The 54,682-nt window shown below is 34.3% G+C and overlaps 1 protein-coding gene across 1 annotated transcript; it reads right to left on the reverse strand.

Annotated features, from left to right (window-relative positions):
- Window positions 1–659: 659 nt before the first annotated feature.
- LOC133330893 (FERM domain-containing protein 3-like) lies at window positions 660–44,505 on the reverse strand (the record flags this gene model as incomplete). The annotated part of the gene is made up of 5 exons (XM_061539295.1): window positions 44,416–44,505; window positions 38,320–38,424; window positions 31,283–31,325; window positions 1,090–1,263; window positions 660–1,039 (listed from the first exon to the last, which is right to left on the reverse strand). Coding segments are annotated over exons 1-5 (792 nt in total), but the record flags the coding sequence as incomplete, so codon positions are not given.
- Window positions 44,506–54,682: the final 10,177 nt, after the last annotated feature.

Raw genomic sequence — 54,682 nt, forward strand, 5'->3', positions numbered from 1 at the left:
GCATTAACAAAAGAGGAAATGGTACGCAAAATAGTTGGCTTCTATGAGACAGTGGTTACGCTTTAGGAACATTTTTTTGACGTCCTATAAACAAGTGGAGCATGGATCTTGTCAACATCGATATAATAAAGTGCGCACAACTGTAAGAAACATTATTAGAAGGACTATTGGAAATCTTAGAAGTAGATTTTTTATAGATTCTATTTTTATTTTGATCATATGGTGGTTGAGTTGCCAAATTGATCTCAAAAATGTTACGCGTTGTTTTTAATAAAAGGAGAACTTTTATATTTTCTTTAATTTTACTATAAAAACTAATGTGAATACTGTATTTTTTAAAGGAATATTGTAAAAACACGTTAAATATTACGTCAGCGTTCTTTTTCAATTTGTACGTGCTCAGAAAAACACGTACGATCTCATTTCGTTTTCAATCCACAAGGCTATATGTGCTCGAATTATATTCCCAATATTTTTTTGGGAATTCGGAATGGAACACACCAAATTTGGGGAAATGTTTCACATTCGAGCAAACTCGAAATGCAGCACATGGGCATATAGCGGATTAGTCTCTGAACAAAACCAACAACTGACCACCGAATTTTCCTAACAAAAAAATTCCCAAATTTCACATAGATAAAACTACATACTAGACTTACCGCTTCTCTACTTGCATCGGTGTAACTTAAATGAGCAATGAACATCTTGCCTTCGAAATTAATTTTTTGCACTTCATTCCAACGGAAATGTTGCGAACGTTTGCCGCAAATAAATGTGCTTATACCGGAATAGTTGATACCAATGTACAATTGGGAACCTCGATGATCCTTTACAGGATGGGGATCTATTCCATACGTTTCTAAGCCGCTTACAATACTTAAAAATTCATTTATTACTTCACGGGTGTTTTGTCCTGGTACACGTTTCTTATGAAGCTCCATAATTTTTCTTTCAAGTGATTCCGTTTGACGTAAGGCCAGGCTCATTGACGCAACGTAGTTTTCATTGTGAATTTCTTCGTTGTAATCCCCAAGTTCTTCTAAAAGAAAATTATTTTTACTAATTCTTAAAACGCAAAAAGTTAATTACCCTGGACAATGAGTGATCCCAGTGCTGCAGCTTCTCCTATTGAGCAATATATACGTCCATGTCGTAGATCTCGTTTCAACTGCTGATACAACATAATGCGCCCATGATATGTCAGCCGAAATGGATCTGCAGGGTAAAACTTTACACGAAACGAAAACAGAATTTGGTCGAGATCTGCAAAGGGAAAAAGTACACAATGTTAAGGAAAATACGATGACCTACGCTTTGGGTATGTCCAAGAAGTGTTCTAAGAATCACATTGTAACGCTTAGCGATTAAAAATCGCTTCCACCCGTAACGCATTTTCTTTCGTTAAACAATTATTTGCATTCAAAAGATTATATTTTATATTTTTTAATGCCACACCAGCCCACCTTTGAACACATTCAAGGGGCAGCTTTGAACATGATTACTACCGAATCGTCTTAAAATTCCCTAATTTGTAGGGTAAAACTAACTATTTCGAGTAACGAATAAAGGGGGAGAATATTAATAATACTTGGTAGGAAGATTTGTTACCATATGCGACTATAAAATACCAAACTACAGCGAATTCGGTTTGAAAAAGGAGCTAAAGAACCCCAAAATACCGAAAACTGAGGCTGTTTAATATGGGGGCTACCCGAAAAAATTATCCTATATTTATAATTTTTATTGAAGAATTTTGGTGCCCAATAAGAACCCATCATACCAAATTTCGTCGAATTCAGTTTAAAAACGCACTTAAAAATACCTCCAAAATATCGTCAAATGGGGGGTACCCATATATGGCGGCTATACCTTAAGGTGGACCGATATAGCCCATCTTCGAACTTGACCTGCTTGCAAACAAAAGACGACTCTATGCAAAATTTCTCAATTCCTTCAGAAGATAGTGCGATTGTATCAATTTTGCGTCAATTATGTGAAATCGGAAAATTATTACTAGGGTATATCTATATCTGAATCGATTTAAATCCAACTTAACATATTTCATATTTCCGGCATCAACACTCGAAACGTACAAAACCTCGAAGATCTACCTAAACTTCAACATTTTTAAAAATCAAATATTATATATAGTGGGGAGGGAGGGGTCACCTTTTAACGTTGGGCACCATTTAGCTGCGCCCATAAAATCTCGGTTTAAATTTTTTTCGACCCGCAACCACTTTTTGTTTATGGTAATCTTGTTCTCTATCTGCGTAAACAACTTGGGCCAGTTTTTTTCAATTGTCGACAAAATACATAAGTGACCATGTTTTCGCAGTGCCATTGTAAACTTTTAATTTATTTGTTGAAAGGGCGCAGGAAGAATTCGGTGATCGTTTTCTTTCGTTAAACAATTTTTTTGGATTCCAAAAATCATTTCAAACATAAATAATGTATTTTCTTCCATATATGTTTCCTACAAAAAAAGTTATAAATTTCAGCAATTTTAAATGCCACAGGTGAGACACCTTTGAACATGCCCAGTGTCGTCGATTTCTCAAAATTTTAAATGGGCTAATAAGACTACGAAATTAACTGTATTTTTCATCATATTAATTTTGTTTTTATGTCCCTTTATGTTTTAATAAATTTTGTTCCGAATTTTTTAATTTTCGAATATATATATATATATATATATATATAGCATTTCCACATTAAATGAAACCTTTTACAAATTAAATGAACCCTTTTCCAAATTAAATGAAACCTTTTCCAAATTAAATGAACCCTTTTCCAAATTAAATGAAACCTTTTCCAATTGAAATGAAACCTTTTACAAATAGAATGAAACCTTTTCCAATTGAAATGAAACCTTTTACAAATAGAATGAAACTTTTTCCAAATTAAATGAAACCTTTATTCTTATATAAGGAAATATAATATTTGCAGTAATTTTAAACCAATATTTGAAAATTATATCAAAGAATATTAACAACTATGGCTATGTAATTAACATAAATATTCTTTAATTCGGTGTGATTTCATTTAATATCTTTACTACATAAAACTAAATAAATAGTAATACAAACTGGGGTATTTCTTGACATGTTAATAAATAAATATTTAAGAACAAGAATTGAATACCCGGTCCTAAATGCGACTTAATAAATTGTTGATGATAAGGTAACTGCTTATCTTAATGAAGGGGTTCCAAAAAAACATTTATAAGAAGATACAAACAAAATTTTGGAACATTGAAGGAAAATACGCGTGGAGGAAATAGAACTAAGTTGTTGACACCACAAGTTTTAAGTCTGATCGAGTTCTATATAGAAAGTCAACCTGGAATTACCCTCAAAGCCATAAAAACTAAACTGTTGAGAGAAAATGATATAAATATTTCCACATGCTGCATAGAATATGGATTACGGAAATTAAAAATTACGTTGAAGATGGCCTCTATTGAAATAGAACGAAAGAATGACTCCAGAACATTAGGCTTGAGACAAAAATATGCTCAAGACTTTACAAAATGGATACCCCAACGAGGAGAAAAATTAATATTCATTGATGAGTGTGGATTTAATCTTCACATACGAAGAACCCAAGCCCGTTCAAAACAAGGAACAAGAGCACACATTATGTTGCCCACGGTCAGAGGTCGTAATGTCACTATAATTGCAGCAATAAACAACGCGGAAGTTGTACATCACACAATCGTTTCTAATTCCAGTGTCAATGCAGACAGATTTAAATTATTTATAGAATTTTTTTTTTTGAGAAAATCAATCCAGAGTTGGAAAATAACGCTCAAATACACAAGCGACATGACATAAAAAATTTGATCGAATCCAAAAGATGCAACCTTAAATTCTTACCGCCTTATTCTCCAATGCTAAATCCAATCGAAAATGCATTTTCAAAAATAAAATTATGTCCAAGAGCTGAGCTGTGTGACGTTTCAATGGAACATAACATTGTTGATGTAATCGAGCGAAGTATTCAAAAGCTTACTCGGCAAGATTGTTCTAACTACGTTATGGACATGGTTTTGAAAATCCCACAAGCTGCAAGTCGGGAACCCCTTCATTAAGATAAGCAGTTACCTTATCATCAACAATTTATTAAGTCAAATATGTATTTCGCATTTAGGACCGGGTATTCAATTCTTGTTCTTAAATATTTATTTATTAAAATGTCAAGAAATACCCCAGTTTGTATTACTATTTATTTAGTTTTATGTAGTAAATATATTAAATGAAATCACACCGAATTAAAGAATATTTATGTTAATTACATAGCCATACAACTATAGTTGTTAATATTCTTTGATTTAATTTTCAAATATTGGTTTAAAATTACTGCAAATATTATATTTCCTTAGATAAGAATAAAGGTTTCATTTAATTTGGAAAAAGTTTCATTCTATTTGTAAAAGGTTTCATTTCAATTGGAAAAGGTTTCATTCTATTTGTAAAAGGTTTCATTTCAATTGGAAAAGGTTTCATTTAATTTGGAAAAGGGTTCATTTAATTTGGAAAAGGTTTCATTTAATTTGGAAAAGGTTTCATTTAATTTGGAAAAGGGTTCATTTAATTTGTAAAAGGTTTCATTTAATGTGGAAATGCTATATATGGAAAATTTCAAAAATCTTTTAAGGGGGCCCCCCATTCTCGGGGTCAATTTTTTTTATTTAATTCGAATCTACACTGATTCAAGAATGTCCCTACAAAATTTCAAGTGAAAATTTCAAGAACTCTTTGAGATATAGCCGATTTATTGTGTCAGCATCAAGTGACGGCTAAAGGGCTTCTCAAACTTTAAACGCGTTTTTCTCTAAACATTTTTTGCGAATGGCGGGCACGATAACTCAAAAACTAATAACCCAATCGATTTCAAATTTTTACACGTTTCTCTGTGAGTGTATAGCTATCGTATGAACTAGGATAAAGCCAATCGGTGAAGATCTTCCTTATTTTTTAACTTGGTTTTTGATCAAAAATCGGCGATTTTCCAAAAATATTTTTCAAAGGTCCGCCATTTAGTTAATTTTAGAGCGAAGTCAATAATCCTAGTTCATACGAGAGCCAGACATGTACTCTTTCTAACACCGTTGGAATTTTCGGATTCCGATGTTCCAGTGAGCAGGAAGCAGGAAGAATTCGGTGATCGTTTTCTTTCGTTAAACAATTTTTTTGGATTCCAAAAATCATTTCAAACATAAATAATGTATTTTCTTCCATATATGTTTCCTACAAAAAAAGTTATAAATTTCAGCAATTTTAAATGCCACAGGTGAGACACCTTTGAACATGCCCAGTGTCGTCGATTTCTCAAAATTTTAAATGGGCTAATAAGACTACGAAATTAACTGTATTTTTCATCATATTAATTTTGTTTTTATGTCCCTTTATGTTTTAATAAATTTTGTTCCGAATTTTTTAATTTTCGAATATATATATATATATATATATAGCATTTCCACATTAAATGAAACCTTTTACAAATTAAATGAACCCTTTTCCAAATTAAATGAAACCTTTTCCAAATTAAATGAACCCTTTTCCAAATTAAATGAAACCTTTTCCAATTGAAATGAAACCTTTTACAAATAGAATGAAACCTTTTCCAATTGAAATGAAACCTTTTACAAATAGAATGAAACTTTTTCCAAATTAAATGAAACCTTTATTCTTATATAAGGAAATATAATATTTGCAGTAATTTTAAACCAATATTTGAAAATTATATCAAAGAATATTAACAACTATGGCTATGTAATTAACATAAATATTCTTTAATTCGATGTGATTTCATTTAATATCTTTACTACATAAAACTAAATAAATAGTAATACAAACTGGGGTATTTCTTGACATGTTAATAAATAAATATTTAAGAACAAGAATTGAATACCCGGTCCTAAATGCGACTTAATAAATTGTTGATGATAAGGTAACTGCTTATCTTAATGAAGGGGTTCCAAAAAAACATTTATAAGAAGATACAAACAAAATTTTGGAACATTGAAGGAAAATACGCGTGGAGGAAATAGAACTAAGTTGTTGACACCACAAGTTTTAAGTCTGATCGAGTTCTATATAGAAAGTCAACCTGGAATTACCCTCAAAGCCATAAAAACTAAACTGTTGAGAGAAAATGATATAAATATTTCCACATGCTGCATAGAATATGGATTACGGAAATTAAAAATTACGTTGAAGATGGCCTCTATTGAAATAGAACGAAAGAATGACTCCAGAACATTAGGCTTGAGACAAAAATATGCTCAAGACTTTACAAAATGGATACCCCAACGAGGAGAAAAATTAATATTCATTGATGAGTGTGGATTTAATCTTCACATACGAAGAACCCAAGCCCGTTCAAAACAAGGAACAAGAGCACACATTATGTTGCCCACGGTCAGAGGTCGTAATGTCACTATAATTGCAGCAATAAACAACGCGGAAGTTGTACATCACACAATCGTTTCTAATTCCAGTGTCAATGCAGACAGATTTAAATTATTTATAGAATTTTTTTTTTTTAGAAAATCAATCCAGAGTTGGAAAATAACGCTCAAATACACAAGCGACATGACATAAAAAATTTGATCGAATCCAAAAGATGCAACCTTAAATTCTTACCGCCTTATTCTCCAATGCTAAATCCAATCGAAAATGCATTTTCAAAAATAAAATTATGTCCAAGAGCTGAGCTGTGTGACGTTTCAATGGAACATAACATTGTTGATGTAATCGAGCGAAGTATTCAAAAGCTTACTCGGCAAGATTGTTCTAACTACGTTATGGACATGGTTTTGAAAATCCCACAAGCTGCAAGTCGGGAACCCCTTCATTAAGATAAGCAGTTACCTTATCATCAACAATTTATTAAGTCAAATATGTATTTCGCATTTAGGACCGGGTATTCAATTCTTGTTCTTAAATATTTATTTATTAAAATGTCAAGAAATACCCCAGTTTGTATTACTATTTATTTAGTTTTATGTAGTAAATATATTAAATGAAATCACACCGAATTAAAGAATATTTATGTTAATTACATAGCCATACAACTATAGTTGTTAATATTCTTTGATTTAATTTTCAAATATTGGTTTAAAATTACTGCAAATATTATATTTCCTTAGATAAGAATAAAGGTTTCATTTAATTTGGAAAAAGTTTCATTCTATTTGTAAAAGGTTTCATTTCAATTGGAAAAGGTTTCATTCTATTTGTAAAAGGTTTCATTTCAATTGGAAAAGGTTTCATTTAATTTGGAAAAGGGTTCATTTAATTTGGAAAAGGTTTCATTTAATTTGGAAAAGGTTTCATTTAATTTGGAAAAGGGTTCATTTAATTTGTAAAAGGTTTCATTTAATGTGGAAATGCTATATATGGAAAATTTCAAAAATCTTTTAAGGGGGCCCCCCATTCTCGGGTCAATTTTTTTTATTTAATTCGAATCTACACTGATTCAAGAATGTCCCTACAAAATTTCAAGTGAAAATTTCAAGAACTCTTTGAGATATAGCCGATTTATTGTGTCAGCATCAAGTGACGGCTAAAGGGCTTCTCAAACTTTAAACGCGTTTTTCTCTAAACATTTTTTGCGAATGGCGGGCACGATAACTCAAAAACTAATAACCCAATCGATTTCAAATTTTTACACGTTTCTCTGTGAGTGTATAGCTATCGTATGAACTAGGATAAAGCCAATCGGTGAAGATCTTCCTTATTTTTTAACTTGGTTTTTGATCAAAAATCGGCGATTTTCCAAAAATATTTTTCAAAGGTCCGCCATTTAGTTAATTTTAGAGCGAAGTCAATAATCCTAGTTCATACGAGAGCCAGACATGTACTCTTTCTAACACCGTTGGAATTTTCGGATTCCGATGTTCCAGTGAGCAGTTATCATGCCCGCCATCAAAAATAAGGACTTTTCTTTGATCACAAAAAACAACAACAAAATTTTTTTGTATATTATTTTTTCCTTTTTAAATCTTCAATTATATATGTGCAAAGTTACAAACATTAGCATGCATTGGTATTGATTTACCAGCCCATTGAAAATCTTGAAAATTTAAAATCGAGAATGGGTGGGGTTCCCTTAAATTCCTTGAAGCTGAGGTTTGCAAGCTTATAACTCGCGAAATATGAACATATCGCATATAATTTAAATGCATTTTTTTAAAATGAAGTGTTCTTGTCAAAATCTTAAAATATTGGTAATAAATAATAAGGTGCGTGGAAGCTGTGATGGTGGTAATGTAAAAAATGGGTGAAAATGTGTTGAAGCTAACGAGTTTTTTGTGTTCCTTCCTGATTTGTGGCTAAACTACACAACGCACGCACATGTGATCAGTGACTATGTTGCAGAATACCCCATGGGCAATATGATTCTAATGTATGATTTTTTGATGTAATCACTGCCTCCACCCAAAAAGAATGCTGACATTTTGAAGCCGGATTTTCGGTGTTTTTTGAATTTTTCTTATAATTAGGATGCGCATCTAGATAATGGACTAAACTAATTATAGGATTGTAGAACTCGTGATTTTGCTTCGTTTAGTGTATATCTCATGAATGTGCTCACCGTAGCTTCTTTGCAATTGGGTTCCAAAGACGAAAATTTGGTGCGTAAATTTTTATAAAAAACATATTTTTGAGTCTGGGTGGCGTAGGGGATGATAGATACCAAGCAACGGCTCTGATTGGCTTTAACATGGCGAAGTCCAGGCTTATCTTGGTCCCTCTTTCATTTCAATTGTGTACACTGACCTCCCCGCGGTGCCACCTGGGGAGCTATTCTCATCACCCGATGAAATAGTGAGCTAACATGTGCCGCGAGTTCACCCATAAGAACTATAAAAAATGGGTTGAGGCGTCGCACAGTGGGTTGAGCAGTAGGCAAAATGGCGATTAATTCAGGAAAGCCGTAATTTTAAAATATTGTTATTTTTTATTGATGGATATTCATAAATACATAAAAAAGCATAATTAGAAAAACAAAAAAATAAAAAAAATTTGTTTCAATATTTTATGGCCTTTTTTGTATTTTGGAAAATGTGGTCTTATATCACAATTTTCGCTATAACTAATCAAAGAAAAATGATAAATCAGAAAATGCAATTAAAAATTAGAGCATACTTAATGTGCTTTTAGGAAAAAAAATTGTTCTTAAAAAAATAAAAATTAATAAATATTTAATCTGTATTTATACACCCAAAATTTTAAATTAAAATCCAATTTTTTCTTCAAATTCCATAATTACACATATTTAAAAAAAGTTACATTAGAAAATATTATTATATCATTTTGATCAATATTCATATACATAAACCATAGTATAAAAATAAAACAAACAACCATTACAGGAAAAAATAACTACAAAATATCATTGTATGGTTTTTTATTTACTTCATTTCATTAATTTTAACAGTATTATTAATTTCATAATCATCTTTTACTTCACAACAATTATAAAATTAATTTACTTAATTATAATCATTTATTTGTTAGTCGTCATACAATTCGTTAAAATAATCTTCATCTGCATCATCTTTCTCACCATTATCGTTTTCCTTTTGTGTAAGGATAAGTAAGTCCAAAGCAGTCTGAGACATTTGCTGTATATTCTTTTTACAACTCTTCCTCTTGCTCCAAATAAATAGATCTGAAGTTTAAAGAAATCTTTTAAATACGTTTTCTATTGTATTTTCCCCGACTGAATTTACTGGAAAAGTGTTCTCAATAGCGTTCCCAAAGTGTTTTCCTTATTTCCTTATTTCTGGCTTCCTGAGATTCTTCATTTAGCTGGGTTATTTTACAAATTCTTTAATAAGTCAAAAAATGCACCAAATCGGCAAAAAGTTGTTCTGGAATTTTTAAGCTGAAACTTCATATTTTAAGAAAATATAAGCAGTTTTACTAAGTTTCACTGATAATTCAGTTGAAATCCAATACAAACATCAAAGATACCTCAATTTTGGAGCAATTTCCTTATTATTTTTTTTATATTTCCAAAACATTTATCTAAACAAACAAATATTTTTCATATGCTCAAACACCTGAAGTAGACGGCTCCATAATAAAATTTTCACTTTTAGAAGTCTTTATTAAAAATTTTTTTACTGGAAATATGCAAATTTTCACTTTTAACCAATGCGCGCAAAATTAATAATAATTACTGAACTTTGAAGACACACTACAAATAAAGTAAACAACTAAGAACATTTATTTTGGCAATTAGTGATGTAGAATTTTATCTTCTTTCATTCGGTACCAAAAACGGTTATTAAAGTTAAAGTTCATTTTTAGAATTAATCGCCACTTTGCCTACCGCTCAACCCAGCGTGCGTCGGGTTTGTTCCCCACTCTCGGAAAACCCAACCTACTATGAAAAAGCAAAGAAGAAGAAACCCAAACAACCCTAATGTTGACGACCCCCGCATAAAGGACCACGATCTGCGAATTTGCACTTGGAATGTGCGCACGTTGTACAGAACAGGGGCAGTGTTCGCATTGGCGGATATACTCAAGAAGTACAGGAAATGCGATGGAAAGGGACAGGCGTAAGTAAATCAGATGATTACGACCTGTATTATAGCTGCCATGAAACGAGACATGAATTAGGTTGCGGATTTATGGTTAACCGGAGAATAATAGACTTCATCTCCAGATTCACTCCAGTAGATGAGCGAATTGCTATAATCCGTATAAAAGCGAAGTTCTTTTACATCAGTCTAATTTGCGCCCATGCTCCGACCGAAGAAAAGGATGAACAGACCAAAGACATATTTTACGAGCGCCTAGAAACAGCATATGACCGTTGCCCTGGCCATGACATTAAAATTCTGCTAGGAGATTTTAATGCAAAAATCGGAAGGGAAAATATCTTTGGCCCCACCGTCGGAAAATTCAGCCTTCATGAAGAAACACCCGACAACGGCATGAGGTTATTAACTTCGCGGCAGCAAAAAACATTATAATCATTTAGTTAGCAGCACCAGATTCAAGCATCTCGATATACACAAGGCCACCTGGATCCATCCTGATCAAGTAACGATAAATCAAATTGATCATGTTGTGATAGACGGAAGGCATTCATCCAGTGTTTTAGACGTCCGATCGATCCGAGGAGCGAATATCGATTCGGACCATTACCTTGTGGCAGCCAAGGTACACACCCGTCTTAATGTTGCAGCAAAGGTGCGATCTAATACAACAGGAAACTCGACGTCGAAAAGCTGCAAACACAACAGGTAGCCGAGGCCTACACCGCTCAACTTACCCATCTGCTTGAAGAAAGCACTTCTTGTCCTGATAACAGTATAGAAGCACAATGGCAAAGAATTGCCCACTCCCTACAAACTGCAGCAAAAAGAACAATTGGGTACCAAAAACCACCACCACGAAACCCATGGTACGACCATTGGTGTCGTAATGCTACTGATGTGAAAAACGCAGCGTATAGGGCAACCCTGCAGACAGTAGCAACACGTAACGTGATGGAGAATTATCGGGAGAAAAGGAGAGAGGAGAAACGTGTTTTCAGAAAAAAGAAGAAAGAACAAGAAAAACGTGAGCGTGAGCAAATCGAGATGTACAGGAGTCAGAATGAAGTCCGGAAATTTTACCAACGAGTAAAACACCAAACCGAAGGCTTTGGTGCAGGCACATCCTCCTGTAGAGATGAAGAAGGAAACCTGGTGACAGATACAGACAGCGTGCTGAGGATCTGGAAGGAGCATTTCGAAAAGCTACTAGTATCAAATAGTGGCGATGAAGAAGATACCCCAGAACCAAAAAGAGATGATGGTATAGAGTGTATACCACCTAGCCAAGATGAGGTCATAAAAGCAATTAATCGGCTCAAGAACAACAAAGCAGCAGGAGCCGATGGGTTACCAGCCGAACTATTGAAGACTGGTGGCCAGATGCTGGTCAGGAGCATGCACCAGCTGATTAACACAATTTGGCTAGATGAATGCATGCCCAATGATTGGAACCTTAGCGTCCTGTGTCCCGTGCACAAAAAAGGAGACAAAACGATATGTGCCAACTATAGAGGAATAAGTCTCCTTCCCATCGCATATAAAGTGCTATCCAGTGTGCTGTGTGAACGATTGAAGCCAATGGTCAATGACATCATTGGATCATACCAATGCGGCTTCAGACCTGGGAAATCCACCATTGACCAGATTTTCACTCTGCGCCAAATCCTGGAAAAGACCTACGAAAAACACATCGACACATACCACCTATTTTTCGACTATAAAGCCGCATTCGACAGCCCTATCCGTTCAGAGGTGTTTAAAGCCATGGCTGCGTTCGGCATTCCTGCAAAATTAATACGGCTATGCAGGATAGCTTTAAGTGGCACAAGGTCAGCCGTTAAGGTAGGAAAGGACTTATCGGAGCCCTTCAATACCGAACGAGGATTCAGACAAGGTGACAGTTTGTCGTGTGATCTTTTTAACATCCTACTGGAAAAGGTCATACGAGACGCAAAGGTGAACAGAAATGACACTCTGTACACCAAACAACACCAGTTACTCGCCTACGCCGATGACATCGATATAATGGGTCGAACATTGCGAGCGGTAACAGCCACCTTTGAACAAATTGAAAAGGAGTCTGCCAAAGTTGGTGTGGCAGTAAACGGCGAGAATGACATCAGTTTTGAAATTCGGAGAAGGATTGTGATGGCCAACAGATGCTACTATGGTCTAAGTAAGCAGTTTAGAAACAAGGCCACCTCCCGCCAGACCAAACTCACACTTTAAAAGACGCTGATACTACCCGTGCTATTATATGGATCAGAAGCATGGGTACTTGCGCAAGCAGATGAGGCAGCTCTTGGGGTGTTTGAGAGAAAAATTCTCCGAAAGATCTACGGGCCGATCTGCGTCGTCGGTGAATATCGGCGTCGAATGAACCAGGAGCTTTACAATTTATACGCGAACATAGCTGCAGTGACTACGGTGGCTAGGTCATGTTGTGCGGATGAATGAAGATGCCCCAGCTCAAAAGGCATATAAAAATGAGCCTACTGATGGTTCCCGTAGAAGGGGAAGGCCACGAATCAGATTTAAAGACCAAGTAGAAAATAACATCTTGGAACGTGGTCTTCCAAATTGGTGGACTTGCGCACAAGACCGACGCGCTTGGAAATCTTTTTTAAGCTCGGCTTATGGAACAACCGTTCTGTAACAAGCCAACTAATTAAGTAAGTATTTTGTTGAGTCTAAAATTAAGAAAGTCCATTCAAATTCCGTGGAACCCTGCGTGATTTTAGTTTTTTTAAGTGCCGGATCTAATGAGCCCATCCATATTCAATTCCGCCCAATAAAACGGCCGATATAGGCCGATTTCACTTACATTCATTCTTGTGTTATCATATTCGCGAATCTGTGTGAAAATAGCTCAAAAATATATCGTTACGCGAATAATGTGCATATTTTATCCAAAATCGATTGTGGAGGCACATCCGCGGTTTTTAACCGATTCCTTTAAAATAGGTGTGCTTTTGTGTATTTTCATAGGAGATTACTGAAATCGGATGCGCATAAAAATCGTATGCACGTTGCGTAATTTTTAGCCATTTTTAGGGTTTTTGCACAGTAAAGTGCATCGAGCGGCACACTTTGACCGCTAAATTAAACATCGAAAAATTCATAGTTATTGAAAGACATTTATTCGGTTTATACGAAAACCGCATGCGCATCAACTGATTTCAACTAATACGCGAATTGCATGCTTTTAAATATTGATAATTTTTATGTATTGTAACTGCAATATATTTAGTCAACCGTATTCCCTTAACCATACTAAAAAAATCGAAAATTCAAAAAACATTTCGATTTAATTGAAAAATTAATTTACTTTATTTTCAGATATCTTCATGCTTCTATTTGGATTTAATCGTAATTGAATGTGATTTGACAAGTATGCAAAGAAAACAAATGTGTTTAACTATTTCTGGAGAAATTCGCGAATTAAAACAAATAAGAATTAATTTAATTTATATTTGAAATACAAGATTTAAAATCGCTATAACTTTTGTGCGCAGCATCGAATTTGTGAACGTGAACATATTTCGAATCAGCATATTTTTCTTAACCTATGTACCAAAAATCATTAATGTGCTCGCAAAAATTTTTTTCAATTTTTCTTCATGGAATTTTAAGAGAATTTTGTAATTTCCCATATATATATATATATATATATATATATGTATTTGTATATTTTTAATAAAGAAATGCATTCTGATATGTATGAATACCGTATATATATATATATTTGAACATAAACACTGTAAAAAATAATGTCATTAAAAAATTTCAAGCCTTGTTTAAAGCTGACCCCTGGGGGGGGGGGGGACGTATCATATCGTCCATTAAAACTGTAATAAAATATTTATCTTCATGTAAAGGTAACATATGTACATTTTAAAGGTAACTTATGTACATTGTAAAGGTAACATATGTACCTTTTTTGGCTATTTGTTCAAAGAAATTTCCCCATATTTTTCCGATAAAGTGTATGAGAGTAAAAATATTGATGGTCTTTTCGAACGAATGATAGTCATTCGAATTCGAATCAGATAATAACGCTCGATACGAGTTATATCTACATTTGAAATAGTGCAAAATTAAATGTATATATACGCTAGTTGGACCCGTAGCGCTTCGCTGCCCTTGCTAAAGTGATTACATAGAATAGTTCACGTAGAAAACTATTTGTATTTAGTTTGAATGCTAATATTTATTAATAGGATTGATATATTCGACTATACCGTAGCAGCTGGTTAATGTATACGTTGTTTGAAACAGCTTGACTTGTCTCAGTAGGATTATACACTAATATATTTTCTACAATATTCACATGTTTTGCATTAATCGTTCAAAGACCAATTAAATCATTCATTACCATTACCACCTACCTTTATGTCTGTATTCTTATCTGATTTCCCATTATATGGCTGGGAACCCTTCACATTGAAATATTTTTAACGAACTTAGATTTAGTCTTCTTCTTAACTCATGGTTGTATCATGTTCTTAACTGTACATACCTTTGTATTTTTAGGAAACCAATTTCAAGTCCACATATAGAATTTTGTGGCTATTGAGTATGTAGTTTCCTCTACACATCCTCGAAATAATAGTTTTATTAATACCCGTTTGATCAACTAAACTTAATTTCTCAAGTAATGTACACATTTTGTTTTTAGGTCAGCTATGAAGATTACCCACCACCACTTTTAATCCATCATCCGCATTTCGCTTCTGGATATCTCCCAATTATTGCTGATGCATACTTTTATTGAATTCATGTTCGTTTTTTCAAACGGTGGTAGAATTATTAAAATTAAAAAACTGATTTTTTCAAAATGTAAAAAATATAATGTCAACAATTTTTCATTTTACACAAATTTTATTCCAATGTTTATGAATATGACAATGGAGAGATGGAAAGCAGTAGACTTTAGCGGAATTACTGAACTGGTGGTTATTATAATTACTGATAATAGGACAAACAAGTGAAAAAGCGTAAAGTTCGGCCGGGCCGAACTTTGGATACCCTCCACCATAGATATACTGACAGGTACTAGAAATGAAAATATAGGGAACATACAAAAAAGTGGACCTATACCGACATTTATAAAAAGGGATTATGTAAGCAAAAATGAAAAATTCAGAAATTTTTAATGGATAATTATACCCTCAGATTTTCCGCTATTGAGGGAATATACACTTTAACAAGGTGAACATATGGCTACTGGAAATATTGGTTCTAGACCCCATGTTTCTTTGGACCAAATCCGTTTCAAAAAATTTACATTTCATCCAAACTTTGTCCATCTTATTATTTTCTCCAATCTTAGTTCAAATTCGAAAATGGGGAATATCGGTCCACTTATTCTGGAACCTCCATAGAGAGGCTAGGTCTAAATGCGGGTTATAGTTCATTATCGAACCTAACGTTCTACTTGTTTATCTCGATATCCTCCGCAGGTGAATTGGTTACATCAGAGACTTAAACTCAAACTCAAAACGCGGAACAAATCAGATAACCATTTTAGTATAAAAAATTTTGTAGGGAGATTTGGTACCATATACGACTACAAAATACCAATTTGCAGCAAATTCGGTTGAAAAATGCGCTCAAGAACCCCAAAATACCGAAAATTGGGGGTACCTTTATATGGGGGCTATCCGAAAAAATTGACCTATATTCATATTTTTTTGTGGATAGATTTGGAACCTATTAAGAACTCAAAATACTAAATTACAGCTAATTCGGCAGAAAAATACGATCAAAATCCCCAAAATATTGAAAATTAGGATGTACCGTTATATGGGGGCTAACAGAAAAAGTGGACCTATATTTATAATTTTTTGTGGAGACATTTAGTACCCTATAAGAACCCAATGTAGCAAATTTCAGCGAATTCGGTTGAAAAACGCGCTCAAGAACCCCAAAATACCGAAAATTTAGGTGTACCGTTATATGGGGTGTACCAGAAAAAATTGACCTATATTTATAATTTTTAGTGGGGAGATTTGCTACCCAATAAGAACTCAAAGTACTAAATTTCAGCGAATTCGGTTGAAAAACACGCTCAAGAACCTCAAAATACCGAAATTTGGGGGGTACCCTTATATGGGAGCTATGCCTAAACGTGGACCGATATAGCCCATCTTCGAACTTGACCTGCCTGCAGACAAAAGACTCTATGCAAAATTTTGAGGCTCTATCTCAATTCGTTTAGACGCTAGAGTGATTACAACAGACAGACGGACAGACGGACATGGCTAAATCGTCATAGAATTTTACGCTGATCAAGAATATATATACTTTATAGGGTCGGAAATGATTATTTCGATGCGTTACAAATGGAAAAACAAAACTAATATACCCTACATACTATGGTGGAGGGTATAAAAATTAGGAGTCGAAAATTTCTGATTTGGACCAAATTTTACTTTCTGGACATTTAAGATTAGATGTGTACTTATCTGAGTATCATACATACTTTTATTAACAGAATTATTCAAGATATTCAGATAATATTAGTTCAGAGGTATGATTACGGTTGATGAGATATGCCATTGAATATCTTACTTTCATGGGATGGCATGACTGACTGCGAAAATTCTCAGTAAAATCTGTTGAGCGGGTTTTGACTAATCAAACAAAAAATGTTATTTTCGCGGTATGTAAATTATTTAAGTTCAACAGTGAGTGCATTTTCCACAATCGTACCACGATCATTTTTGGATAATGTGTATTTAAACCTACCTTATTCAGACAAATTTTGAAGACGGTATCTACTACCGTTCTAAAGATATACGCATATAAAGAAATTTTGAGGTATGTTCACTATTGACGCTATAACTCTGCATACACGCGGATTTTTAGAAATTTATATAGCTTATGTTACTTTCAGAACACGTCCTGACATACTGTGTAAATCTCATTAACATCCGTTCAGCGGTTTTTGCGTCTATCGGTAACATTTTCTTTTCTATTTTATATATACTGTAGATAGTTTTTTTTTTCAAGGCAATGACAATCCAATTCATTGTAGAAAATTAACATTTTTGGAGAATTTTCCATAATTGACAATTACTTTAAGATATACGCTACCCATTTTCGCCCAAAATATGTCCAAAAAGAACTACGAAGAGATGAAACCATAAAGGTTTGATATAAAATGTGTGGAATGCTCATATTTTTCAAAATATATTTTGCAACATTTTCGCGGATTTTTCTTTTATACAAACCTTTCCACTTCAATTACAGACTACTAACAGAAACTTTAAGTCAAATCGGTCCAGCCGTTTCTTTAAAATAATTTTTGCAAGATTTCCGCAGATTTTTCGCCATTTTTTTTTTTTTCATAAAAACCTTCCCACTGTAATTACCGACAACTGAAAGAAATTTTGAGTCAAAACGGTCCAGCCGCTCCATTTTTATATATATAGAAGAAGATTTAATTATGATATACATATTGTTTGACCTGGAATATATTTAGGCAACAAATCTAATATGTTGTAAAAACAATTTGTTTTTGGTTTTTACCGTTGTTACGTCAACAATATCACAAAAAGAAAACGGAAGTCCACATTACCCGAAGTTTCTCTATTTGATGTAATTCAGACATTAAGCGTAAACAAAAAATACTTAGTTCTTTCAAGTTGGTCTAAAATATCATCTATTCTCTGTAATGGAAATTTATCGGCCATTAATTTCTTATTCATTTGTCTACAATCGATGACCAATCTCCATTTCTTTTTTTTTGGAAATGGACAGCGACTTTTTGGTACCAATAATAATGGGCTATTATATTCTGATTGTGATAGTTCAACGATGTTCTCATCTATGAGTTTTTATACCTTCCACCATAGTATGGAGGGTATATTAATTTTGTCATTCTGTTTGTGACTCATCGAAATATTCATTTTCGGCCCTATAAAGTATATATATTTTAGATCAGGGTAAAATTCTAAGATAATCTAGCCATGCCCATCCGTCTGTTGTAATCGGTTCTTGAGCGCGCTTATCAACCGAATTCGTACGAATTTGGTACATTGTGTTCTTTTTGGGTACCAAAGTCTCCACTAAAAATTATAAATATCGATCCACTTTTTCTGGTAGCCCCCATATAAGGGCACCCCCAATTATCAACCGAATTCGCTGAAATTTTGTATATTGGTTTTTTTTCGGGTACAAATGTCTCAACTACAAATTATAAAAATATCGGTCCATATTTTCTGGTAGCCCCCATATAACGGTACTCCCTGCGAGTTTTTATATTTTTAAACCGAATTCGCTGAAATTTGGTACAATGGGTTCTTATTAGGTACCAAATTTCTTCACTAAAAATTATAAATATAGGCCCATTTTTTCGGGTAGCCCCTATATAAGACGTATATGGTAACAAATCTTCTTACTAAAAATTATTAATATTCGCCCCATTTTAGGTAAGTTCCCATATAGGGGAGACTGGGGCACCTTCGGCATCGGGGCACCTTCGGCAATCGCGTTTTGGATATGAAGCTCTCACCGTACATCACTAGTTTCCATACATATGTATCGAATATCGAAATAAATAACTGACACAAAGTTTGAAAATTCTAGCTAATAAGCATATTTAGATATATGGGTTTTTGTATTTTTATAGATGTTTCTGTAATATTTCAATTCCATTTCGTAAGTATTTCGTGTATAAAACTTTTTAAATTTTTAAGACAATATTATTAAAAAGTGGTTAACTACGACGTGAAACTATAAAAAGTACATTCGGGGTACATTCGGCATTTTAAAGTGGGGCACATTCGGCCATATACAGATTGTGCAATATTGTTTCCTTAAAATGTTTTTGAGTTTGTCTTTAAAACTAATCCTTTAATATGGCTCGAAATTGCATATATAAGATCAAACGTGCTTGTATTGACGAAAATGCGATAGAAAACCCCTATTTCTGATAGTGTGTGCAAACTTGAGATGTAAACGTCCGCCGGTAGAAAATAAAGTCCTATAATTCAAACATTGTGTGGCGTATTAAAGCCAAATAGAGCCTTTAGAGGATCAGAATTTCAACCAGACTGATAGCGTTGACCATTACCCGGCTATGACTATGGTGCCGAATGTGCCCCATCAAATGCCGAAGCTACCCCGGGTTGGGGCACATTCGGCGAATTTGACTTTTTTTATAAAACTGTAAAATTTTTTAACTAATACTATTTTTTATATCTTTTTGGTACTATTTTTTATAATTAAGTGTCCGAGGACAATAATCAGCCATAAAGTTGTTATATATGTTGAATAAGTACTGAGATATAGAGCTCTAAAAAAAAGTGCCGAAGGTGCCCCAGTCTCCCCTACCACATTTCTTATAGTAAAATGTCCCCATATAGGCGTATTCTACCTTAGTATAAGGGATAGTCGTTACTCGAAATATTTGGTTTTACCCTACAAATTATGGAATTCTTTTTCCGCTTTCTAAGGAAATCGTGATAAAAAAACCGAACCTGACGATAGTGAAATATATCGGTTAGCATTTAGGCATCTCCCCCATATAATTACACCTCCTGAAGGAAAGAATTCAAACACAAACAAAAATATTGGGTTCGAAATTGACATATGTCATCCATTAAATAGGCATAGCCCTCATATAACTATAATCCCAAATATTCGCTAATTCCTACACTATGTAATCTAACTTTATAATGTAAATTGCAGAAGTTTGTGGATTGTATATTCTACCATGCGTTATTAGTATCAGTCCACGCTTTGTGGTTTTCATTAGAAATTTCTGAAATTTGCATTTGATGTACACAATGGTTTACATAAACAGATTTGTAGAATTATCGGTATAGGTTCACTTTTTGACAATCGAAATATTGGAAGAATAAACAACTAAATAAAACATAAATAAACATTTTTCATAGACCTTAGCCGAAACATCATCAAAGCCATTAACGATTTGCCAGGTCTACTATAAATATCAACACCGTTTTTATTATTTGCTTTTATTAATGAGATATCAGCTCCAGTATCTACTAAGAATTTTAGTGTTGTATTAATTTGGTCAACATGAATGAATGAATATGCTAGAGTTAAGGTTGATGTTATATTCTATTTTTTTTTTAATTCTTGTAGGTAACATGAACGTTTCGATTATTACTAATATTTTATTGGTTTCTACTGCGTCCTCTATCATTATTGTACTGTTGTTAAACTCATTTCGAGAAGAGTACCTGTATTAAATGTGAAACTTCTATATGAAATTGACATTTTGACAAGATCTTAACCAAGGACCAGTTACCCTTAACGACCAATAAAGCTCATTTGCATATAGTATGCTCCTCTTTTATAGTTTTTTATATTGTACTATCAATATTCTTATGTTCTCGAAGTGCCTTGTCAAAATACCTATATGCTATATGTTTCTTCTTTGATAGAAATGCTTCTGTTGATACATAAATATATGCCTTTTTATACCCTCCCACATATATATATATATATATATATATATATATATATATTATATATATATATATATATTATACCCTCCACCATATATGTATATTAATTTTGCCATTCCGTTTGTAACTCATCGAAATATTCATCTCCGACCTTATAAAGTATATATATTCTTGGTCAGGGTAAAATTCTAAGACGATCTAGCAATGTCCGTCCGGTCTGTTGTAATCACACTATCTTCTGAAAGAATTGAGATAGGTTGCTGAAATTCTGCATAGGGTTGTCTGTTGTCTGCCACGTTTAGGCATAGCTCCCTGTCCACGTTTAGGCATAGCACTGTCCACGTTTAGGCATAGCTCCCATATAAGGGTACCCTCAAATTTCGGTATTTTGGAGTTCTTGAGCGCGTTTTTCAACCGAATTCGCTGAAATTTGGTACATTGGGTTCTTATTGGGTACTAAATGTCTCCACAAAAATTATAAATATAGGTCCACTTTTTCTGGTAGCCCCCATATAACGACACTTCCTACTTTTCAGTATTTTGGGGGTTTCGATCGTATTTTTCCATCGAATTGGCTCTAATTTAGTATTTTCAGTTCTTAATAGCTACAAAATCTCTCCACAAAAATTATTATAAATATAGGACTATTTTTTCGGGTAGCCCCCATATAAGTCTATCTCATTTCCTTTCGTTTGTTGCAAACATAACGGTTTGTAACAGGAAACGATACAGACCCATATTTCCTTTAGAGAATATGCATAGAATCAATACAAAAATGTGTATAAGTCATCCATTTTTAACCGTTTTTTTATTTTTATCATTTTCGAAAGCTATTTTAATTTTCTTCCCCGTAAAATAATAAAACTTATATGGCTTGAAATCATAATTTCATCGTACAGTCCGAAGAAAAATAAATTTTGTCATTTTATTCGTATTTTTTCACATTTCAACCGCTGTAACTCAGCCAATCCTCAACCGATTTACCAAATATATATCTTGTTTGAAAGGAAAAATTGTACTCTACGAATGAAAAAAAGAATAATATAAATATGTTAAAAACAAAATATAATATTATTAATATTATGTTATTATTTAGCCATCGGTTGTAATCATGCCGCTTTCTAAGAGATCGTGATAAAAAACTCGAACCTGACGATAATCCAATATATCGACCAGCATTTAGGCATCTCCCCCATAGAAAGAATTGAGACAAAAAACAAAAATATTGGGTTCGGACATATGTCGGACATTAATTAGGCATAGCCTTCATTAACTATAACCCCAAATATTCGATAATTCCTGCACTATGTAATCTAACTTCGTAATCTAAATTGCAGAAGTTTGCGGATTATATATTCTACCATGCGTTATTTGTATCAGTCCACACTTTAGGGGTTTCACTAAAAATTTCTGAAATTTGTATTGGGTGTACACAATGGTTTACATAAACCGGTTAGTAGAATTATCGGAATAGGTTCACCTTTTGGTATGTTCCCTATATTTTCATTTCAAGTATCTGTCAGTATACCTATGGTGGAGGTTATCCAAAGTTCGGCCCGGCCCAACTTAACGCTTTTTCAGTTGCTTATATTAAATTTGTGAATGATATTCCTTACTGTGATTTCTTTTTTAACCTCTTAAAATAATTTTAATTCAAAAGTTTAAAATTATGAAGACTGATATAATTAGGCAAATTTCTACTTTTCGACAAATAAAATATTCATTTCTATGACCTTCACGTCATTTATAACATTTGCATTTGGTATTTCTAGCAGTATGGCTATATATTTTATATATAGTTGTTTTCATTTTTTTCTTTTAAATTTGAATATTTAAAGTTATTTTTTTATTTATTCCATTTTCCGTTAATGAGTTCCAAATGAACTTCGAGTGTGGAACGCTTACAGGCGCTAATGCTGCAAAATGCTAATCATTTTCTAAACACTGTTGTTATTATAGGTATCTTTATTATTGTTAATATTATATATCTAAAACGTTAAACTATATATATTTTATAAAATGTAGGCATTACTTATTAAATACTAATCACATTCAGAATCCGAGTTTTGATCTGAATTAATTGGTAGCATTGGACCCTCCAGTAGTTTAAGGACTTCTTCAGATAGTGGCTCACTATATCGATGGTTAAGAGATGTACTACGAGACAAACTTTATATGTTTGGATCTGAAGAAAATAGCAACCTATGGAAAAGATCCCTCATTGTTCCTCGCGACTCATTTTTCTGGTATACAGTTCCCTGTAGTTCCGATAGTTTCTGGATTCCATGGCTTCTTCAGACAATATTCCAATAGTCATATTTGATCAATTATATCAACAAAATCCACAATTTTTTTTGAACAAACCCTTAAAAAAGCTTCTTACACCAAATTGGCATTTTTTAAAAAAAATTCCCAATAGTGGTCCACAGTTCAGTTTCTACTTCCTGTTTACAATTATGGGGTTGGCGACGTTTTTTAGTAGAATTGATTGATATGCAGAAAATGATCAATCTAGGTCAAGGTTTGCTGATAGCCCTCATAATAAAGTACCTACCTATTTTCGGTATTTTGAGGATTTTAGTCGTATTCTCTGGTCTCTTTTAGGGTACAAAATATATATATATATATATATTTGGACATATATTTGGACATATACTCCATATAAAATGTCCGTCCTATTTTCATACTTTTATGGTTTTAAAAACTTTTTTCTCACCGAAGTGGCTGTAATTTAAAAAAAATATGTCTGCGGAACTTTTTTGATGTAGGTCAAACTTTTGACATAACCTCCATATAAAGTGGCACGCGACCCATTTTCGGCACTATGAAGTGGCTATAATTTAACCTTCTGGATTCCGGTTGAATAAAAAACATCTTTACAGAATGTTTACAATTTAGGTTCATGATTTTTACATTACTCCCACACAAATAATAATAATTTGTTTTTCCATTTTTCCAAATAAACAACCTAATAGCAGACAATGTCACATTCACCATATAAAGTGTTCAACAATTTAAGAAATTTTTAATAAACACCACATAGTGCAGTGTATAAAAAGTTCGGTCGGATCGGGTTTTTTACTTGTTCACAGATTTACTGACACTTTTTTAACATTGGAAAATTAAACTCATAGCGTGAAACATAAAGAAATTTTAATTGGTGTATGTAAAGTTTTAAAAATATCCTGAAAATAAATAAAAATGCTAAAAAAGATGATAGGTGCTAGATCAATTTTTTTATGCTAAACTAGTTTAAAAAGTGCTAAATCTAGCACTAAAAGTGCTAAATTGGCAACACTGGTTGTGATACGAATAACATTACAGCTGTTTAAATTTTACAACCCAATTGGCTGTAATTTGGCACAGAGTGTTCTTTTTGAGTACAAAATGTCCATGCAAATTTTTATGTATGTAGGTCCACGTTTACTGGTAGCCCCCATACAAAGGTACCCCTATTTTGAGTATTTACCCAAAAATTGGGTATAAACTCATTAACTGCCGAACCACTTGACATAGGGGGCCAAAATTTTGCATACATGTTTTTAATGTCAAAGCAAATATAGAAATCTAAAATGGGGTCCCTGGGTCCAAGTTTTGATATAGCCCCCATATAACCGTATCTCCCGATTCCCAGTATGTGGAAGTTCTTGTTCTACTTTCCATTTGCGTATTTTACAGATATAATTGTAATTATATGCACTATTTCAGCCACATTTACCAAACGATGTAGTTTGACATTACCCACATAAATAACTTTAAAAGTATATTGACCCGCGCGATGCCTCTTTTTTAAGGAATGCTCTTCCGTACCTTACCTTCAACCCTTTCTTTAAATATTGCGTGTAAAATGCTCTTTCATATGAAATGGGTCTTGCCAAGTGAAAATATTGTTGGGGAATTCCATTGCTTTCATTCATAATTATGAACAAGTAAACCTCGTCGTCATAATTTACCGCTGATCGATATAATATTTGGAAATACCAGCTTCGTATTACCCTAATTCATAATTTAGAACAGGTAAACCCCGTATTACCCTCATTCATAATTTAGAACAGGTAAACCCCGTCGCCAGTCATAATTTACCGCTCATCCTTATCATGCGGTGCGGACAATTTTTGGAAATACCAGATTCGTATTACCCGTATTCATAATTTAGAACAGGTAAACCAAGAGATGGGGAAGTTATGTTCTCTTTAAAAAGTATGCTAAACAGTAAAGTTGCTCTCCAAGCACTGGCAGTTCATGAAAAGGTTAACCTAAAACCGTCAACAAAGCTTTCGCTACTATCAGAAGACTTTTGAAATATTTTGAACTACAATATGCGACTATTTCAACCAATAGCAACGTGGATAACATTTTTTGAATCCAGCCAATACAGCATTCATCGTGTCCATCCTGCCTTTAAAGAGATGCAAAATACAATAAATGAAACAGTTGCAGCAATAGAAGATATTGACGATAATGACAAAAAAGAATTATTGTCATCATTCGATAAGCGGATGAAAATGTCAATTAAACCAATACATCTTGCCGCTCGGTTCCTTGATCCCAATAGTCAAGGACACGATATGAATTCTGACGATAATTTTAGTGCGATGCAGTTTATATACGAAATGAGTGGTAACTTTAATATAAATGTGGTGGTGGACGTTGCAAACTTTAAAGCTAGGGAGAGTCTGTGGGCGAAAGAATTTGTTTGGAGCTGCATTCAACAAATATCTCCTTCCACATGGTGGAAGAGCTTTTGCGCGTCTACTGAATTGAGCAAAATAGCTGTTCGAATATTAACTGCACCATGCACATCAGCATCTACTGAGCGCTCATTTAGTACACAATGTTTTATACATTCGAAAAAACGAAATAGATTAACTGCAGACAATGCCGGGAAAGTATGCTTTGTAGCCCATAATTGGAATCTGAAGAATGGATGCCAAATACGAAGTGAGACCTCCCAAACAAATTTTACCGCTGAGAACGAAGTCACAAACTCAGGAAATTCCGTTGAAGAAATGCCATCCACATCCAGTGGCATATCTCATTCTACACCTCATTCCTATCACAATTCCTTCGCAGATGAAACTAGCAGTGACAGTGATTTCGCCTTATAATATAAGCATAATATTAATTGTTTAAGAACAATGTTTAACATATGTCAAATCATCATTTATATTTTTTAATAATACAAATATGCATGTATTGTCTTTTCTTATTAAACATCCTAAAATGTGACAAATTGTTATATATTGATGTGTTTATACCCAATTATTGGTAAATACTCAAAATGGGGGTACCTTTGTATGGGCGCTACCAGTAAACGTGGACCTACCCACATAAAATTTTGCATGGACATTTTGTACTCAAAAAGAACACTCTGTGCCAAATTACAGCCAATTTGGTTATAAATGTGTTGTAATGTGTCTAATAGACAAAAACATACCTTAAATCGGGAGATATGGTTATATGGGGGCTATATCAAAACTTGGACCCAGGGACCATGGTGGATTTCTATACTTGCTTTGACATTAGAAACATGTGTGCAAAATGTTGGCCGCCTATGTCTAGTAGTTCGACAGTTAATGAGTTTATACGCAATTTTTGGGTAAAAACGTCTTTAAAGTATGGTGAAACATCGATTTGATAACAGAAACCCGCAAATAGGGTGTAAGATGTTGTATTACCGAGTCAATATAGTAAATACCCAAATAAATACCCACAAATGGGTATTTACCCAATTTACGGGTATTTACCCTTTGGGTATTTACCCACTGCCCATCTCTATGTATTCTTGGCCGCCATTCGTAAAAACTTGATGCTGACACAATAAATCGGTTATATCATCAAGATTTCTTGAGATTTTCACTTAAGGGAACCCCCCCCCCCCCATTCACGATTTTAATTTTTCAAGATTTTCAATAGGCTGGTAAATCAATACCAATGCTTGTTAAGGTTTGTAACTTTACACATATATAATTGAAGACTTAAAATAGAAAAAAAAAATAATTTACAAAAAATTTTTGTTGTTGTTTTGTTGTTGTTTTTTGTAATTAAAGAAAAGTCCTTTTTTTGATGGCGGGCATGATAACTCCTCACTGGAACATCGGAATCAAAAAATTCCAACGGTGTTAGAAAGAGTACATGTCTGGCTCTCGTATGAACTAGGATTATTGACTTCGTTCTAAAATTAACAAAATGGTGGACCTTTGAAAAAACATTTTTGGAAAATCGCCAATTTTATACCAAAACCAAAGTTAAGAAGATCTTCACCGATTGGCTTTATCCTAGTTTATGCGATAGCTATACACTCACAGAGAAACGTGTAAAAATTTGAAATAGATTGGGTTATTAGTTTTTGAGTAATCGTGCCCGCCATTCGCAAAAAAATGTTTACAGAAAAACGCGTTTAAAGTTTGAGAAGCCCTTCAGCCATCACTTGATGGTGACACAATAAATCGGCTATATCTTCAACAGTTCTTGAGATTTTCATTTGAAATTTTGTAGGGACATTCTTTAATTAGTGTAGATTCGAATTATATCAACAAAATTTTTGACCCCAAGAATGGGGGGTCCCCTTAAACCAAAAAACTTTATTAAATTTTTTGAAGCCGAAAATTGGAGGATCCCTTTAAATGAAATGATCCGAATTTATATGAAATGTATATAAATCTGAAATATATATGATATTCATAAATCTAAATCGGAATCAATTTACAGCAAATCAATTTGCTTTAGAACACTGCATTATTTTGTTTTAATCGCACACACATTGGAAGTTTGGAGCACATTTACCGAAAAATATTAATGGGAGCTATGTCTAAATCGCGTAGGGGATGATAGATACCAAGCAACGGCTCTGACATGGCGAAGCCCAGGCCATGTGCCGCGAGTTCACCCATAAGAACTATAAAAAAATGGGTTGAGGCGTCGGGTTAGTTGCTCACTCTCGGAAAACCCAACCTACTATGAAAAAGCAAAGAAAAAGAAAACCAAACCCCCCTAATGTTGACGACCCCCGCATAAAGGACCACGATCTGCGAATCTGCACTTGGAATGTGCGCACGTTGTACAGAACAGGGGCAGTGTTCGCTTTGGCGGATATACTCAAGAAGTACAGGAAATGCGATGGAAAGGGACAGGCGTAAGTAAATCAGACGATTACGCCCAGTATTATAGCTGCCTGCGGATTTATGGTTACAGGAGAATAAAAGACCTTGTCTCCAGATTCACTCCAGTAGATGAGCGAATTGCTATAATCCGTATAAAAGCGAAGTTCTTTTACATCAGTCTAATTTGCGCCCATGCTCCGACCGAAGATAAAGATGAACAGACCAAAGACATATTTTACGAGCGCCTAGAAACAGCATATGACCGTTGCCCTGGCCATGATGCTAAAGGAGATTTTAATGCAAAAATCACCAAATTTGGTGGGAAAATACAGTTGGCCCCACCGTCGGAAAATTTAAGCCTTCATGAAGAAACACCCGACAACGGCATGAGGTTATTAACTTCGCGGCAGCAAAAAACATTATAATCATTTAGTTAGCAGCACCAGATTCAAGCATCTCGATATACACAAGGCCACCTGGATCCATCCTGATCAAGTAACGAGAAATCAAATTGATCATGTTGTGATAGACGGAAGGCATTCATCCAGTGTTTTAGACGTCCGATCGATCCGAGGAGCGAATATCGATTCGGACCATTACCTTGTGGCAGCCAAGGTACGCACCCGTCTTAATGTTGCAGCAAAGGTGCGATCTAATACAACAGGAAACTCGACGTCGAAAAGCTGCAAACACAACAGGTAGCCGAAGACTTTGGTGCGGGCACAGCAAAAACAACAATTGGGTACCAAAAACCACCACCAAGAAACCCATGATACGATGAAGAGTGTCGTAATGCTACTGATGTGAAAAACGAAGCGTATAGGGCAACCCTGCAGACAGTAGCAACACGTAACGTGCTGGAGAATTACCGAGAGAAAAGGAGAGAGGAGAAACGTGTTTTGAGATGTACAGGAGTAAGAATTAAGTCAGGAAAACACCAATCCGAAGGCTTTGGTGCGGGCACATCCTCCTGTAGAGATGAAGAAGGAAACCTGGTGACAGATACAAACAGCGTGTTGAGGATCTGGAAGGAGCATTTCGAAAAGCTACTAGTATCAAATAGTGGCGATGAAGAAGATATCCCAGAACCAATAAGAGATGATGGTATAGAGTGTATATCACCTAGCCAAGATGAGGTCATAAAAGCAATTAATCGGCTCAAGAACAACAAAGCAGCAGGAGCCGATGGGTTACCAGCCGAACTATTCCAGACTGGTGGCCAGATGTTGGTCAGGAGCATGCACCAGCTGATTAACACAATTTGGCTAGATGAATGCATGCCCAATGATTGGAACCTCAGCATCCTGTGTCCCGTGCACAAAAAAGGAGACAAAACGATATGTGCCAACTATAGAGTAATAAGTCTCCTTCCCATAGCATATAAAGTGCTATCCAGTGTGCTGTGTGAACGATTGAAGCCAATGGTCAATGACATCATTGGATCATACCATTGCGGCTTCAGATCTGGCAAATCCATAATTGACCAGATTTTCACTCTGCGCCAAATCCTAGAAAAGACCTACGAAAAACACATCGACACATACCACCTATTTGTCGACTATAAAGCCGCATTCGACAGCCCTATCCGTTCAGAGGTGTTTAAAGCCATGTCTGCGTTCGGCATTCCTGCAAAATTAATACGGCTATGCAGGATAACTTTAAGTGGCACAAGGTCAGCCGTTAAGGTAGGAAAGGACCTATCGGAGCCCTTCAATACCGAACGAGGATTTAGACAAGGTGACAGTTTGTCGTGTGATCTTTTTAACATCCTACTGGAAAAGGTCATACGAGACGCAAAGGTGAACAGAAATGACACTCTGTACACCAAACAACACCAGTTACTCGCCTACGCCGATGACATCGATATAATGGGTCGAACATTGCGAGCGGTAACAGCCACCTTTGAACAAATTGAAAAGGAGTCTGCCAAAGTGGGTCTGGCAGTAAACGGCGAGAAGACCAAGCTGATGGTATCAACGCGCAAGACGTCCAGTAGACTCGGACCAACTGTGGAACTTGAGAACTACAGCTTCGAGGTAGTTAAAGACTTTATATACCTTTGTACCGCCATAAATAAAACGAATAATATCAGTTTTGAAATTCGGAGAAGGATTGTGATGGCCAACAGATGCTACTATGGTCTAAGTAAGCAGTATAAAAATGAGCCTACTGATGGTTCCCGTAGAAGGGGAAGACCACGAATTAGAAGGAAAGACCAAGTAGAAAACAACATCTTGGAACGTGGTCTTCCAAATTGGTGGACTTGCGCACAAGACCGACGCGCTTGGAAATCTTTTTTAAGCTCGGCTTATGGAACAACCTTTCTGTAACAAGTTAGCTAAGTAAAGTAAGTAAGTATCCAAATCGCAAGCGATTTTTACAATAGATAACACTTCATTCTAGAATCAATGCGACACGCTAGCTAAATTTATTCTAACACGTTTAATAAGTTATTAAATAATAAATAAGAGAAGAAAGAGATAATGTAACCATGTACCAGTAGGTCATCTGTGGTATATAACATCAAGTAACTAAAAATCCTATAACCCACAATGAAAAAACCTTCAATTATTAAGTTAATTTATTCAGCAAAAATTCACCATTTTGTCAATGAGTTTTTTCAACACTACAACGTTACTTAAAATCCGACGGGGCGTACAAAAATATTCAACTTCCCCACTATGACAAAATGTTGTGCACGCCCGTATTACTCAAATACGTCGAATCCATATCTTCAAGCAAACAATGCAACCGCAAAACAAAACTGCAAATTTATTAAATTAATCCACATATTTTTAGTTTCCACTCGAAATTTCAAATTTCCAGAATGTTTTGTTTTTATTTTCAAAAAAGAAAAAAATGAAAAATACGTTCTGTCAAAGTTGAACATTTTCAACTTGAAATTTTGTACGTTCGACGTATTTCGGTAACATTCATATAAATACATGTGTTCTACTTTTGTGGTGAAATACGTCGAACGAGCTAGTTGAATTTTTGGTAAGGCTGCTATAAATAAGTAGCAAATTTCTCAAATTTTCTTAACAGATGGACTTTATTATTGTCTTAAATAGGGAAAATATTCGGAATGCCGTCAACTTTATACTATGTATATCCCTAAAGCTCCGGCAACTGGTACACTTAAACTATACTTAAACATTAAATTTACATACCTTTGACCTGTTTCAAAATTGGCTTTGCAAGATCCAACCATTGCTAGAACGACAAAAAAATATGAATATAAATATATAATAGAATTGCTTGCATATATGTAAATATACATTTACATATAAATTTAAATAGCCCAATTTTTTGTGGCTATTCACAATCATACAAATGAATTATGTGTGATGGGATATGTTTGTGGACATATTCAGATATTATTGTCATTGTCTTTTTATAGTTACCATTGCGAGTAACCACATACTAAAAGCGATTTGGCGACGATTCCAATAAACCACGGCATTTTTTCGGGAATATTTTCTTAATATTCTTAAATAATAAGATGAATATGTCAACAAACATATCCCATCATACATAATTCATTTTACATCTTTAGTATGCTGGCTTTAGGCGTATATATTACAATTTTGTCAAATTTGTATTGAGGTAAAATACTTATTACACTCACTGTACATATTTAAGGAAATATAAAATATATATTATAAATTCTTTTTTTTTTTTTTTTGTTTTTACAAAATAGTCAGGCTGAATCCCAGTTTGTTGTTTTTATAAAAAACAACTATTTATTAGTGGGGAATGTATGGCATTGTTTGCCGAGGGGTAAGGCAGGGAAGACTATAGTTTCGGATCACGCCACTGATCCTCATCAGTTCCCTTAGTTTTTTGTTGGGATATTCTCCACAGAAGCTATTGCTTCTATACAAAAAACCTTTCATACCCAAATGTCTCTTGTAACAAAGCGAAGTACTTAGCTGACCAACGACATAAACTGCATGAGAATTTCGCTGGAGCCTCACTTCGAGGTTAACAAGGCATTTACAAACAATACCACACCTTTCCCACTGCCTTACTCCTCGGCAAACAATGCCATACATTCCCCACTAATAAATAGTTTTTTTTTATAAAAACAACAAACTGGGATTCAGCCTGACTATTTTGGCAAAACAAAATAAAAATGGTATCCCAAATAAACCGCCAACACTACTGGAATTATAAATTCCAATAAAAATTTTAACTCAAATAATTTTTTGGTAACAATTTTTCTTTTGGCAAACAAGTGTGAGTGTGTTTGTAAATATGAAAACAAATGGCAGTTGACAATCATTTGAAATGATCTCAAAGTCAATGTTAACCGGGTTAACCTACTTTTTGAGGATTTATTTGACACATATACAATGGAATTGACAATTAAAACCCACTAGATTATCGAAATCCGGTACAATGTAAACGTACTATAAATAACCTTAATTTTTTCCGGTTTTCGTAAATCCACTTCATATAAGGTGTGTATGTAAATGCACTAGGATTTATTTGACACATATACAATGGAATTGACAATTAAAACCCACTAGATTATCGAAATCCGGTACAATGTAAACGTACTATAAATAACCTTAATTTTTCGTAAATCCACTTCATATAAAGTGTGTATGTAAATGCACTATAAATATCATAATGGAAAATTCTTAATCTATTCTTCCGAAGTGTTACTTATAACAAATCCCACTTAAAAATTCACACATTATTACACTTACTGATTAATTGGCACTGTCCAACAGTTCTAAATATATATAGTTCTTATTTATGTAATTTGGGTTAATCTGACACATCCAGTGACAAATTGGCTATAGAATCCCAGGATGTTTGGTATTAAAATCGGATATAACTGTACACGTTTTGGTATAGGCCCATTATCAGTAGTTATAAGGGTTATCTACATTTTCTACAGTCTCTGATCTGTTATTCCGGTTTCCAGAATTGTGAACACCTTTGCAGAATACATGGAGTACTTGTCTATATTTTGATATAGTCTTATATAAAGGTTTCGCCCATTTTGGAAATATAGGATCATCAACATTTCTAAAATGCGCGGAACCGGAACATTTCGGAGTGGGCGGTATTTCTTATAGTTTTTGGATCAAAACTTCTTTGCAAACAATATAGATAATTTTTAGTGTGGACATTTTCTACCCAGTGAGAACCAAAGTACCAAACCATAGCTAATTTAGTTCACCGTGTGTTGTGTTGTTATGTTCGGCTTATAATTGTGGCCTATAGATTGACTCGAAATAAAAACACAAAAAATTAAGTTTTCGGTCCACTTCATCACAAAATTATTATCTGATTATCACCGAAAATTAATGGCGTTGTCTTTGACCATAACTGGAATCTCATAGAACATTTCAAAGCGATCAGCGCTATATTTCCGCCCTCCAGGGTTACTAAATAATATCTGAATTCGTAAGCATCTGTAAATATTTAAGTGTGACTCCCACATCCGAGTACATACTACAATATAATTGGTATTAATTTAAAGGCCAACCACTTCTATTGGATATACTATCAACTTCTCGGGTCTATGTCCTTCAAGAGTAAATATATACGCCGTAGAATACAAATATTGTCATTTTTCATACAAAAGTCAGGGTTCATTTGGCCCGCTAAATATTGACCAATCTTTATCAAAGCATGCATGCTTATTCTTTGCCCCCGATCCACTTCTCAATGTAAAAATTCGATGTTTGGGACATAATTGCGGCCTCTGGAGCGACCAGAAAAACCGACAAAAATTAAGCATTTTGTCCATTTCATCCTCTAAATATTAACCGATCTTTACCCAAAACAATAGGAGTCTTCATTGGGCGAACCCATCCTACATGCAAAATTTCGTGAAGATTGGTACAGTATTGATCTGTATCGTGTTTACAAATTTTAATCGACAGACGGACGGACACCCATGTCTATATCGACTCAGCTAGTCGTGATGTGATCGGTATACTTAAAGGTGGGTCTAGGACCAATATTACGCGGCGTTACAAACCCCAGACAACATAGTTGCGTATGGTATAAATATGAACAAATTATTGGCAGGTACAAAGGTTTGCGTCGGGAATTCCCGCCCCGGATATTCCCGTGATTTCCCAATATTATTTCTGGTGAAATCGGGATATAGTATTTCCAAATATATATGTATACACTTATTACCAAAATTATGTGTCGCAATTTTATGCTAAATAATTGTAAATAAAGTATTAAAAATTTCTACACTAATAGCGCATTTACATACGTACTTTATATTTATGAGAATGTATGATATCCTGAAAATAAATTAGGGTTAGTTACCTAGGATTAAAAAAAATAAAATTTTAACTCAGATATTTATATTTTCAGCCCCTTAGTGCATATAACTCCATAAAATGGAAAGTTGAGAAATCCGATGGTAAATGATGTTTTTGAAATGCCTTTAACAATATGAATTAAACTATATAATGTAGAATATATAATGGCGATAATCTTCGATCTATTATTCAGAAAATTTATTATAAGTATAAAATATTAACAAATGAAAAAGCGTTAAGTTCGACCAGGCCGAACTTTGGATACCCTCCACCATAGATATACTGACAGGTACTTGAAATAAAAATATAGGGAACATACCAAAGAGTGTACCTATACCGACATTGCTACAAACCGATTATGGTTCTAACTATTGGTCCTAGACCCCATGTTTCTTTGTTTCAAAAAATTTTGACTTCATCCTACAGTACATATATATGAATGTATATATATATATATATATATTATATATAAGGTTAATTATCGAACTTTATGTTCTAGTTTTTTTTTCGTATCTCAAGCAGATTAAATGATTACAACAGAATCTTAGAACCAAACCCAAACACGGAACAAATCAAATCAAACAAAAAGGGGGTTATATGGGGACAACCCCATGAAGGGTGCGAATATTAATCATTTTTGGTAGGGAGATTTGTTACCATATACGACTACCAAATACCAAATTGCAGCAAATTCGGTTAACAACGCGCTCAAGACCCTCAAAATACCGAAAATTGGGGGTACACCTATATGGAAGCTATTCGGAAAAAATACGAAGTACGGTTATATCGGGAATACCAGAAAAAGTGGACCTATATTAATATTTTTTGTGAAGACAAGGTGGAGGGCAAAAAAAAGAGGGGCTAATCTATGTGTACCGAGCGACTCATTTAATGAGAACAGTTGCAATTTTTAGTGTTTATGTTTTTTTTTTTTATTTATAACGTTTAATTCGTTATTTATATTGTATGGTAAATGTTTCCAGTTTTATGAAATAACTGACGCAAAAGCCCTAAATCCTGATTTTCTATTCTATGTAACTATTCTATTATACTTTTATTGTTTCAATATATCTGAAGTTTGTTTGTCCATAACACGTTCTATACGTTTCGAAACATCTCTCATTCTCGCGATGATGAGTCCTGAGTCCTAATCATCGCGTCTTTGTGATATTCCTTTTTTGTGGTCGGTGAAACATTCAAGCGCATCTTTCCAATTTGTAAGAGGGTGTGACAGAGGTAATTTTGGGACTTGGTGGTCGCCTCTTCCGCACCCTCCTTTATTTAAAAATGAGAAGCCGACTTTACAAAAATCACGTTGTGCTAAATCTGAATATGCGATACAAGAAACCCTGGACCGGGCCGGGTATAATTATAAGTTTACAAAAATCACCTTTTGCTAAATCTGAATATGCGATACAAGAAACCCTGGGCCGGGCCGGGTATAAATTAAAGTTTACAAAAATCACCTTTTGCTAAATCTGAATATGCGATACAAGAAACCCTGGGCCGGGCCGGATATAATGAAAAGTTTACGAAAAGTTCCTTTTGCTAAATCTGAATATGCGATACTAGAAAGCCGTGGCGGGTATAATTAAAATGAAAAACCAGTAAGGAAAGAAGTAAAGTCGGACGGGGCCGACTATATGATACCCTTCACCACTATGGGTATATTAAACAGGACTATTAACATGAAATTTGATGAAATAAAATATGTGATATTTATCTAAATGTGAATCTATCTAGATCTATTCATAAAGTATGTAAATCGACTTCAAACAAATATAAATTGGTCATCCGTTGGGCTATGTCTGTACTTCTAGAAAACGCAACTACGTAATTCTATGCTCAATTTTGTAAATTGTGCAAAATTTGATGTCAATCTGACTACATGAGGAGTTTGATGCCCAATTTACTTGAAATCGGGCGAAAATATATATGGAAGCTCTATCCAAATATTAAGCGATTTCAAACCAACTTGTCACAGGTTAGGTAATAGTAATTTCAGAACGTTTTGTTCATATCAGTCTATTGGTTCCTTGGTGCGTCAATTACTTAAAATCAATCTATAATAAAAGGGAGCTATATCTATATCTGGACCGATTTTCACGAAACAAGGCAGACATCACTCTAGGCTCAATTCAGTACGTTATGCCAAATTTCGCGCAAATCGAAAGATATATAGCGACTTTGGTGCACCATTTACATGAAATTGGGAGCTATTTACTATATATCGGAGCTATATCTAAATCTGGACCGATTTTCTCGAAACTTGGCAGACATCACTCTAGGCTTAATTCAGTACGTTATGCCACATTTCGTGCAAATCGAAAGATATATTGGGACTTTGGGGCACCATTTACATGAAATCGGACGAAACTATATATGGCTTAATTCACTCTAGGCTTAATTCAGTACGTTATGCCAAATTTCGTGCAAATCGAAAGATATATTGGCACTTTGGGGCACCATTTACATGAAATCGGACGAAACTATATATGGGAGCTATATAGAAATCTGGACCGATTTTCTCGAAACTTGGCAGACATCTCTCTAGGCTCATTTCAGTACGTTATGCCAAATTTCGTGCAAATCGAAGGATATATAGGGACTTTGGTGCACCATTTACATGAAATCGGACGAAACTATATATGGGAGTTATATCTAAATCTGGACCGATTTTCACGAAACTTGGCAGACATAATTCTAGACCTAAATGATTAGGCTGTACCAAATTTCGTGCAAATCGAAAGATATATAGGGACCATTTACATTAAATCGGTTAAATATATATATGGGAGCTATATCTAAATCTGAACCGATTTTTCCCAATTTCAATAGGGTTCGTCCTTTGGCCGAATAAGTGAACTATGCCAAATTTCATCCAATTCGGATCATAAATGCGACCTGTAATTTGTTTACAATTTAACATGCACAGACAGACAGACGGACGGACGGACATGCATAAATCGACTTAAAAAGTGATTCTATGCATATTCTCAAAAGGAACCATGTGTCTATCTCGTTTCCTTTTGCCTGTTACAAATATATGCACAAAGACATAATACCCTGTACCACAGTGTGGTGAAGGGTATAACAACTCAATTTGAACACAAAGTTTTAAAGAAACCCAGATAGTTTGAGGAATACGAACATGCTATAAAAAGTCGTTAAGTTCTACTTTTTAATGAATCTGAATCTGGTGTGTCATCTAATAGTGCTGAAGATATACCAAAGGTAGAACATGTTGATTGTTTTGAAATTAAATTAAAAGAGGCAATTACTGCTGCAAAGTCAACCCCTATAAAATCATAATATTTTTTAGAAAGGAATTAGCTTTATAAAGTAGAACTAAAAAATTGATTACTAATCTGTTGAATGGCATTGGTAGATTTTAAATCAAAAATTATTGTATACAACCTGTTTTTAATACAATGCGTTGCAAAGCACATGCGAAACTAATCTTATTTAAAAATAAAATTGACGTAAATTTTTTTATAATTCTAATTATTTAATTAATAAATATACATAATCTATCATCTCGCATTTTATTTTTAAACGTTGTAAAAAGTTCCGTGATTTCCCGAGAACCCGAATTTTCGGTATCCCGTTAATGGAAAAAAGTCGGGAACTCTTAAACCCTATCAGGCACCCAGCATTGATGTCAGTCAATTTATTGTTGAATTTGTCTACTCTGTTTTTGTCTTCAACATCCTACTACATTTTGGTGATCCAAATGTTGATACGATAATGGCAAAATAAATAGATACTCAATTTAGCGCAGCTGATGGATTTAAATTGTCAATTCCTTTCCATTTGTCAAATAAATCCTCATACCCCTTTCATAACATACCCAAACCCATATTCTAACACATTATACATTTACATACATATTTCAAATGTAGTCTTACCCTTTGTTTCGAATAATCCACATATCGTATTCCAAAGTAGTCCTTTTCTTTTATTTTCAATTGATCACATATATATTCAACTAAGTAGCTGCCTCTATGATGTGCCTGGAATAAAAATAATCACATTTAAATTACACTGTGCTACAAAATAACAAAAAAAAAAAAAAAAAAAAAATCAGGGGTTCTAATGTACCAATTATGTTTAGTTGGAGTCCCTGGACCACGAAAATACCTTTGGTTTTTCTGGGTCACTTCGAAAATTAATTTTATAACGGTAAATATAGAGAGAAAAGTGGTTTCATGGATTTTCAATTTGAAACTCGAATAAAATTTATTTTTCTTCGGACTGTACGATGAAATTATGATATCAAGCCGTATAAGTTTCATTATATATCGGGGTAGAAAATTAAATAAGCTTTCGAAAATGAGAAAATATGTATAGAATCAATACAAAAATGTGTATAAGTCATCCATTTTTTAACCGATTTTCCTCATTTTTGAAAGTTTATTTAATTTTCTTCCCCGTAATATAATAAAACTTATACGGCTTGATATCATAAATTCAACGTACAGTCCGAAGAAAAATAAATTTTGTCATTTTATGTGTATTTTTTCATATTTCAACCGCTGTAACTCAGCCAATCATCAACCGATTTTCCAAATATATATCTTGTTTGAAAGGAAAAATTCTACGAAAGAAAAAAAAAAATAACGAAAGAAAAAAAATTATAAAAATCCGTTAGAAATAAAAGCAGTTGTTCGAGTTTCAAATTTAAAATTCATGAAACCACGTTTTTCTCTATATATCCGTTATAAAATTAATTTTCGAAGTGACCCAAAAAAACCAAAGCCATTTTCGTGGTCCAGGGACTCCTACTAAACAGAATTGGTACATTAGAACCCCTGAAAAATTTTAGTGTCGCACAGTGTTATTTTCCTTTATTTAGAAAAAAAAAAAATCATTAAGTTTTAGCATTTTATATCAAATATACATAGACATACTTCGTATACAACGGAACAGTGAAAGAATGTTTTGTTCTGATGTGCCCGAAATAAAACAATGTTAAGTTCGACCCGGCCGAACATTTTATACCAGCCACTATGAGGATGATATTCAAAATATGTAAAGTTACTGGGGCTCCTAGGAGAAAACTTATGTTATGATAGGACCTTGAATATGCCGTTCAATATCAATATTGATTATTTTGAGTAGTGAAACCATTTTTATACTGAGATTTGGGGTTATCGTTATATGAGGGCTACACCAAAAAAATGGAACGATATATCCGTTTTGCAATACCAAATATCCTAGGAGTACTAGCAATGTCTGTGCAAATGTCTGGGGGTAGCGTTATATGGGGGCTACTCTGAAACTTGAGTCAATATTAATAATTTTTTATACGTGCATGTGCTATACAACGAAAACCAAAATTCTAAATTACGGCCAATTCGGTTGAAAACGTGTCCCAAATGATTAAAATACCGAATATTGTGGGATACCCTGGGTCAATATTAATAATGTTTATGTGCTATACAATAAGAACCCCAAATTCAAAATTATACAATTCGGTTGAAACACGTGTCGAAAATCGTCTAAATACTAAATATTGGGGGTATCGTTATAAGTGTGCTACCCTGAAATTTGGGTCAGTATTAATAATTTTTGAAAAACGTGAATAAAATCGACAAAATAACAAATATTGGGGGGGTACCGTTTTATGGGGGCTACACCAAAACGTTGACCGATATATCCCATTTGCAATACCAAACATCCTAGAAGCACTAGGAATTTCAGAGCGCTATCTTAAATATTGCGATCTCTATCGTGATTTCAACAGACGAACGGGCAGACAGATGGACAAGCATAAATCGGCATAGAGTTTTATTCTGAATAAGAATATATATATATATATACTGCACTCCACCTTTTGTTAAGGGTATAAAAAGTTTTCCAGTCAAAATCTATATAATACCGACAAAAATGTAATAGTTGTTTTGCGGGTAATGCAAAAAGTGGGTGAAATTGTGTTGAGTCGGGAGGCGCAACCGGGTAATGCTCTAATCTTATTATTATAATCTAATCTTATTATAGTATTATAGAACTCGATTGATGTTGCTGCATTTAGTGTATTCCGCATGAATGTGCTCACCCTTTAGCTTTAAACTTACGTGACGTTGAACACCGCATGATTTTAGTTTTTTTACGTGCCGAATCTAATGATGTTCACTTTGAAAGATTATGGTGGCACATCCACCATTCAAATGGAATCATTTTAAATAAAATTGATACTTAAAAAATCTTCGCAATATAACGAATGTTTCGCTAAAACGAAGGGGCCTGATAATATATCGTTCATATGAAATATAAAATAAAAATCGTTTTATTTTTATTATAATTATCTGACCTAAAAAGCCCAACAAAAAACATAAAAATTTAATATATCATTCATTTGGCTAAAAATGTGTTACTATTATGTTTTTAATTTTCAGTATCGTTAAGTACAATTTTCTGGTGCGCGAACGATTGTAGCGAACGGACAAAAGGGTCAAATTACTGTTACCCTAAGGAAATTTAAACAACGCAATTTTTATTTATTTATTTTTTTTTTTTTTAATGAAATACAATTTTTTGCAATATTTCTCACAGTTTAATGACAGATACACCAAAAATTTGTAATTTGTGTATTTCAAACAAATACAATCACAAAAATGTATGTATTAGTGTGGACAGCCCTGCTTTAAGGGGACCTCACATTCTCAGATTAAAAAAAAAATAATTTTGTATTTTGATTTAATTCGAATCTACACTAATTCAAGAATGTCCGTATGAAATTTCAAGTGAAAATCTCAACAACTTTTGAAGATATAGCCGATCTAGCTAGCATCAAGTGACGGCAAGAGGGCTTCTCAAACTTTAAATTGATTTACATAAATTTGTGCCATTGTACGCAAACGACTCTAAATCTGTCCGGTTGAAATGAAACTTAGCATAGGTTGCAGAAAGGCATTTATATGGATTGATGTTATTCGGTTCACTTATAGATAAAAATCACATAAGTATGTTCGTTAAATTTTATGCCAATGTACCTTCTAAAAGGCGATGTCTGTTAGGATACATATGTACCGGACCGACTTTACTACTTTCGTTACTGATTTTTAAATTTTGGAATACATATGGTTGTGGTGTTCTATTTTTAAACTATCAAAATCATATGTTTTTATATTTAATATGTATGTTATTGCAAAAATATATTACATATATTGTAAAAGTTAAAATTTTCACTAAGGGTCGTACCTAAATTCATGCGTATGCGTACGAATTTATTCACTTCAAAGTTAAATATATGTATTTCAATGAATATTTTCCAAATACGCATCTATATATATATATATATATAAAATAGAAAAAAAATTGTTTGTTTGTATGTTACCGTTATGTTACTGTATATGGTAGGTGTGAATACACATTATTCATAAAAATATGAACGAGATAAGATCGGTGGAAATGCACTTTCCGTTTCACATAAATAATATACATGTAGGAAATAAAAAATGTTTTGTTTCTAGATTCAAAAACCGTTGAACAGATTTTACTGAGATTTTTACCGCACATCAGTCATCCGAGCAAAATAATATAGGGTATATTAAATTCCAAAATTTCGCGTGGGTGTGGAGTTATCGCATCGAAAGTAATTATACATCTGAACTAATGTTCATTTTCTAAGTTTATATCTTAAGAAGGGTTACAGATTCCCACTTCAAAATGTGTCACTATAAAAATTGGCGTGGTACAATAGGGAAAATGTACTCCTCACTGCATTTAATTAATCTAAATGTAGAAAATGGAAACTCTTTTGGTTGTTGACACAAAAACCGCTAAATAGATTTTACTGAAATTTTCGCAGTAAGTCATGTCAACCCATGTAAGTAAGATAAGCAAGATAAACTTCGAAAATTCCGCGATGACGAGGAATTATAGCATCAACAGTAATCATACCTCTGAACTAATATTCATTTTCTATGCATATATTAGAATATCTTAAATAAATCGTCTTTTACAAATTTGTATGATACACAGATAATTACATACTAATCTTAAGTGAGCAGGAAATAACAAAATTGGTCCAAATCGATAATGTTCGACTCATCATTTTTGGTCCTTTTGTCAATAATGATAAAAACCACCAGTTCAGTAATTCCACTAACGTCTGCTGTTTTCATCTCTCCATTATCTACATATTGCAATAAAATTGTGTAAAATGAACAATTTTTGACATTCTAATTTTTACATTTTGTCAATTTGTGAAAAAAATTAAATTTTGGATTTTTTAATTTTAAAATTCAACCTCCATTGAAGAAAAGATTATGAATTCTATATTGGAGATATCCAAAAGAGAAATGCTGATTGTGGAATAAAAGTTATAAAAGTCCGAAATCTGTGGTAGCTTATCATTATAGCTGATATATTTCGTGTATGTATATAGGAAATCACTAACTCAAATGCCACAAATCCTATCTTCGGACTTGATCCTGGTTTCTTAAGAATAACAATACTATATCTAGGTTCGCCAAAAATATTATGATGTGATAATAAATTATTGTGAATTTTTCTTGGCAATGAAACACAACTCAAACTTAAAAAGGATCATACGTCAGGTATCTAAGCGATATTAATCGGAGTGAGAAAGAGATCATATCATGGGGAAATAGTTGAGAATACAGACATAAAAAATTGCTGTAATGTTAATGAAGGATTGTAGTGGTCTTGGAACGATTAATGAAAAACATGTAAATATTGGAGAAAATATATTTTTGTATGGTACTATTACAACTGATTAGAAAAGTCAGACTAAATTTGTTTTTAATATTACCACCGTATTTCAAAGATTATTTAAAAATGTTTTTGTAATCTATTGAATAGAATCAAATATACTAATACATAGAAATTACGAAATTATTACTGATATTACACTACGAAATACCTACAAATAGTTTTCGACGTTAACTATCCAATGTTAATAAATTTAGTATGGGCAGCGAAGCGCCACGGTTTCAGCTAGTTGCGTATAAAAATATAAAGTTGAAAATTTTCAACATTGACAATGCATATTTTGGATTTTTTGTTTTTTTTTTTTTTTGAAAATAGAATTTCAGTTATTGAAAATTTTGTGTTTGTATAAAAGCAACCATTTTTCGATCAATTAAAGATTTTTTTCATCCATTTTCGCCGTTTTCAATTGGCACAGATGCAAATAAAGTCCTTGCGTATTTGGGTAATACGGACGTCTAACAAACCCTACAAAGGTGAGTATTTTGTACGGAAACGCAATAAATTAGGTACGACCCTAAAATAGGTAATATTTTGTGTGATTAATGTTTAAATTTCTTTAGGGTAACATTCTGTATTAAATCCAAATATGCTTGTTAATGACATATTTTTCAAGATTAAGATAGATTTGCCTTGGTTTCGTCTATCGCCATAGTATTGGTCACATATTTCGACTTGTTCCGAACTAATTTTTTGCCAAATAATATTCTGATTTTTTCGAATGAGAATAGTTCCGTTTCAGAAACAAAAAGAATCTACTAATTTTTACTCGAAACCCGTTTCTGAACCCACAAAACTGGTAAAACATTGAATCAAATTGAAGAGAACACAAAACAGTATTACGTTCTCTTTATGAACTTTTTACTCGAAAAATTTGTCCGAGTAAAAATGGTAAACAGGAATGCAAACTTCTAATTGGTTTGTTATGTTGATTTTGAAGTATTGCCATCTGAGGGCGATTTTGAAATGTTTCCCTTTTACTAGCTTTACTATTTAAAAATTATTGGAACATACCAAATATTGAAAATATTTTTAATTTTCAAATGTTTCTCTTTTTATAACTGTGTATGTGAGAAATTTGACACACCCCGACATCCCATGGAAACTATATATATATATAAGCATGAAACCAAATAAATATGTTTATTGATTTTATTCACTAGGGTACTATAATATTCATAAACACATTCCCATACAATTTGTTCACAACATACAAATACACTATATATTTACTATATTGTCTTATTATTATTCTCTCAACAAAATACCTGAAATTCGCATTCCAGTAACTCGGAGTCATCCAACAACCTCACTGTACACGTATAAGAAACGTTATTTTCATTCTTGCTTCTAAACATACTAATTAGCTTTTACACAAATATGCAAATAAGATATTCTCTAAAAATAATCGAAATATACTTATATGCGTTTAGTTCAACCACAGAAAATAGGCCGGTAATGTTTACAAAACTGCCCTAGTTTGTGTTGCCACATATTGACAAAGAATTTTACTTAAGGGTTGTTGCCTAAGCATTGCGTATGCGCAAGATTTTTTCACCCCTGTGTTAAGTACAGTAAAATCTTGCTAGTCCGGACAATTGATTGCACACCCCAATCCGGATTACCAATTTTTCACATATCGAGGTTTTTAAATTGGTTTACATTTTTATTAATTTAGTGATCAAATAAATGACTTCTGTACTGGAAACATTCACAGCTCATAAGCATATTCATAATTCTAACTCATAAAAAATAATGTATCTTCACAATCAGTATTTTAGAGTCAAATAGTCAAATGTTGATGTTTTTTTCATAAAAACCGTTATGTATGAAAAATTACATGCAATAATTTTCTATTTTCACACTAAATCTCTTCAGTGCAGTTTATGTAGGGGTTTATAAAAAATACTAATTTATATATTTACATATACAGTGAGCTATGCAGAAGATCGATTTTGTGACGGTTGTGCTAATATTTGGCCCTAGAATGTAAATTCCGTAGCAAACCGAAGATTTCCTTGCCTCTTTCTCGCTCTGTGACTTCTTTGCCCTTCATTCATAATATGCTACAACATGTGATATGTTTTCTTCTTTCCATCTTTTTCTCAATACAAATTTGGGAAAAGTGAGAACGTATTACATTGGGAATCATCACATTATATAATGTAACCGTAACAATCGAGAAAAGAATATAATTGGACAAAAAGTTAAATTATTAAAGACATTCTAGATACATTATATAGTATATCCCAAAGGTAGCAAGAGGGTAATTTCAATTGACAAAAAATACATACTAATTACCTACTCATTTCCCAAAGGATACGACAAGGTAATGAAATATTTAATTTTTTCTTATTTTTATTATAGTAAATGGCATTTAGGTACGTTTAGATTTACGAAATCCACTCGATCTCAAATGTCAATTCCATTGTCAAATATAATCCACTGAATTTTTTGAACAGGATTAACGTGACGTATACGCAATGGAATTGACATTTGAGATCGAGTGGATTTAGAGTACTAGCCTGGTAGAAGATGCATTATATCATGGTACAATTATACAAGATAGGGTAGCTTTTGTCAGAAAGAAGAAAATACACCACTATCTTATGGGCAATAATGTCTGAATAAATGAAAACAAATTCAACAAAGTCGAAAATACATATAGTGAAATTATTGATTCTTTACATAACTGCAATAAAACTGGATACCCTATTTTGGCAGCATTCCCACAAATTATGATTCCGATCTTCAAAAAGTGTAAGTAATGAAATCATAAAAAAATATTCTTATTTCAATATTTTTATTATTGCATTTCAGAAAGCAATTCGATGCCTCCGAACCATAGTATGCTAAGCATGTTTTAAAGTTCTTTACGTTTTTAGATTCTACTGTCCTTAATTTAAATTCTCGTAATTTTTGGTACTAATCGGCCAATCCAAACCAAAGCAAAAATTTACATAGCATGGGACTTAAGATTTAAGAAACTTCCCTACCATAATGTGGTAAGTACACTTAGCATATTTCGGTTTTTAACTTTTAGTATTATTTCGGATGCTAAGTGGACTTAAGGTAAGGCCACACTACGCAAATATTTGACGAAAAGTGTCAAATATTTCTTTACCATAATCCATGGTATAATAATAGAAGGTAACAGCAAGTGTTGTTGTACAAAAAACGATACAACAACCACATGGAAATTTGTTTTTGTAAGTTCTACTAGTGTCAACTCATTTGACAGAAAAATGTAAATAAACAAACAAATTATGATCAAATTATTTTTATTTTGAAAATGAAATAATTTCGAATCCTCAAAATAAAAATTGAAAAACATGAATGAAAATCTATCAAATTTATATTTCTATCTATTCCACATCTTTCCTATAACTGAGCCATTGCCATATATATGTGTAACACATATGAAAATGCTGGGAATAGCGAGTTATTCCTTGAAGAAAGATTTGCTTCCCCAAACTTTCCCAGCAGGCAGATTGAGTAAATTGAATACAGGAGCACATTTAATAAAGAACAATTTTAAATTGTATGCGTTCCCAATTTTCCTGTTGGGTGATTTTTAAAAACATAATTTGTCAAATTCATATTGACACTAGTATAACGTTGGAATCAAATCAGCTGGGATTTGCTGTTACCTTTTATAATTGTACCATGGCAATAATCAGGCCACAAAATATTTTCAATGGCAAACAAAAAAACAGCTGATTTTGGGCAAACAAAATTATTTGACAGTAAACAAAAGTTTGCGTAAAGTGTCCACAATGTGAACGCCGACTAGCAAATATTTTCCTTATTTTTGGGCAAACATTTATTTGCCCTTACAATATTTTTGTACGGGCAAACGATGGAAAATAAAAACTGATGAACTCATTGCGTTGGCATTAATATTGTTGGAATTTCGTCATTTCATTTGAAAACAAAACATTTTTGACACTTTATCCAATCATTTTTTATGAATGGAAAACATAATTTCAGGCCCTAGGTACGCTTTCAAACCGAATTCGAATTCTTTTTGGGGAAGACACCGACTCGCAATGTTCAACATAGGTCAATACTTGTATATATGTAGCTGCGATATAATGGCAATGTCCGATTTTCGTTATGTTGTAGGTTTTAAACATATTTTCAAGCAATTTTTTTTATATTAAGTAGAAACCTTTATTTTGTATTTCGGGTTCTCAGATGGTAAATTTTCTCGTCACATACAATTTTCAAATCTCGACATATGGTCTAGACAAACATGGAGTTTTGACATATTCTCCATATGAAAGTCCCGCCCCATTTGTTACAATCCGAATTTTATTACCAAAGGGGATCTAATTTGGTGGTGATTTTTAAAATGTTCGGCACGGCTGAATTTAATCGCAAATTGTTTCAAATCCCGGCAAGATCTAACTACAGCCTCCATATATACTGTTTATGATGAGCGATGATGCCAAAAATGTAAATAAAAATAAAAACACAAGAGAATTAGTTTTTTGTAATAACAAGGGTTTGCTGGTTTATTGAATTGTTTTTTCTATACAAATTACCTTTATGGCGTCAGAGGCCGAGGTGTTTTATCTTTCAACGTTAAAAGAAAAGTGAACGCAGAGGTTCAAGTGGATCGCAGAGGATCTTAGTGATCGCAGAGGATCGTTGTAATCTTACTGATCTTCGTTAAGTACAGCTACAACTACAATTATTCAAGTGAGAGCATAGTCTCTTATGTATCAAAATGAGCAAACCAACAACAACTTCGCCCGTTGGTATATACACTCTGCGGTGTCCGCAGAGGGACGTGTAGAGGCAATACCCGAGCTGTCAATCAGCATCCGTGATCGACTGAGCTCAGGAAGTTGAAGGCCAACGTATCTAACGTATACATTGCCGCCCACCTTGATACATTTAAGTGTATCAACAAAATAATGATCAAATTAATGCTAATATAATACAAATATAATAATATATGAGATATAGGTTCGTAAGTTCAGTTCTTGTGTGAGGATTGACAAAATATTTAAAAATTCAGTGGTTTTAATTCAAATAAATTCAATTTATTACAAATATAAAAAAAATGTAATACAATTACATGTGTATTGGGCCCGATATTACCCAACCGAATGTCGTGTACTGGGCGCTAGGGAGACCGGGTTGGGAAATCACTCTAGGCGATATGACCTTAGAATAAATTTCTGGACCAAGAACCATTGCGATGGGTCCAGAACGATCGAACGTAGGATCCGCGAGTTCGAGGCTAACGAAGCATTCGCGAATATTAAGGGGAGCTGACATTGAGGGAGTTTTACCGCGCGTTATGTTTGCTACCCTAGCCGTCAAAAAATGCCTTTGACTGGAGTCAAACCGGGACATTATTAAAAAATCACCGTGGTCCATGCCATCTATTTGGGTTACCGGCCATTTCAATTCGTCGATCAGAGTCGCGCAAACCTGACTAACTTGACAACACGGGTCAAGTATTGCTCTGATCGGCATTGAACCATTCGGTAAACAAACGCGTACGACTACTGTGGGAGTTAGCATCATGACCCGACCGACAGGCAATACCGAAGAGGGCAAAACGTTTGGTGGCGGTGTTGGAAAAATGCCTCGAGGGACTACGGAGGTCAAAGGGTTAATTTCCGAGCGCGAACTGTAGGGTGTTGTGGACCGTCTACTCATATGGAGCATTGAATGGTGTTTATTTTTACAAAAGTTACACCTAAGGGGGACGGGGCAAATTCGGGAGCTATGGTCGGGGCGTAAACAATTATAACAATAGTGGTGATACGCCACCGCACGCAAACGCTTCTCAACCGACATTCTCTTGAAACGCGGACATTTATATAGGGGATGAGAGCGGGAACACAATCTACACGGGGAGGGGGGTTTGGCAAATTCCGCTTTGGCAACCTGACGCGGAGGATCTATAGGTTGGGTTGTAGGTGCTGGAACGACAGAGACGGTAGGAGCCACAGAGGTGGTGGGAGCAAGATCCATTGCTGGATTCCCACTTGGAGCCGCAATTTCCTCAATGGTAACCCTCATCTCTGCTTCTACTTCCCGATCGGACATCATCTCGTCATCGAAATCCGACAAGACTACCTCCGGGAACAATTCTTGGTGAGATGCCATATCTAACACAAACAACAACACGAAAGATAGAGAGATAGAGAGCTTAATTAGGCAGCACAACTATGATTTACTAAATACCGACCTCAACATTTCTTTGCGGATATTTCCACTTATACCGCCTATTCAAACTAAACAAATATTCTTCTTTCCACCTTATACAAAATTGATGCGTCAAAGCTTTCAATTTCCTATACCGATTTACCAAGCTCAATGGCGGTTCATCAACAAGAGGTTTGGGGGGCGAAAGAAGTGGTGAGCCAATAAGAAAATGACCGGGTGTGAGGGCAACTAATTCCAACTAGAATTGTAGAAAATTCTTCGAAAGTGAAAGACATAGACTTGGCATGCCGATAAAAATGTTTTTTAAAACTTTTCACAGCTGCCTCCCATACACCACCCATGTGGGGAGCTCCAGCTGGTATGAATTGCCAAGTAAGTTCCTGATATCCCAAAGTAGAACAAACGATATCACGACTTTCACGAATAAAAGTTCTAAAATCTTTTTCAAACTCGTGCGAAGCTCCAACAAAATTAGTCCCGTTGTCCGAGAATATAGATTTAGGACAGCCACGACGACCTATGAACCGATAGAATGTGGCCAGAAATGAAGCAGATGAGAGATCAGATGCTGCCTCTAAATGTACTGCTTTGGTTGTAAAACAAACAAAGACGCAGACGTACCCTTTAGTGATACGACAAGCACGTCCAGTAAATGACTTAATGTCCAAAAACTCCAGTTGTTGTGAAGGGTCTATTCAACGTAGTTCTTTCTGGAGGGAGTGCAGCCATTATCTGTGTACACGATCGATTTTTCTCTAGCCAACAAACCTTACAACGATTAATAACCGTACGAATAAGTGTTTTTACACGAGGAATCCAAAACTCTGTTCGAATAATACGCAACATAAGCTGATTTCCACCATCAACAGATTTTGCATGAGCAAATTCCACAAGAAGACGTGCAAACCGACTACTATAAGGCAAAATAATGGGGCGCTTTTCTGTTTCTGATAATGTGGGGGAGTTTACTAAACGTCCATTTAGACGCATAACACCAAAATCATCTAAAACGGGGTTCAAGGGGAGGAGGGAGCTTGAAGTTGGCAAAGGGCGTTTGTCCAGCAAATGTTTATACTCTTCCGGGAAATAAAACTTTTGTGTCAATATGGCTAAATTATTTTTCACCATTCTGATTTCCGAGGAGTTCGGAATTTTAGTGGAGAAATAAGATGGTCGTGAGCGGGGATGAGTTTTATGTATGAACCGATACATATAGGCTAACGATCGCAACGCTTTATCAAGGGAAGAAAATCTATCTAAGAGATCTTCGTATCCCGATATAAATGAAAAATTAACTTTAACGCTACGGGCTTCTAAATTTGTATCAAGGGAAGTGGCATCAGGAATATTCCAAACAGAATTATCTAAACTCAACCAACTGGGTCCCTTCCACCAAAGAGAACTCGCAGCAAGTTCTGAAGGCGATGTTCCACGACTTCCCAAGTCACCCGGGTTATCTTCAGACCTGACGTGAAACCAATGACCATTTCCAATATTTTGTTGAATGCGGCAGACCCTATTTGCCACAAAAGTGGTCCAAGTAGTAGGAGTTTTTCTTAACCACGCTAACACTATGGTCGAATCGGTCCAACAATATATTTTATGAATTGGAATCTCTAAGCCATTCAATATAGGCTTTAAGAGTTCCGATGCTAATACCGCTCCACACAATTCTTGACGAGGCAACGAAATAGTTTTAATGGGTGCTACTCTTGTCTAAGAAGCCAATAAATGAACAAAAATTTCTCCTTGAGGGTTTCGAATACGAATATAAATTACCCCCGCGTATGCTTTCTCCGAAGCATCCGAAAACACATGCAACTCTGCTAATGAATTTGGTTCATATTGAACCCAACGAGGAATTTTTATAGAGTTCACATGAGGGTAATTTTCAACAAACGTTTGCCAAGAATTATTGGTAGAAGTAAGAAGACAATCATCCCATCCTATATTGTCTAACCAAACCTTTTGCATTATTATTTTTGCTACCACTATAACAGGGGCTAACCATCCAAGGGGATCAAACAATTTATCGATATGAGAAAGAACTTCTCGCTTCGAATAGTTAGGTTTGCAAGGAATAGGATTCACACAAAAGTAGAACGAATCTAAACTAGCATTCCATCGTATACCCAATGGCTTGGAACTACTTGCCTCAACGAAAGAAAGAACCTGAGCGTCAACTAAATGGGTAGGCGGCAAACGAGCCAGTACTGCTTTTTCGTTTGCGGTCCACTTTCTCAATTCAAATTTAGCGGTGGATAGGGAAGCAATGAGCTGGTCTCGAGCAAGCAAAGTTGATTCTAAATCATGTGCGTAGGATTTTTGAAGCTAAAGGAAATTCAGATTCACAATCATCAGCCAGCTGAAGTAAGGTACGAATTGCCAAAAAGGAAGCGCAATTTACACCAAACGTGACAGTTTGCAATTCGTAATCAACAATGGGATCATTTGGGGATTCTCTAAACACAATTCTTTGAAGCGGTGTATGTTGTGGGTGGACGCGTATTTGACGATACATTTGCGTTATGTCGCAATTAAACACGAAACGGAATAAGCGCCATCTTAATATCAATAGGACTAAGTCAGGAAATTCAGCACGAATGGGAAGGGTGACAACGTAACGACCTTCTGAATTCCTCGTATTTGTGGACCTGTAGTTATCCTCGCAGAACTTGTCAGATGGCGAAAGAACTTTGCGTTTTGGAACCTCCTCAAGTTCCCAAAAACGCAGAAGAGTTTTATTAATACTGTCTTCCTCCATAAATTTCAAAGTGGTAGTAAAGACCTGCAAAGGGGAGCAGGGAATTGGACCAGAAAGAATCCAACCGAAGACAGTATTTTGCGCCAAAAATGAACCTAAGACGTTTTGTTGTACCCCAGGCAACAAGATTTGAGGATATAAATCCGCACCCAACAACATATCTACTGGGCGACAATCAAAAATATTAGGATCAGCTAAACGAAGATTGGGCAAAGATCGACTAAAGGCAGGGTCAACAGAAAATGAGGGAAGATTGCCGGAGATTTTGGGGAGAACGAAAGCATCAGTATTCAACAGAATAGAAGAATTTACTCGACTACCTATACAAAGGCGACAATTTCTCCTGGAAGTAATAGAAGATGTACCATTGACACCCGAAATATTCGCAAGTGTGGATGAAGTCGTCAATTTTAAGCTATTTTGGAGATGCTCAGTAATAAAAGTAGCCTCAGACGCAGGGTCAATGAGAGCTCGGACAGGATACGAATTTCCTTCGTGAATAATATTTAAGATTGCAGTACCGAGAAGAACTTTGGAATTCTGCGACGTGTGATAAACTTGACGGTTTACTACAGTCGGATTAGCGCCAGTGGAAGTAGATGCAACATTATCTAAATTTGGATTAGACTGCGTTCTGGGGACTAGAACTGGAGGTGCCACATTTGAAGTGTTGTTACTAATGGAGGTCGATCTGTTGGGTTTATGCATAAGAGTATGGTGCCTTCCATGACATACATTGCAATTAGGAGTGCTGGGACACTGGTTAACCGAATGACCTCTAGACAGACAATTGAAACAGAAGTTATGCCTTTTAACAATTGAAAGTTTTTGTTCGAAAGTCAACTTTTTGAATCGAGGACAGGAGTAAAGTGCATGATTATCAGTGGAGCAGACAACACAACGATTTTTTGAATTCGATTTTATTGTATCAGAGGACGTTTTTGCCAAATGTGCCTTAACGTTGCGTGGATTGGGAGATTTTGAGGAATCTATACGCAAACAGGCTAGCGTCTGAATTCTTTTCGTAAGGAACGAATCGAGCTGACACCAAGACGATAAGGACGACCTATCTGTAAAACTCTGTTCCCAGAGTGTCACTGTAAGTTTAGGCAGACGCTGAATACAAATAAAAACTAAAATAGGATCCCAATGATCCGTAACAATGTCATAGACTGACATAGCAGACAAACAACCATTGATGCCCCTTTGTAAAGTTTTTAACCCTGAACTCGTCTCATTTGCTAATGAGGGAAGGTCGAATAAAAGCTTCAGATGATTATTAACAAGGATTCTTTTATTTTCAAAAGTATCCCTAAGTGCTTTCCAAGCAAGACCAAAACTTCTATGCGTGAGCGGAAACTTAGCCACGATTTCCCTAGCCTCCGCTTTGGTTTTCTCTACTAAGAAAACGTCACTTAGCCGAGAGTTATTAATAAACATAGCTGAAAAAAGGTCACGGAATGTGGGCCATGATAAAAAGTCTCCGTGGAACTCATCAATATCACATGGTGGTAGATTTAAATTATGCATTGTATTAGAGACGCTTGGCGGCAAACTCCAATTAGAGATCGAAATATCTGCAGGATTTTGAACATGAACAGTATTGGAGAGCGAAGGCAGATTTAAACTAATACTAGTAATGTTTTCCGAATTAGAAACACCTGTAACCATATTGGATCTACTAGCGACATGATTGGTCAACTCCAGATTTTGACTGGTTTGAACTGGGGTTTGTTGAGGGGTGCTTATGTGAACAACCGTTGGAGTGGGAGGAGAAGATTTCAACGACTTCAATTTTTGAATTTTTTCGTTTATTTCAGATAGACAAACGAAATATTTTTCTCGAGTACTTTGATATTTGCCATCGGCAGCAGAAGAAGTACCCTCTACGGTAATCAAATGATCGATATATTTATCATAAGCATCAGAAGCTTTATTCCACAGATTTTGGAGTTCGGTACTGCAAACTTTCCAAACTGAAAACCGTATGATCTTCCGCGAATAAATTTTTAAGGAAATGCTTGAATAAATTTCAAAAACCCTTTTAAAATTATGTAAATAATTTAATAATAGCAAATATTTAAAAATATAATAAAAATAATCAAATATTCAAAATTTTAGAATTTTTCGGTATGTATCGGGTGTAGGGTGCACAATTTTCCAACAAATTATAATTTATTCACAATCTAATAAGGCGTAAACACACTTTTACCAAGAATGTTTATCAAAAAATCAGCAAAAATTTTCATTCAAAATAAACAAAAACATAAATTTTGCTTCATAAATTAATATGTTTAAATATGCTTATGATTTGACAAAAGTAGGGTGAATTTATTTTAAAATTCAAAAAATCTATTTTTGATGCAATTTAATTTCACAAAAAATTTAAAAATGTTTTTAAAAAATTTATTTTTAAATTTGAAAATTTTTTCCACTTTCTGACCCACTGTGCCGGTGTGGACGACGAATATCGCACAAAGAAGAATAAAACACAAGCAGCGTCAGCTGAGCGATCAACGTATGTGAGTGAGCTACAACTACCACACTTAAACCAAACCAACGGCAACGATCCAACAGTGAGA

The sequence above is a fragment of the Musca vetustissima genome, unplaced genomic scaffold (assembly GCF_032173495.1).
Source record: "Musca vetustissima isolate MV318-11 ecotype Yass unplaced genomic scaffold, APGP_CSIRO_Mvet_v1 utg183071, whole genome shotgun sequence".
NCBI classification, from domain to species: Eukaryota; Metazoa; Arthropoda; class Insecta; order Diptera; family Muscidae; genus Musca; species Musca vetustissima.